General features: G+C 36.0%; 1 protein-coding gene across 1 annotated transcript; it reads left to right on the top strand.

Moving 5' to 3' along the window:
- Positions 1-30,145: 30,145 nt before the first annotated feature.
- On the top strand, positions 30,146-35,340 carry LOC131600179 (magnesium transporter MRS2-2-like). The gene is made up of 11 exons (XM_058872379.1): positions 30,146-30,416; positions 30,504-30,533; positions 30,634-30,772; positions 32,655-32,776; positions 32,863-32,937; positions 34,038-34,229; positions 34,324-34,368; positions 34,523-34,567; positions 34,667-34,696; positions 34,803-34,922; positions 35,017-35,340. Exons 1-11 carry the CDS (start codon positions 30,204-30,206, stop codon positions 35,110-35,112), a joined length of 1,107 nt encoding a protein of 368 aa, XP_058728362.1. The 5' UTR covers positions 30,146-30,203; the 3' UTR covers positions 35,113-35,340.
- Positions 35,341-64,803: the final 29,463 nt, after the last annotated feature.

Below are 64,803 nucleotides of genomic sequence, written 5' to 3'. Positions count from 1 at the left end.
CTCACAGTACCAAGGCATGCATATTACTTTTAACTTTGAATATATTCTCTAATCACTACACACACAGATTACACACACTTCATTAGGTCTTAGGGTTGTAACGTGGCTTGGGTTTGGTGGGGTAACAAGGAATGGGATAACAAATGGTTTTGGTGCTCGGCATTTATGTTGGGTTCACATTTCTACTCTTAGTGGTTTGAATCGTAAGAATGAGGTTAAGACCTTCGACATCTTGTTTTTAGCTTTTTAGAGTCATTCACATGGTCTTTCATATACGTGGGCAAGGGTTAAGGATTTTTTCTTCCTTTTGTTTTTCAAACTTTCTCTTTGGATTTTCACAAGTTCAACATTCATCTTTTTTTTTTCTTTTCTTTCTATTTTTTTCTTGCCCTTTTCTCAATGGTTTACAACCCCACACTTAGATTCTTTCGTGTCTTTCAAGAGAGTAACATTAATGTCGAGCGATAACATGAATAGTAAATATGTGGGTGGTAACGAGAATAACAACAATGAACAAAACAAACATTACGGCTCAAAGGGGGTTGACGATGGATATCATGCATACAGGATGGCTAGAAAGGCTTGGGGTTACGAAAAAACTTGCCTCAGTGTGCGCTCTCGTAGTGTGCTTGTGTTATGAGAACATACACAAAATCAAATTGAATAGTGCCATACCTGACTGGACTCTCATGTGGAGTTATGAATTTGGCTCTGAAATCTCACCGGGTCGGTTAAGCTTGCATGCTTCGAGGTGCTATTGGTGTCCTGCAGTTTCCTTTCATCTAAAGTACACCATACTCCTCTCTTGGTTCAGTGTTGACTTTTTGCGTCCTACCTTCTTCCCTTTGATTGTGTCAGCTTCTGTGGTGCCTGCGGAGATCAAGTGTGGAATGTGTTGTTCAACCACTAGCTATTAGTTTGCTCCCCTCCGACTTGTATCAATCACCTGGTAACACCATGACAGCACTGCACCATACAAACTTGAAAGAAACATACTTTAACATAAAAGTAACACAAACGAACACACTCAAATCACCCAAACTAAATTCAAAAACGGAAAGCAAAGCAATAAAATAACAAAAGAACCTCCCCCACACCTGAACGAAACATTGACCTCAATGTTTCAATTCGAGATAGCGAGGGTGAACTCACAGAGGGTACTGCGACTCCAGCTTCCGCTTCCTAGCTTTCACCAGAGAGACCCACTTTTCTTTATTTTCTGAAAAACAAAACAAAAAGTAAACTGCATTATTAAAACCGTGGGTTGCCTCCCACGAAGCGCTTCGTTTAACGTCGCATGGCTCGACGGTCCATTACCCTTTATTAAGGAGGGTACTTCCTCCTCCAAACCTGGTTGTTTGTCACTTCTCCAAACCTGATTGCTTTTCTCTTCAAGCTACTATCCACTTTCATCTTCTCACTTTGATTGTCCTCTTTTTTCTTCTTTTTGACTTCTTGAATGAACGCAGAACTTATGATAGGTGTATGAGCTGAGGCCACCTTAGAGATGATACTTGAAACTTTTTCGGAATGGTGTGGACTTTTGCTGGCTCCCTCACTTCTGATCATACCAACTTTAGATTGATTATTCCTACCAGCAGCTTCTTTTTTGACTTCTAACACCTTCAGTGTTACCTCCTCATCAAATGATTTAACTACAAGTTCCCCTTTTTCAATATCCAAATTGCAGCGACTAGTAAGCAGAAAGGGTCGCCCAAGAAGGATTGGAGTCTCTTCATCCTCAGGAATGTCCATGATGTGGAAATCAACTGGGTAAACAAACTTGTCAATCTCTAACATTACATCTTCGGCTATCCCATATGAATTCTTAATAGTGTGATCAGCAAATTGCAACTTTGTTTCACTCTCGCTTATTTTTCCAATCTCCAGCTTTTTGAAGATGGACAATGGCATTAGACTCACACTAGAACCAGAATCAATTAGCACCTTTTTGAACACTCTGTCATTTATGGTGCACGGTATTGCCACCACTCCAGGGTCTTTCTTCTTAATGGGGATCTTCCTTGCTGGCGATACTCTACCACACTTTTCAGTCACAATTTCTGTTTCATCTCCCACTTGTCTTTTCTTAGAAATTACCTCTTTCATAAATTTCTTGTACAAAGGCATATTCTCAAGTGCTTCAAAGAAAGGTAAGTTAATCTCTAACTTCTTGAACATTGCAGCAAACTTCTCAAAATCCTTCTCTTTCGAATCCTTCTTGGCCACTCTAGAGGGGAATGGTAATTTGACCACCGGTTTAGTTTCTTTCTTATTTTTCTCTTCCAGTGGCTTAACCGGTGATATCACTACTTCAGGCTCTTTCGGATTTTCTCTAACTTCTAGATCTACCTCTATGACTACGTTGTCATCTATTTCTTCTTCTTCTTCAGGCTCTGGCGCTTTCTGACTTCTTGTTGTAACAACATTAATTTTTTCTTGGTTTTTTGGATTTGCCACAGTTGAGCTTGGAAGAGTACCTTGTGCTTGTGGAGTGAGATGTTGTGCTATCTGACTCATTTGAATTTCCAGATTCTTGATTGAAGCGCTGGTGTTCCTCAGATTGCTCCTAGTTTCTTCTTGGAATTGAGAGTTTTGAGCTGCCATTTTTTCAATAGCGATCTCCCAATCTTCTTTCTTCGGTACCTGTTGTTGAAATTGTTGTTGACCTTGAGTTTGGAACTGTTGTGGATGGTGCTGGAATTGTTGTTGGTATGGTGGTTGTTGTGGAGGTATGTATTGAAGTGGCTGAGCTTGAGATTGATATTGGTTGGGTCCCTGCTTTTGAATATTCCCTTGTTGGTCTTTCCATGCGAAATTAGGATGATTTTTCCATCCTGGATTATATGTGTTGGTGTATGGATTATTCTGCCTCAACATATGAATCTGTTCCACTTGTTCTTGCGTTGCCACACAATGCATAGCAAAATGCGGTCCACTACATATTTCACATACAACTGAGGCGACTGGCTCAACTTGTGCTACTTTCTGTTCACCAATATTCATCTTCTTCAATCTTCTTTCTACTTCAACCACAATTTGTTCTTCCATTTTAACCACCTGATCAGCAAGCTTCAAATCAATTTTTACCTTCCGGTTGGCTCATTGCACGGTCATATAACTCAATGTGCTCGTTAGCGGCAATAGCTTCTATGATTCTCTTGATACCAGTGGCTGTTGAAAAATTAGTTGAGCCACCGGTTGCAGTGTCTATCAGCTGTTTTGTCTTGACTCGTAGACCATTAACAAAAGTCTGCATTTGCTCTGTTGGGTCCATGTTATGAGTAGGACAAGCAACCAAACACCTCTTGAACCTTTTATATGCATCTCCCAGCGATTCCCCTTCTTTCTGCTTAAAATTCACGATTTCATATCTTTTTCGAATGAAGACTGAAGCAGGGAAATACTCATTCAAGAAGGCGGTTTCCATCTGTTGCCATGTTGTGATGCTTCCAGCTGGAAGTGAGTAAAACCATTCTTCTGCATCTTCGGATAAAGTAAATGGGAACATCACGAGTCTCTTGGCTTCTTCAGAATGGCCTTCAATCTTCAATGATGTTGTTGTGGTGAGGAATCTTTGTAGATGCTTATTTGCATCTTCATTGATTCTTCCCGCAAACGGCTTGCTCTCCAACTGTCGGATAGTTGAAGGATGGAGTTGGAAGTGTGCCACATTGACCGGTTGGTTTACGATGGTCATTCTTCCAAGCGGGGCATTAGCCCTTCCATAGTCTCCTAAAAGTCTCTCTGGAGGAGGTGGATCTGCTGCCATAGGCTCTGATTCAGACTCTGAATGCTCAGACGGAATAGATAGTCCTTCTTCGTCTTCCGATTCTGAAACTATAGGTGATCCCTCTTTCGATGCCAGTCTTTTCCGCTTAACTTCTCGTAGTCGTGCTCGCAATGTTCTTTCTGGTTCTGCGTCAAAAAGAAGTTCAGCTGAGGCCTTACCTCGCATACAAGATTAGACAATGCTTAATTGGAAGCACAAATAATAACAAAAATAAAATAAAAATAAAAATTGCAGAAAAATAGAATTTTAGTTGCAGAGCAACAAAATTTCAATTGACTTATTAATCACTTATATTATGGCAGTCCCCGACAACGGCGCCAAAAACTTGATCGGAAAATAGCAAGTGTACTATTTTACCGATGTAGTAATAATAGGATTTATCCCAAATATCAACCTCGTGGACTGCGTAGGAAATATAAGTTATTTTAATGATTCAATTGAACAAAAGATCATGGGGGTTTTGTTGTTTGACTAGAAATAATGATAAATGACAACAAATCAATAAGAGACGTAAATGTGACTTTAAAACAATATGAGAGAATATGCTAGGGTGAGTGTATGAATTGCCTTGCAATGACCCTTAATCCTTAGTTATAAAATATCAATGTACATGAACTATTACCGAATCTCAAGAGTTATCTTCCCTAATTCCTCAGAGGAAAACCTTTTGATACTTTCTTGTATCCTAATTCCTTAGCAATTCAAGAAGTAATCAAGCGCAATATAATTTATCAAGATTATTATGGTTACTACGAAGCATCCTCATTCCTAAGCAATAGCAATCGTAATATAATTTTGCAAACAGCGATAAGGTGGTTTGTCCGACCTAAACCTTAACCGTAAATCAAAAATCTATTTGTCAGATAGATAGAGCAATAAGCACTTTGCACAATCAAATAATTTCACACACATAAATATTCTCTGACATAAAGGAAATTAGGTTCAATGACAATAGCAATTCAGGGACACCCCCCTAGCATTGGGGGGTTTAGCCGCTCATAATATTCAAAGAAAATACAATAGGAAGATTAGACATTACAAGAAAATAGGATTGCTTTGATCTTCAATCGCAATTGCTCTTGAAGATCTCTGTTCTCCAAAACCCTTGAGAGCTCTCCTCTTTCTTCTGCAATTCTTTCGTACGTCAAAAAGTCCCCTTCTCTTTGCCCTAAGGTTGTTCTTATAACTCGCTTCCATTCAGGTTGAAACTGAAGTACCAAAAATACCCTTACTGGTCCCCTTCAGGTGAGAAAAATAATGAAAATAAAATCAGCACGCTTCAACAACACGGGCCGTGTTGCTGCACACGGGCGCCCGTGTTGTTTCTCTGCTCCTGGGCCAAAAACACACGTTCCCTGCATCTTTTCACACGGACCGTGTGCCTGCACACGGGTGCCCGTGTGAAACCTCTGTCTTTGCATCCAACTTGCTTTTCTAGCCACTTTTTGACACGGACCGTGTGCATGCACACGGGTGCCCGTGTGGCCCTCAGCTTTGGCTTTTTCGGCTTCTTTTTCCATTCGTGCGCGCCATAAGTCTCTATCTCTCCCGTGTATCAACCTGGCCAAAAACAAACTAACAACCAGCGCATAAAATGACACTTTTATAATACTCAAAACACATTAAAATGCAACAAAGCCATACGACCGAAAAACAAGAAACTTACTTTAAAAACATATGCCAATGCCACTTAGTATTACCAAGATTACGAATTTCGGTCGGAAAAATGTGCGGAAACTTACTAGAAATGGTGACCGATCAAGCCCATTAATAGAAACTCAGAGATGAACAAATGCAAAAAGGTTCAAATTAGGGTTTCTTAGGAGAAAGTCAACCCAACTTTGACTGCGCATAACTTTCACATGGAACATCAAAAACTCCCCACTCAAAGCCTATTTTGAAGGAAATTGGATTCCCTACAACTTTGTCTCTCACAAGCCAGGGCTAGAAATGATTCATTTGAGAGATACAGTGCAAAAGATTACAGGTCCTTTTCAGGGATCCTCCAAAAGCAATGTTTTGTCAAAGAGGATATGATCAAGATAAAAGCTCCAAATGAAAAATATGTTCCAAAGTGGCTTGTAGAGGACACTTTGAGGTTTCCAAAAAGTATTAAAACTCCCTCATAGCTTAAAAACTGAGTGAGATATGCTTGATTAAAGTTGGTTGATTTTGGAGGACCAAATGTGAAATAAGAAGGTTCAAATTGGATTTGTTACAAATAGGCCCATATTTTTATGACTTAAACTTGGCCCACAAGTTATCCAAAACATATTCCATGAATTATATCACTTTATTGGATTTTCACACAATTTTATTTCATTTAAAATTGATTTTTAATGATTTAAATAAGTGGAAAAATCAAATAATTTTGGTAGAAAATATATTTTGGTGATTTTCAATCAACATTAATGCTGAAATATAATATAATTTTCGTGGAAAATTAAATGGAAAAGTATTGATACAAAATAGGCCAAGTTTGGTAACTTATCATTCAAGAATAAAATCAAAACTTTCCAAACTTTGCAAAGGTGGATTCATAGAGCTTTGGGCCTCCAATTATTGACCTAATGGAAGCTTATAAGTAAGTGAACAAGGGCATACGAATAGGGGACGCACAATTCTGATCAGAGGCATATCACAAGAACAAAAAAATCTCACTCCAAACCAAGATTCGGATTTGAGGAATTGGAAACTCTCAAGAGCTTTTAAGGATTGCAAAAGGTTCCTCAAAGGTTTCTGAAGGTGTTGGGATTGTCACTCTGCTTCAGCACCCCCAGATTACTCTCCAATAAGCCAAAGTAAGTCACTCTGAACTTGGGATCGAATAGCGAGATACGTGCATAATTACGTTGTTTTGATCATATATTTGGCTTTGTTTGATTGTTGTGAATGTTTCTGGAGCATTAATTAAGCTCTCGTTCCTTCTAGCGTGATCGGCCATTGGAGGCCGAACGGAGGTTTTAGGGTTTGAATTGGGGGCTTCTTGTAGAGGTAAAATTAAGCCAAAATTGGGGTATGGTTAGGTTCGCGTGAGGGAGACGAAGGATCCTGATAGGTCGCGCCCCATTTATATGTGTGTATGAGAAAATCGTTATTTCTCAGGTACGTTTGCTATGAAGCGAACCGCAGCAGATTCGTAGCTAAAAAAAAATACAGGTGTGTTGCAGGTTTGTGAGGAAGACGACGACGTGTCTTCAAGTTACTGGCGTGTTTCGAATTGCGCGCGCGTTTCAAATGTTTGTTTCTTTGTTTTTACATATCTTATATGGTGAGCGATGGTTCAACACACATGTCCCATGGTTGAGTTGGTTACAGGAGGCGCGCGTGAGTGGAGGGACGAGGGTTCGATCCCTCGCTCCCTTGTATTTTTTGTATATTACATGTTCAGGGATCCCATACTTCCACCTAGCGCTAGACCACCATAACTCTGCAGATCTGGCCATTGGATTTTCAGGTTCTTTAGATCTAACGTACCCAGAACTAATGCCCACATCATGTGCCCTCAAGTCAACCATACATGATTATAACCCTCAATAAAATTTAAATAATTTTAATTATTTATTTGTTTAAATTAAAATGCTTTTTAATATATCATTTATATACTAATAATTGTTTTTTTTCAAAAAATAAATTAGTATATGATATTTATATTAAAAGTTATAATTTGTTGTTCGTGCCGATTAAATCGATTAATCGCTATGGTCAACAATGATTTTAATTAAAATTTTGTTTAATTAAAATAAAAATCAAACTATATTCGATTAAATGGTTGCAATCATCTTATTGATTGTGATGATTAATCTTGCCCTGTTCAAAATTTAATTTGTTATTATTTGTAATCGTGTTAATCGGTTATGAGGGGTAACAATACAAAATAAAATTCATAAAAAATAATAAAACACATTAATTCATTATTAGTGATAATCGAATCAATCGATTTGAATTGGTAATGGTGCAAAACCCCTAATCTTTTAACTATGGTGATCAAACCTATTGATCATTGCGGTTAATTGTGCCAAATCAGGGTTGTACGCCCAAACCCTAAAATAATTCTAAAATCCATTCAGAACTATAAAAATCATCAAACTACGATAGGCCATTCAAAAAAGCCTCTAAAAAACACATCTCTAATCAAATTCAATTCTAATGGCGTACAACCTTCCCCGAACTACGTAGACTCTGATCCTCCCTAAGGAGGTACGTAGGCACTTGGCAACAAGGCGAGTCCCCCTCTTCAAAATTCTAATCATGTCACTATAATTCTGTTTGCCATATTTCTTTATGAACCCTGCCATGAAACCCTGATCTTTGAATTATTAGCCTTTAGGAAAGGGCTGGGGGTGCCTAACACCTTCCCTCAGCCTGATTATAATAACTTACCCCGAATCTCGCGTCTGCGTAAGGTTTCCTATTCGCCTTGGTAGAATAGGTGGCGACTCTCTAAGTAAAATTTTAGGCAGGTTGCTACAGCTGGCGACTCTGCTGGGGAAAACACTATTAGGTTAATTATTATGCTCCTAAGGCTTGAGTGGGTTTAGGTTTGTGGTTTGTGTTTTGTGGTTTAGGGTTTGTGGCGCACTTTAGGGTTGGCAAATTGCCACATTAAGGGTTTGGGGGAGGTTTATCTTTTAATGAACATTAAATTATTTATTTGTTTATTTGTTTTATGTTTTCATCTGCCTGAAAATATTTGCCTTTATTATTATATATTTGCTCTATTTTTATGTCGGTTAAACCTTAAGTGTGGGGGTTAACTTTGAGACCAAAAGGGGACATGAATCGCCTTACGAGTCTCACTGATAACTCCACTCGGAGTGGGTTAGGTATTTGGAAAGGTCCGAAACGAAGCTTGACTTTGTGGAGGGCTGGACTGGATACTTAGCTGATCTCTCCGGGAACCTACCCCAAAAATTCGAACCTCATGGATAAAATGAGTTGTTCCAAAATCCGAAGAGATGAAAAAGTCTCGGAGGCTACGAACGACCCCATGAGACCTTCTAGAACCCCCCTATAAAAAGGTTGGCTCCCAAAAGCCGCTACGTCGAACCTATGAACCTGGATTTCTTGAAATATTATGATATGATTTGCATCTTTGCCTTATATGATTTGTTTTTTGTTTGTTGCTACATCTTTGTGTTTTCATGCATCATACATCATGGGCATTCTTGCATCATATTTTATTCACAAAAAAAAAGAAAGAAAAAGGGATATCATACATATCATGCATGGCATGCACATCATTTTCATGGCATTAAGAGAAGATTTCTCTTCTATCTCCAGAGCAAGGAACCATTGGGAAGGATAATCTAACATCCCGCCCATATTATCAAACAAGGTTTCAGCAGAAGAAATCAATGGATCAACTGGAACAGAATCAAGCCGCCCTTCGTGAGGAAGTGGATCAACTAAAGGTTAGCGTGGAAGAGGTTAAAGGAGGGATGGCTCAGATGCTAGAATTCATGAGGGCCCTCCTAGATAAACAAGACAAAGCAAAAGAGGTTCAGTCTGGGGATACCCTGGTTCAGGATGAGATCCCTAATGACGAAAACCCGCTGCTAGGATTTGTTCCAGGCTTTGGCCCTGCTAAGGACAAATCTCAGGCCCGATCTGTCAGGAGAGCTATCCAGTTCCAAGAGAAAGGAGAGACCTCCTAAGAAGGATTTGTCCCCACTCCACAAACGAAAGGGACAACCCGCACAGTTCGCATTCCTGCTAGCAATGTCCCTAGGGATGAAGAGTACCTGGATCTACAGTACGGAGTGCAAGAGGTGGACAATACAGACCAAGCACCTCAAACACAACAGTCTATTCCTAACTCTAGGGAAGACTCCAAGGACAGTGAGCAAATCAAGGCGCTAGAAGAGAGACTAAAAGTGGTAGAAGGATACGATGTCTTCGACGTGGATACCTTCGAAATGAGCTTGGTCTCAGACTTGACTATCCCACACAAATTCAAGATTCCAGACTTCGAGAAATACAAAGGGCTCACGTGTCCGAGGAATCACTTGCGCATGTATGTGCGAAAAATGGCTGCCTATGCTCATGATCAAAAACTGATGATAAACTTCTTCCAAGAAAGTTTAAGCGGAGCGTCTATTGACTGGTATATGCAACTGGAGAAATCCTATATCAGAAGCTGGAATGATCTGGCTAACACATTCTTGAAGCAGTACAAGTACAACTTGTACATGGCACCCAATCGGATGCAATTACAAAACATGTCACAGAAGAAGGATGAATCATTCAAAGAGTATGCCCAAAGGTGGAGGGAAATGGCTTCTCGAGTCCAACCTCCCCTAATGGAAAAAGAACTGGTGGACATATTTATGAGCACCTTGTAAAGACCATACTACGACAAGATGGTCGGAAGCATATCTTCAGGGTTCTCGGACTTGGTAGTCATTGGTGAGAGAATTGAAGATGGAATCAAAAATGGGAAGATACAAGGGGCACCCTCAGGTTCCTATCACACAAAGAAGTCATATGACGGAAAAAAGGAATCCAACACTGTGGGGGCAATCATGGGTAATCAGACACCAACACTACAACAGAATGATCAACAAAAACAACAGGGTGGCCAACGCCCCTGGAGGTCCAAGCCAAAACGATAATTCACCCCATTGCACATGCCGTTGTCTCAAGCTCTGCAACATCTGCTCAGTCAGAACTTGGTAACTCTGCTACCTCCATACTCAGCTCCGGCTAACCCCGCTCCCGGATACAAGCATCATGCTAGGTGCGCTTATCATTCAGATAGTCCTGGTCATGATACAGAGGATTGTGGGCCGTTGAAGCACAAGATACAAGATCTAATTGAAGAAGGGCTCATTGAGTTCGAAGATCCTAGCAAGTCTAAAGCCATAGGTGGCTAGAAGGAGTATTTCTCAGATCATTAGTTTTGTTTTCATTCGCAATTTCTTTCCGTTTGTTTAAACATTAGTCTTATGACATATGCTATGTACTTTACAACAATCATTAATGCATTGCCTACGTTTGTCTTGATTCATTCCTAGTGTTCTCACTATATTTAAAACTGTGTTTTCACTTGGTTTTCTTCTTTGTGATATTCAACTCTCGATCAAAGTCGTACACCTTTTGAGGGAGAATGACGAAAACGATACCACAATTTCATACACTACGATTTCGAACAGACCGTGTTGACGATGTACCGGCATTGTTTCAATTCCTAAATAACGGAGATATAAGGATGTTAATCCCTCGTCAACCCTTTGAGCCCAAAGAAGTAGGAGTTTTCCTTCATACAAAATAAAACCCTTAATATATAACCTGGGGTAGGGTAGCTGCTCAGTTAACTTAATTATTCCAAGTTGTTCCTTTGAACATAATCACCGATGGTTCCCCGTCATCATTAAGTTCGGCAGTCAATGTCCGCAAAGAAAAAGAAAGCAATGCAAAGGCCTGCTAAGTCAAAACCTATTAAGGAGACTTAGATAAAATTGGGGCATCCCGATGACTGTAGTTTTAAAACAAACAGTTCAGGCAAAAGTTAGGGATAACAAAGTCGAAAAAAGGTTATTATGTACCTTCGACAAAAGGAAAATATTACAAAAAAGGAGAATGACTGCCTTTGCAGGTAAACCTTTGGTTTTTGAACCATCATAAATGCCAATGTCATAATTCCCAAATTCTTTTGGAGACTAAATGCATAGTTAACTGGGCATAGGACTGGAGAACGTCACGAAGATGGGGATGGGTACAAATAAACTTTGAGCCTCTATCTTTTGTTTCTTTAAATCGTGAACCAGGCCACGTTACAATCCTTAAAAGTCCTAACTGAAGCATGGTTAGTTCGAAAGCATACTGTTACCAAAGGTGTCCCGACTCCTTAAGGTCTACTATAACTCTTGAGTTGATATCACTTTCTTACAAAAAAACACTTTGTTTTACTCAAAAATGCTTTTAAACTTTCAAGACAGACGTATGCATTTGCATTTCATTATAAAGTACACTTGTCTATATAGATTTAAATGTTAACATCAGGGAGAAGTTGCATGGGGCATGGCTAATGGCTAAAAATCCTACTGACTGACGAAGTAGCTTTAAAAACTCGTCAAAAGAAGAAACATCCCTTACGCATGACTAGGATGGCTAATGTGTACACGGGGCATAACCCGTAATTATCCCATCTTACATGGGGCAATCTAATCAAGATTCATGGAATCTCTCAGAGACGCTGAATAGCCCATGGGGCAAGCCCATTACCTAGGGGCACGTTGCAAAGGTCACTCAGTATCAGATGATGTTAACGCCACTCTCACACCCTTTCCAGGAACCTTTATATGATATTTCTCAATCTGTCCATATAGTCTTCTTTAAGACATGTTCAAATACTTTTCACCCTTTCTAGGAGCCTTTTTAAGACAGTTTTTTAAAGACCCACCTTCTTATCCTTTCTATTTTCAAACCCTTTCAGACAGTCTTCTCTAAGACATATTCCTTTCCAAAAACCTTTTCTAGGTAGTCTTCTGTAAGACATCTCTTGACTTTTTCAGTTAGTCTTTTAAGACATCTTCAAACTTCTCTTATGCTTCCAAGAACCTTTTTAAAGTACAGAGTCTTTTCTAAGACAGTTCACCATCCTTTCTAGGGTGATCTTCTTCAAGATATCTTTTCCTAAGTTTTGTTTAAAACCCCACATTCCATAAAACAGTCTTTATCCTTTATAGGAATCTTTTGACCCTCTGCACAAACATATCCCTTCGAGCTTTGTTTAAAGCGCAGTCTTGTTTAAGACAATTTCCCATTTTTTCCAAGGATCTCTTCAGGTAGTCTTATAGAAGGCATCATCTCATCCTAAGTACTCAGCAAATCATTGTCTGTCAGGATACAACCTAAACGCATGACTCATTCTGAAAAGCATCTGCGTCACATTCAAATCAACACTTAGCATCAAGGAGACCTCAAAATTGGTCTAAGCAAAGACGATCATTCCTGATAAAGACTCTTGAATGGGGAAACCACATCCAGAGGGTTTTCCTAAAACAGGGGCATATCTTTCAAGGATTCAAACACTGGGGCAATGCATATCAGGCAAGACATGGTGAGATTCGAGTTCTCTCTAAAGGTCCCTCCTTCAGATAAAGGGGCATGCCTCAAAGCTTCTGATATTCGAGAAGTCATACCAAGAGCATTATTGCATAATTGATCTTCCCACGCTTGTGCTATTTACATCCCGCAGTGTGGATAGGCATACATGCATAATTCTCATTTATTTTGAGAATCTCATTACATGACGCATGCATCATGACATTGCATAAAACTAACGCTGCCTTTTCAGGTCACTTCATATTCAAAAGGATGTTATCATCCAATTACAGTGCAAATACGATCGTATCAACGATTCAATCTTAACAGATGCAATTCTAACACCTCATTCCAAGTCCTTCTTCAAAGACAATCTAGAAGCAATCAAAGAATTTCTTACCTCTCTAGGTAGTCTTGTCCAAGACAATTGTCCTAACCTCTCCAAGCAGTCTTGTGTAAGACATATCCTGACCTTTTCTAGGTAGTTTTGTTTAAAAACGTTCCACGACCTTTACAGGAACCTTTCTAGGTAGTTTTGTTTAAAACGTTTCATATCCTTTATAGGAATCTTTTTAGATAGTTTTGTTTAAAACGTTTCATATCCTTTATAGGAACCTTTCGAGGTAGTTTTGTTTAAAACGTTCCATATCCTTTATAGGAATCTTTTTAGATAGTTTTGTTTAAAACGTTTCATATCCTTTATAGGAATCTTTTTAGATAGTTTTGTTTAAAACGTTTCATATCCTTTATAGGAACCTTTCGAGGTAGTTTTGTTTAAAACGTTCCATACCCTTTATAGGAATCTTTTTAGATAGTTTTGTTTAAAACGTTTCATGTCCTTTGTAGGAACCTTTCTAGGAAGTTTTGTTTGAAACATATCGTTCTCTTTATAGGAACTTCTCTAGGTAATCTTGTTTAAGATATCTCGTATCCTATCTAAGAGCCTTTCCAGGTGAGTCCTATTTAAGACGTTTCATATCTTTTTAGGAGCCTTTCTAGGTGAGTCTTATTTAAGACATATCATGCCTTTATAGGTAGCCTTCTTAAAATGCTTATCCAATCTTTTCTAAGACACACTTATTTCTTTTAAAGAACTCCTTAGTTAGTCTTCTCCAAGACATTCTTCCTAAGCATTATTCGAAACCTAAGCCTCTTCGCATCAATCTGCGATACATCCTATTCAGGAACCTCTTCAAGTAGTCTTATGTAAGACATTACTCCGTATCTTCAGATACAATTAATATGATCCTGGTATGAAGAGCATATGCTCTGGACAAGCATCTTGTCAAACAAATGGGTGGCATCTATAAGCCCATCTCCTGCGGAACTCCTTCCCTACGCAAGCAAATTTCAGGGCATTTCAGTGTCCAATCATCTTCTACCTCTTCAGGTTCAAGAAGATTGAACAGGGGCAGCTGTCATACCCCAAAATTTGCCCTTCATGTTCCATTCACAATGATTCAAGGTTCAAGATTCAATGCCAAAGCTTTGCTCAAACAATCCCCAAGATCCACAGTCAGCTGATTCAAACCTGAAGGTCAACTGCAATCAAAGCATGATCCAAACTATGATCATTGGTCAAACATCAAGTATAGAGGTGCATAACCATCATTTGATCAAAGATGGATCATGATCCCATTAATAGAAACTCATAGATGAACAAATGCAAAAAGGTTCAAATTAGGGTTTCTTAGGAGAAAGTCAACCCAACTTTGACTAGGCATAACTTTCACATGGAACATCAAAAATTCCCCACTCAAATCCTATTTTGAAGGAAATTGGATTCCCTACAACTTTGTCTCTCACAAGCCAGGGCTAGAAATGATTCATTTGAGAGATACAGTGCAAAAGATTACAGGTCCTTTTCAGGGATCCTCCAAAAGCAATGTTTTGTCAAAGAGGATATGATCAAGATAAAAGCTCCAAATGAAAAATATGTTCCAAAGTGGCTTGTAGAGGACACTTTGAGGTTTCCAAAAAGTATTAAAACTCCCTCATAGCTTAAAAACTGAGTGAGATATGCTTGATTAAAGTTGGTTGATTTTGGAGGACCAAATGTGAAATAAGAAGGTTCAAATTGGATTTGTTGCAAATAGGCCCATATTTTTATGACTTAAACTTGGCCCACAAGTTATCCAAAACATATTCCATGAATTATATCACTTTATTGGATTTTCACACAATTTTATTTCATTTAAAATTGATTTTTAATGATTTAAATAAGTGGAAAAATCAAATAATTTTGGTAGAAAATATATTTTGGTGATTTTCAATCAACATTAATGCTGAAATATAATATAATTTTCGTGGAAAATTAAATGGAAAAGTATTGATACAAAATAGGCCAAGTTTGGTAACTTATCATTCAAGAATAAAATCAAAACTTTCCAAACTTTGCAAAGGTGGATTCATAGAGCTTTGGGCCTCCAATTATTGACCTAATGGAAGCTTATAAGTAAGTGAACAAGGGCATACGAATAGGGGACGCACAATTTTGATCAGAGGCATATCACAAGAACAAAAAAATCTCACTCCAAACCAAGATTCGGATTTGAGGAATTGGAAACTCTCAAGAGCTTTTAAGGATTGCAAAAGGTTCCTCAAAGGTTTCTGAAGGTGTTGGGATTGTCACTCTGCTTCAGCACCCCCAGATTACTCTCCAATAAGCCAAAGTAAGTCACTCTGAACTTGGGATCGAATAGCGAGATACGTGCATAATTACGTTGTTTTGATCATATATTTGGCTTTGTTTGATTGTTGTGAATGTTTCTGGAGCGTTAATTAAGCTCTCGTGCCTTCTAGCGTGATCGGCCATTGGAGGCCGAACGGAGGTTTTAGGGTTTGAATTGGGGGCTTCTTGTAGAGGTAAAATTAAGCCAAAATTGGGGTATGGTTAGGTTCGCGTGAGGGAGACGAAGGATCCTGATAGGTCGCGCCCCATTTATATGTGTGATGAGCAAATCGTTATTTCTCAGGTACGTTTGCTATGAAGCGAACCGCAGCAGATTCGTAGCTAAAAAAAATACAAGTGTGTTGCAGGTTTGTGAGGAAGACGACGACGTGTCTTCAAGTTACTGGCGTGTTTCGAATTGCGCGCGCGTTTCAAATGTTTGTTTCTTTGTTTTTACATATCTTATATGGTGAGCGATGGTTCAACACACATGTCCCATGGTTGAGTTGGTTACAGGAGGCGCGCGTGAGTGGAGGGACGAGGGTTCGATCCCTCGCTCCCTTGTATTTTTTGTATATTACATGTTCAGGGATCCCATACTTCCACCTAGCGCTAGACCACCATAACTCTGCAGATCTGGCCATTGGATTTTCAGGTTCTTTAGATCTAACGTACCCAGAACTAATGCCCACATCATGTGCCCTCAAGTCAACCATACATGATTATAACCCTCAATAAAATTTAAATAATTTTAATTATTTATTTGTTTAAATTAAAATGCTTTTTAATATATCATTTATATACAAATAATTGTTTTTTTTCAAAAAATAAATTAGTATATGATATTTATATTAAAAGTTATAATTTGTTGTTCGTGCCGATTAAATCGATTAATCGCTATGGTCAACAATGATTTTAATTAAAATTTTATTTAATTAAAATAAAAATCAAACTATATTCGATTAAATGGTTGCAATCATCTTATTGATTGTGATGATTAATCTTGACTTGTTCAAAATTTAATTTGTTATTATTTGTAATCGTGTTAATCGGTTATGAGGGGTAACAATACAAAATAAAATTCATAAAAAATAATAAAACACATTAATTCATTATTAGTGATAATCGAATAAATCGATTTGAATTGGTAATGGTGCAAAACCCCTAATCTTTTAACTATGGTGATCAAACCTATTGATCATTGCGGTTAATTGTGCCAAATCAGGGTTGTACGCCCAAACCCTAAAATAATTCTAAAATCCATTCAGAACTATAAAAATCATCAAACTACGATAGGCCATTCAAAAAAGCCTCTAAAAAACACATCTCTAATCAAATTCAATTCTAATGGCGTACAACCTTCCCCGAACTACGTAGACTCTGATCCTCCCTAAGGAGGTACGTAGGCACTTGGCAACAAGGCGAGTCCCCCTCTTCAAAATTCTAATCATGTCACTATAATTCTGTTTGCCATATTTCTTTATGAACCCTGCCATGAAACCCTGATCTTTGAATTATTAGCCTTTAGGAAAGAGCTGGGGGTGCCTAACACCTTCCCTCAGCCTGATTATAATAACTTACCCCGAATCTCGCGTCTGCGTAAGGTTTCCTATTCGCCTTGGTAGAATAGGTGGCGACTCTCTAAGTAAAATTTAGGCAGGTTGCTACACATATAACACATCTTTAATCATAGCTTTCCCTCCACTACTTATTTGAAAAACTATGTTGCCAGTACCTTTTGCTTCCAACGAACTATTATTTGCAAGTTTTTCCTTGCTCTTCTTGGACTCGTCGAAATATGCCAACGACACCTTTTGACCAGTCATGTGATTTGAGAAGCCTGAGTTGAAAAACCAGATTTTAGATTCGACATGGTTATTTGCAACTATAGCCATAACCACCATACCTTCAGAATCATCTGAATCTTGGCGTGCAAATTTTGCTCCTTCATCTTTGCCTTTTGTCGATCCACTGTCTTTCCTGTACTAACAATGTTTAGACAAGTGACCTCATTTCTAACAAAGATAACACTGCACACCTTTACCTTTCTTATCTTCTTTTTCCTTTCGATAGTTTCCTCCTCTTCCTTTCGAGGATTTAGAAATTCTATCTTCGACCTATTGCTTGTGAGAGTTCAACTAAGGCTTCTTGCCCTGAGTCTTGTCGACTTTACCTTTGAATTTGTTGGAACCACCATTCTTTTTTCATGACTGGGCCTGCAAATCTTGTATCGAATCTTAAACTCCTTTCCTTTCGACAATCCTAATCTACGCGCCTCCAACGAACCAACCAAATCTTCCAATTTTAAGGTTTCAAGTTGATTGGATCCTTGAATATCATCCTGTCAGTAACGGTTTCACCACAACCCTTCATGAGATGGACGAGTTTCTGCACCTTCGACACATACTCTGCAACCTTTTTCGTCCTCTCCCATCGACAATAATTCATATTATCGACGCAAGGTCTACAATTTGACAACCTTGAATTTTTCACCTCCTTCATAGTATTTGACAAGAATATCCATGCCTCATTCGCCGATTCAGCATGAGAGATTCTGTCGAAATTTGCAGTATCAACCGCCGTTTGAATGCAATACACATACTTGCAATCCTTCTTCTTGGCGTCGGCGTGGACAGTTTTTTATGCGTCAGATGCATTTGCAGCCAACACAAGAACTCCATTAGTAACCACTTCTAGGGTTTCATGAAAGTTAAACAGAAATTTCATATGTTTTTTTGCATCAAATGCAATTCTTGCCGTTAAGCATTAGAAGTAAATTCGGTGTGAATACAAGATCACACTCACAAAGATGTTTTTGATTCATGGCAAACTCAACAAGCATACAAGCAACAAGACACAAGCAGAAGAACTCAAAGAAAAGCAAGCATTGGCCACTCATGACAGAGCAGGTCGACCTACTATGCATATAGGTTGACTCAACACAAGCAAGATAAGAGGAACTCAGAAAAATAGCAATCAGGTCGGCCTACTCCCAACTCAGGTCGACCTAAAAGGAAGAAATTTACATATCATTCTGCTAGGTCGACCTACACAACAACTAGGTCGACCTAAACTGAGGAAAGGTCCCCAAGACGCATTTGAAGTGGATTCTGGTCGACCTACTTCTTTAACAGGTCGACCTAACTGGGAACAAATGACATTCAAAAGATATGCAGCTCTGTTAGGTTGACCTAAGCACTACAAGAGGTCGACCTATTTGATCAAAAATGCCAAAATTTGTGGTTTTCTTTGCTCCAACTGATAAGCTCTCATATATATTGTCCAAGGTTCATTATTGCTTCTCAACACCAACAACTGAAAGATACACAAAGGCTTCTCATCTTCGTTCTTCATCATCTCCAACACAATTACACATAATCATTCTTGTATTGAGGGTTAGTGATCGAGTTCGATAACGTCCATGGAACGGAATTGAAGATTCCTAGTGGGTGAAGATTTGTGGGGTTTTTGGTGAATAAAATCTGAGGGTTTTGTCCTCCAAGATAGGTGAATTTTGGGGGTTTTTATCAAGAAGCTTCATCAAGGATCCAGCTGAGTGTGAAGATTGAAGAACAAGTGTTCGAGCAATTCAAGACATTGCAGAAAGGGATCAAAGTGAAGCTCTTGGAAGACCTTGATCTGGCTCAAGATTAAGGGGGAAGAAGATTCAAAGGATCGACAAATTTGGTTTATTGTTTATCGCTTTGCTTTATTCTTTGTATAAACTGCTTTCAACATTAATGGAAGATTTCCCAATTTCAATTTGGAATTGGGGGCAGACGTAGTCGTAGCGAGGACGATCGACGAACTGCCTAAACAAATATCGTGTTCTTGTCGCTTTTATCTTTTCATTTACGTTCTGTTCATATTTGGTTATAATTGCAAATTGATCAACGATTCGAGTGTTAAAATTGTGAATTAAGAACTTGCATAAACATCACAATTCATCACACATTGAATCACCATCAATTTGATCATTATCACCAAGTGTTTGTGTTTTTGCTTCTTTCACTATTACTGCATTGGAAATCAAAGTTTATCAAATCAGAAGTTAATCGATTTTCTATAGTGAAATATATTGATTCAATAACATATTAGTTCATCGTTAATCTCAATTATCTTGTGGTTTTGTCACATATACAACTCTTGTAATAACGGTCCGGAATAGACGCAAGTCGATTCAGAACCGCTTCCGCCTTAGTTCGAAATAATTCCGAAAAACTCTGTGAGATCTATTCACCCCCCTCTAGATCCTTAGGCCAGCGTCTAACAAGTGGCATCAAGAGCTCTGGTTTATTCCGTGCTACGTGAAACACTTATTGGAAAGATGGCTTCCGGACCTAAAGGGGCTCACAATAGAGCTCCAGTTTTCAACGGTGTAAACTATGGCTATTGGAAGGATTGTATGTGTGTCCACATCAATGCAATTGATAGGAACATCAGGACAACTATTGTCAAAGGTCCCTTTCAGATCACCATGACAAATGCAGCTGGTGCAGTTGTTCCAAAACTAGAAAATACTTGGGATGCTGAAGATGAAAAGAGATATGGATACGATTGGAAAGCGAGAAACATTCTAATCTCAGCTCTAGGAGTTGATGAATACTATCGCGTTTCCCATTGTAGATCCGCTAAAGCTATGTGGGACACATTGCAAGTTGCCCACGAGAGAACGGATGATGTCAAACTAGCTAGAATCAATACGTTAACTCAAGAATTCGAACTCTTCCACATGGAAGATGGTGAATCCATCGAAAACATGCAGAAGAGATTCGTTCACTTGAAAAATCGTTTAAATTCTCTTGATAGACCTGTTTCCAATGCAGTTGCTACTAACAAAATCTTAAGATGTTTGAACAGGGAATGGCAACCCAAGGTTACAGCAATAAAGGAAGCAAATGATCTAAACACCTTAGACATTACCACTCTCTTTGGTAAACTAGAGGAACATGAACAACACCTTAAATGCCTTGACATGCATGAGAAAAGGGTAAAGAAAGAGAAGAACATGGAGAAAGAGGTAGAGAAGAAGTCAATAGCTCTAAAGGCTTCAAGTTCCAAGACCTCAAGACAAGAGCTAGAGGATAGTGATACAAGTGATGACGAAGACTTCGATGATGAGGAAATGGGACTGTTTGTGCGAAGATACAACAAATATCTAAATAAAAATGGAGCAAAGCATTCTGACAAAGGCTTGATCAACTATAGAAAGCAATCAAACAAGTTCAAACAAGATGACAACAACAAAGGAAAAATCAAAGGCCCTTGCTTTAATTGTGGGAAAGTCGGTCACTACAAACCGGATTGTCCATATCTTAAGAAGGAAAAAGAGAAGAACCAAAGCAAAGGTCATAACAAATCTAAAAGAGCCTACATAGCATGGGAAAGTTATTCATCTAGTGAAAGCTCATCAAGCGATGAAGAAGAATCAGCAAACTTATGCCTTATGGCTCATCAACACAAGAAAAAGAAAGCTGTAAGTCATCTTAAACCTGAACTCATAGATAAGGTATCTCATTCTCAACTAAAACTTGCTTTTGAAGAATTACATAGAGATGCAATTGAAGATTTCAAACTTTTGGCCTCAAATAAGAAATTTTTTTCATATCTTGAATCAAAAGTTGAGAAAACCGAAAAGGATATGGAAGCTTTAAAACAATCTATGCTAGACATTCAAAAGGATAAAGTTGAAATAGATCCTACATCATGGTTTGGTTGTGAGACATGTCACATTTGGCAAAAAGAAGTGAGAGATCTAAAAGCCAAATTAGACAAGGCTCTACAACCAAAAGTGACTTTTGCGGTTGATCCAAATAAGTTCAAAAGATCGTATACTCCTTTATATAGTAAATACACTTTTGTACCAAAAGTATCAACTAGCAAAACATCATATTCTCATCATATTACCTGTCATTATTGTTGCAAAAAGGGTCATACCATTGAAAAATGCAAATTTAGGAGGATTTTAGTTCCTAAAGGAGTATTTCAATGGTTGCCCAAGTGCAACAAATTATGTACTCACTACCAAGGACCCAATGAAAATTGGGGACCTCCCTCTCTAAATTAATTTTGCAGGAAAAGTGTCTTGACATTGCCGAAAGGTTGTGGTTCCTTGATAGCGGATGTTCAAGACACATGACGGGAGACATATCTCTTTTCGTTGAGTTTCACGCAAAGAAAAAGGGGTATGTCACCTATGGAGATAACAATTGGGGAGCCATACTTGGTAAAGGAAGTGTAGGTAACCCCTCTACCACAACTATAACTGATGTACTGCTAGTAGAAGGCCTTAAGCATAATCTTTTAAGTATAAGTCAATTGTGCGACAAAGATTTTAAAGTAATGTTTACAAATTCTGGCTGCACAATAGAACATACTAAGAAAAGAGACATTATGTTTAAAGGCTTAAGAGTAAACAACATCTATATGCTAAACTTGGATGAGGTATCTAAGTCTAGTACCAAGTGTCTAATTGCTCTAGGCGAAGACTCATGGCTTTGGCATAGACGTCTCGCCCACATAAATTTTGACTTACTTAATAAAGTTGTCACAAAAAATTTAGTAATCGGCTTACCTAAAATGAAGTTTTCAAAAGATCATCTATGTGATGCTTGTCAAAAGGGAAAGCAAACAAAAATCTCTTTTAAATCAAAGAACGTGGTTTCAACATCACGCCCTCTTGAACTACTTCACATGGATCTTTTTGGCCCTTCAAGGACTAAAAGCATAGGTGGAAACATCTATGGTTTTGTCATTGTCGATGATTACTCTAGATTTTGTTGGACAATCTTTCTACCTAGTAAGGATCAAACTTTTCCAGCTTTCACACAATTTGCAAGATTATGTCAAAATAAAATGAGCACCAAAATAGTTGCAATTCGAAGTGATCACGGTGGAGAGTTTGAAAACTATATTTTTGAAAAATACTGTGATAAACATGGAATTGAGCATAACTTTTCAGCTCCTAGAACACCACAACAAAACGGTGTGGTTGAACGTAAAAATCGGGTTCTAGAGGAGTTGGCAAGAACAATGCTGAATGAGGGTAGTCTACCTAAGTATTTCTGGGCTGACGCGATTAGCACCGCATGTTATGTCTTGAATAGGATAACAATACGTCCTCTACTGAACAAAACTCCCTATAAATTACTAAAAGGTAGAAAACCAAATGTATCTCATCTCCATGTATTCGGTTGCAAGTGTTTTGTCTTGAACAATGGTAAGGATAATCTTGGTAAATTCGATGCTAAAGCTGATGAGGGCATCTTCCTTGGTTACTCACAATCTAGTAAAGCATATCGGGTATATAATAAAAGATTACTTATAGTAGAAGAGTCAGTACACGTGTCTTTTGATGAATCTTATACAAAATATGTCGAGAAGGGTCTTTTGTTTAATGGTGCAGGTCCATCCACTGAAGACATTGTCCAAGATAAGGAAGACGAGAATGAAAATTTTGTAAAGAAAGATGCTGAGAAAGAGAAAGATGAGTCTCATGATGAAAATGAAAAGGAAAGCATCTCAAACAATGAAGAACTTCCTAAGGCCTGGACAAATGTGAAAGACCATCCAATTGAAAACATAATAGGAGACATCTCAAAGGGCGTTACGACACGCTCAAAGATAAGTAACTTTTGTCATCATTTTGCTTTTGTTTCACAAGTTGAGCCTAAAAACGCTAAGGACGCATTGCTTGATGAGCATTGGCTAATGGCCATGCAATAAGAATTAAACCAATTTAAACGGAATGATGTTTGGGACTTAGTCCCTCATCCGGGAGATCATCAAGTAATAGGCACTAGATGGGTTTTTCGTAACAAACTTGATGAAAACGGCGTTATTACTAGAAACAAAGCTAGATTAGTTGGCCAAGGTTACAATCAAGAGGAAGGTATTGATTATGAAGAGACATACACTCCTGTAGCACGTCTCGAAGCTATTCGTCTCTTACTTGCCTATGCGTGTTCTAAAGACTTCAAACTATTCCAAATGGATGTTAAAAGTGCCTTTCTAAATGGCTATATAAATGAAGAAGTCTATGTTGCTCAGCCACCCGGCTTTGAGAATTACATGTATCCAACTCATGTTTATAAGCTGAAACGTGCTCTATACGGTCTTAAACAAGCCCCTCGGGCTTGGTACGAACGTTTGAGCAAATTTCTTCTTAGTCAAGGGTACTCTAGGGGTAAAGTTGACACTACTCTCTTTATTAAAAGAAAAGATAAAGATGTACTCTTAGTCCAAGTTTATGTAGATGACATTATATTTGGGTCGACTAATGCAAAACTTGTCAAAGATTTTTCTAAGCTTATGCAGAGTGAATTTGAAATGAGTCTCATGGGTGAGCTAAATTTCTTCCTTGGCCTACAAATCAAGCAACTCAGTCATGGAACGTTTGTAAGTCAAACTAAATACTGTACAGAGCTGCTCAAAAGATTTGGAATGAGTGAAGCAAAGGAGATTGACACACCTATGGCAACAAATACTAACCTAGACAAAGATGAGAAAGGTAAAGAGGTTGATGCGAAATTGTACCGAGGTATGATAGGTTCACTATTGTATCTTACTGCCTCAAGACCAGACATTATGTTTAGTGTGTGTATGTGTGCAAGATATCAATCTTGTCCAAAAGAATCTCACTTAAAAGCTGTCAAAAGAATTCTGCGATATTTACGTGGAACTACTACATATGGCCTATGGTATCCAAAGGGAAATGAGTGCTACTTGGTAGGATTCTCCGACTCAGATTTCGCTGGCTGCAAATCCGATAGAAAAAGCACCAGTGAAACATGTCATCTATTCTCAAATTCATTGATAAGTTGGCATAGCAAGAAACAAGTATCAGTTGCATTATCTACTGCTGAGGCAGAATATGTAGCTGTCGGGAGCTGCTGTGCGCAGATATTATGGCTCAAGCAACAACTTCTTGACTTTGGTATTAAGCTTGATCGTATACCTATCATGTGCGACAACACAAGTGCCATAAACTTGAGTAAAAATCCGGTCTTACACTCACGAACCAAGCATATTGAAATAAGGCATCACTTCCTAAGAGATCATGTAGAGAAAAGAGACGTTATATTTGATTATGTAGAGAGCAAGAAGCAACTAGCTGACATCTTCACCAAACCTCTAGCAACGGAGCAATATTTCAACATTTGTAGGGAATTAGGGATACTTGATATCTCTAATTTGGGCTAATTACGTTTGTTTTTCTCTTAAAGTTATTCCTTTACTTTATATCTATATATTGGTTATTCTCATGCTAACATTTCTCTTAGTGTAAAGGTAGTTCATTATCAAGCCAGGCATCATTCCACATTGACAAAAGGCTTCCACTAAACGGTGACACCTACATATTGAGAAGACGGTAACATGATTGTTGTTCACTTCCAAAAATATCATTGATGCTATAATATGCTATCAATTAACATGCTTATAGTGACTTCATATGTATGTCTCTCTTTCTCATGTATGTGTTTCATCCTTAATCATTGCATCACATATTCTAAACATACAAGCAAGTAACTAGACATAAACACATCTCATACAGAGCATTTTCACAAATTTTGGGAATTTAGGTCGACCTAATCTGCCTCTGAGTCGACCTACACAAGTCATTTTTTCAAAATACAAACTAAAATGCCCAGTTACGTCGACCTACCCTTCCTTTAGGTCGACCTAATCTGCATTTTCTTAAAGGCTTGTCTGTTAGGTCGACCCAACCCTAAATTAGGTCGACCTACTGCTATAAAACTTTCCCAAATTGGGTCTGTTGGTCGACCCGACCCATCCCCCTCATACATAATCATCTCTTTTACCTATTTTGCTCATTTGCACTCCATTTGAACGGCCAACCCTAATTCCTCAAGCACAAAATCTGTCACAAATCTTCCTTCTCACTCTCCTACTCAACAAACATGCCTCCAAAATCAAGAAAGGGAAAGGAAGTTGCTGCTAGTTCATCTTCGCAACCGGTAAGTGCTGTAGCCCTTGTTCATCCTGATTGCAAAGAAAATTTTGAAAAATGGCAAATGAAGAGGAAGGTAGTCAAGCAATATATCTTTAATCAACATGTTGCTAAGCATATGCACATTCCTGATGTTGTTAGTCTTGCTCAGCATCAAAATGTTCACCCCCTTTTGGAATGTGCCACACCGTACTGTGAGAATACTGTTAGGGCTTTCTATGCAGGGTTCACAAGAGAGGAAGGTTGTAATTTTCGATTTAAGATAGGGTCGAGATCCCATATTGTTGACAAACGAGCCTGGATAAGTATCTTTGGTCTTACACTCATGGGAGATGAAGTCCGTATAGAAGACGGTGACATTCCGGCCAACTATGATCATGTCGCCTACATGAAATCTATTCTCAAAGACCCTGCCGTCTTTGACAAGACAAATGAATCCATCACAGCCGATCACCTAAAAAGAGATCCTAGGCTCCTCAACTGGATTATCTCAAGAGTCATTCGACCACGAGCAGGCGGATTCTCAGGAATTGAACGAAATGAGGTTGTGTTAATGTACCTGATTCAAAACAGGACGCGTTTGCACTGGCCACACTTTCTAACTGCCAAGTTTCAAGAGGTACAGCAGAAGACTACTGCTCTATGTTATGGCTCGATCATTCAAACAATCGTGAACCATTTCGGCATGAAACTCGATGGTTTGTCCTACATTCACATGAAACAGAATCAAGACTTCTCCCAAACAACCTTAACCCTCATGGGATACCATTGGGATCCAAATAAGAAAACCTACTATCTCATTCAAAAGGGAACCGGAAAAATCATCTACAACTATGATGATCCTACGGAATTTGGTCACATTGCAGGAAATGAAGAAGAAGAAAATGATCAAGAAATAGCAAATGATGAGGATCACACTATGGAATATGTAGCTCATGACACGGATCCAAATTTGCAATATGTCCCTCCTCGAGAGGAAGAAATTCCTTGGGGATACACGGCTCCACCTCCGTCGGATCAGTCCAACATCATCTCCATGCTTGAAAATATGCAACTCCTACAACAACAGCATTTCGAAACACAACAGCTCCAGTTCCAAACCATGCAACAGCTTCAACAAGATCGATATGACGAACAACAACGTCAATATCAATCGCTATACAGCTTGGTTCAAGACCACAAAAGCGATTTTGAGACATTTGCATCCAACTCGACCCTAAGACAGAATCAGTTTGAAGAAACTGCTCTGCATCGTCATGCCAACATAAGCCAAAGCTTCAACACTCTCAACCTATCTGTGCTGGATATGTTGGAACAAGTTGAAGAAGATCGCCCTCATACATTTCAGAGAGGAAGAGGAAGAAGGGGCAGGCGTTAGGATGCATTCTCCATCATATCATCATATCATTGCATTTCATTTCATTATCATTATGTTAAATTCCTATATGTTGTCGTACTTTGCCTTTTTTGTTATACTATGAATGCTAGCGTTTTATCTATGTTTCTCTCGTTACTCTCCTCTTCTGTTTCGTTGTATCTCTTTTGATGTTGTCAAAGGGGGAGATAGATGCTGAGTGGACGGGGGAGCTCAGCTGAGTGTACGGGGGAGCTTAGTATGCAGCCACTTAAGCTTACGCATACAAGTCCGGGGGAGCTTTTACCACTTATTACCAGAGCTTCTACTACCGGTTTGCCATCATCAAAAAGGGGGAGTATGTGAATACAAGATCACACTTACAAAGATGTTTTTGATTCATGGCAAACTCAACAAGCATACAAGCAACAAGGCACAAGCAGAAGAACTCAAAGAAAAGCAAGCATTGGTCACTCATGACAGAGCAGGTCGACCTACTATGCATATAGGTCGACTCAACACAAGCAAGATAAGAGGAACTCAGAAAAATAGCAGTCAGGTCGACCTACTCCCAACTCAGGTCGACCTAAAAGGAAGAAATTTACATATCATTCTGCTAGGTCGACCTACACAACAACTAGGTCGACCTAAACTGAGGAAAGGTCCCCAAAACGCATTTGAAGTGGATTCTGGTCGACCTACTTCTTTAACAGGTCGACCTAACTGGGAACAAATGACATTCAAAAGATATGCAGCTCTGTTAGGTCGACCTAAGCACTACAAGAGGTCGACCTATTTGATCAAAAATGCCAAAATTTGTGGTTTTCTTTGCTCCAACTGATAAGCTCTCATATATATTGTCCAAGGTTCATTATTGCTTCTCAACACCAATAATTGAAAGATACACAAAGGCTTCTCATCTTCGTTCTTCATCATCTCCAACACAATTACACATAATCATTCTTGTGTTGAGGGTTAGTGATCGAGTTCGATAACGTCCATGGAACGGAATTGAAGATTCCTAGTGGGTGAAGATTTGTGGGGTTTTTGGTGAATAAAATCTGAGGGTTTTGTCCTCCAAGATAGGTGAATTTTGGGGGTTTTTATCAAGAAGCTTCATCAAGGATCCAGCTGAGTGTGAAGATTGAAGAACAAGTGTTCGAGCAATTCAAGACACTGCAGAAAGGGATCAAAGTGAAGCTCTTGGAAGACCTTGATCTGGCTCAAGATTAAGAGGGAAGAAGATTCAAAGGATCGACAAATTTGGTTTATTGTTTATCGCTTTGCTTTCTTCTTTGTATAAACTGCTTTCAACATTAATGGAAGATTTCCCAATTTCAATTTGGAATTGGGGGCAAACGTAGTCGTAGCGAGGACGATCGACGAACTGCCTAAACAAATATCGTGTTCTTGTCGCTTTTATCTTTTCATTTACGTTCTGTTCATATTTGGTTATAATTGCAAATTGATCAACGATTCGAGAGTTAAAATTGTGAATTAAGAACTTGCATAAACATCACAATTCATCACACATTGAATCACCATCAATTTGATCATTATCACCAAGTGTTTGTGTTTTTGCTTCTTTCACTATTACTGCATTGGAAATCAAAGTTTATCAAATCAGAAGTTAATCGATTTTCTATAGTGAAATATATTGATTCAATAACATATCAGTTCATCGTTAATCTCAATTATCTTGTTTATAGTGAAATATAGAGATGGAATACCATATGTTTTGATTTAGCTCTTGTTTTGGATCTCATGGTTGTTTTGAATTTGGGATTTGAATTTTGAATTTGGGATGACATCAAAACTTAGTATCCAACTATTATTAGTGGCACTACAAAAAAAACTTACTTTTGACCTTAATGTTAATTTGCTTGTAATTAATTAGATTCTAATCATCAATATTATTGTTATATATATATATATATATATATATATATATATATATATATATATATATATATATATATATATATATATATATATATATATATATATATATATAATGACATATTTATGTAATGATACATAAATAAACCGTGGCAAAATAAATGGTTTAGAAAGCATAACATATTACAACGGTTTTAAATACGTGGTCATAACCAAACCGTGGCTATATCTTGAACCAAAACTGTATCGTAAACGTTAAATTGAAACCGTGGCTTTACCATATAGCCACAGTTTTGCAGTCATGGCAAATACAAACCGCGACCTTAATCAAGCTACCTAAACCGTGGCCTAAAAAAGCCACGGTTGTCAAAAAGGTGTGGTCTATACCAAAAAACCGTGGACTTTACTTTAGGCCACGGCCGCATACTCCACAGTTGGATTTCCGTGTCCAAACCGTGGCCTCAACGTTACGCCACGGTTATTTTGCATATAGCCTCGGTTTCTTGAGCGTGGCAGGAGACCTTTTTTTCTGTAGGGATTGATTCGATAACATATCAGTTCATCGTTAATCTCAATTATCTTGTGGTTTTGTCACATATACAACTCTTGCAATAACGGTCCGGAATAGACGCAAGTCGATTCAGAACCGCTTCCGCCTTAGTTCAAAATAATTCCGAAAAACTCTGTGAGATCTATTCACCCCCCCTCTAGATCCTTAGGCCAGCGTCTAACATTCGGAATGCCGTTAGTACCGTTCATCTTTGCAGCGACTGATTCACGTTTCTTGGAAACACGATTTCTGACGTGAAGTTCTCAAGAACAATAACCGGAAGCTCTAGATACCAATTTGTTAGTGCGTGTGACACTTTTAGTGGGGAGAGAATATAGAGAATAAAGGAAATACGGATTATATTAGTGAATTGTACAAATAATGATATAGACTATGACTATTTATATACAACCTTGATTGGACTTGGGCTTACACAACTTGAATTATATTTGATAAACTTGAATTATATTTGATATTATTAAATTTGATTAAATTTGATTAAATTTGATATTATATCTAATATCCTAAATAATATTAAAAGACTATTTAAGTCAAAAGCCTTTTTTATATTTAAAATAGAAGAAGCAATAAGTTAAAATAAAAAATATTAAAATTAAATATAAGTTAAAATAAGAAATATTAAAATTAAATATAAATTTTTAAATATAAATAAAAAGTCAAAAGTATGTAGTCAAAAAATATACAAAATACATTTAACTCGGACTATTAACTTTAATATTTTTTACAATTGAATTGTAATTCATTGTATGAAATTTATATTTAAATAGTGAAATACACAAACTTGGACAGATACTAGTGTGTGTTAAAAAATAGTTTCAAGATAGAGAGTGTGTGTGTTTTGGTAACACAATTTTTGTTATCTATTTCCATAAACCTCAATTAATTAACATTTTCCCTATGACATCAATAGTGAGGAAGACAAGCATATCACCAAGAAACTCATGGATTAAGCTGGATATTAATGGACATAGTTCCATACTTGATGTGGACAAGTATGAACTTATGCGTCAAGTTCGCGTCGATGCCCGTGATCTTAGAATTCTTGATCCTATTCTGGCTTACCCTTCTGCCATTTTAGGAAGAGAAGAGGTTATTGTTATTAACTTGGAGGTATGATTAATTTTTATTATTGTTATTATTTGGAAGTAAATTTTTTTATGATTTTATTATATATTCTAATTAATTTTTTGTTTTCAGCATATCAAGGCAATCATCACAGCTAAAGAGGTTAGTCATTTTTATTATGAAGATTAAGAGAGTTGTAATATGTTTCTAGAGTTTAATTTCATCAGATGATCATTTTGTGACTAAATTATTTGATTATTAGGTTTTTTTGCTAGACCCAACAGATGAAGATGTTGTCCCTGTTGTTAGAGAACTACAAAGGAGATTGTTTGCCATTGACACAAATCAGAGAGATGATCAAAATAGTGGTTCACTTGAAGTTGAAGTAGATGAAGATGATGGTATGTTTGATCCTAATTACACTTCTTTTCTAAAGAAAGTATTATCATTATATTTTGCATTAATATTGATTTCAAAGAGTCTAGCTAGTGGCTAAATATACAATTTAAATGGATCAGAATAATTTATTAAATAATTAACAATTTAGTATGAGAATAAATAATTATGTTTATTAAGTTTTATATCAGATTTTTTAATTGATTTATTTTTCAGTCAACAAATAATGTTATTTTATAAATCTATTTTTTATCAGAAAAATATAATTATGAAAAAAATTAGAAAATTTATTTATTTCTATTTTTTCTCATCAAAAAGATAAATATGTTATACTTTTAAAAAATCCAAATAATGAATTTAAAGTTACTTATTAAATTTGATCTAAAATAAATAATAAAGACACATATTACATTTAAAAAAATAAGTTGAATAGATTGGATCTATCCAAAATATTAATGGCGGGTTTGTTTCTGTTTTTTTTTTTTTTGTATTATAAATATTTTTGTTTAATTTTTTTTAAAAAGTTTCAAATAAAAATTAGTTAAAATATTTTTTAATAAAATATTATTTTAAATATTCTAGCATTTCTTTATAACTTTTTTTTAGGAAATTTAAATTTAAAAAATTACCTAAATTTGATGTCATTTTGAATAACTTAAGAGTAAAATCATCTTTGAATATCTTTTAAAAATATATATGATTTTAACTATATTTTAATTTTTAATAATATATATTTATGATCTAATTTTTAAAAATATATATGATTTTGACTAAAATTTAATTTTTAATAATATATATTTATGATATTAGATGTCAAAAATATTATTTTAATGTATAAGAAATAAATTTGATATTCAAAATCATAATTATAATAAAAAGGTTACTTTTGAACCCGTTTGTTTTAACTATATTAACTCTAAAAAAAATTCTTTGCATTTTTCAAAATGAACTTTATGGAAAAAATATAAAATATTAAAAGTTGTCTTAACAATTTTTTATAAATTAACATATTATTTTTGATATCCAAAAATATTAGTATACATTATTGATAAAAAGATGCTCAAAATTAAATAAAGTTTTATAAAAAATTATCTCAATAATAATTTTTATAATAAATTATTCAAGATAACTTAAATTTAAGTATTTTTTTTCAAATTTTGATATAAAAAAAACTATACTTAAATAATTAATACTTAAAATATCATTTTATAAAAAGTTATTTCAATCAAATTTTCCTTTAAAGTTTTTAGAAGGCTTCTTTGCAAATTTTTTAAAAAAGTAAATCTTAAAATTTAAATAATAAATCAATATTATAGATAAATAGCACGCATGTGTCGCGACCTCTTTTTAAAAATAAAAATATTATATTTATAAAAATATTTTTTAAAAGATTAAACAAACAAATATCTTGTATCTATATGGACAGAATTCAATTAAGTTATTACGAAAGTCCCTTTAATATGTCAAATTTTCTATAAATTTTTTTATTTTTTAAAATTTTGAATTAAAAAAAATATAGGATTTCATTTTTTTAATTGAAAAGCCAAACTAAAATAATATAAAAATGAGATAATTGATGGGAAGAATCAAAGACTATAAATAACATGCCATTTTAAAATTATTTTTTATATTCTCAAATTTGAACTATAGTTTTATTGTTCACAAATTTACACAGTTAAATTTACACCTAGGACTAGAATTTACTTATAAGAGGTCTTGTTTGGTTTCTCTCTTGTGTCTTTTGTAATCTTTCTTTTTTCTTTTAATATAATTTTGGTTTATTCTAAAAAAAAATATTTACACCGTTAACTTCATTTTATTGAATTTCTCATATAACTAATTTTCTTTATTTTCTTCAAAACAATATGACCCAAATATGAAATGTAGATTTACCTTTCGAATTCCGAGCATTAGAGATATTTCTTGAAGCAATTTGTAGCTTCCTTGATGCAAGAGTTGCAGATCTGGAGATGGATACTTATCCTACATTAGATGAACTTACTACCATGGTACACATTATGTTTCAATCTATTTTACCATTGTTTTACTTTTCTTTTCTTTTAATGATCATTTGATATTTTACTCATATGTTTAGATCAGTGGTCAAAATTTGGACAAAATTCGTAAGTTGAAGAATAAAATAACAAGGCTGACTGCTAGAGTTCAAAAGGTATGTCTTTTATCCATTGTTTCGAAAAATGTTTTATTACCGACCCATCACAATTTTTTTTTTAATCAAAAAAATAGTATATATAAAAAGGAACAAGTAAAAAGGAGGGGGACCAAGACCAAAAGCCTCCGAGCTAAACAAGAACGATAGTAAGGAAGTTCTAATCTATTGCGAACCAAATCATTGTAAACAGACATAAGAGTTTCATTCCACCAGACAAAACCTTGAATAGTAAGGTCTAATGAAGCTAAAGTGTCTGCACATTGATTTTCTTCTCTAAATATATGGGAAAGAATAAACAGCATGTTTTTAGACAAGTGCTTACAGTTGGTCCACCTTTTTTTGAGTGACCAAAGAACAAAATGAGGATTGCTAATCGCAAGAGAAACTAATTTGGAGTCAGTTTCAACCCAAAGGTGCTTCCAATCTCTATCAGAGGCTATTTCAATTGCTCTCATAACTCTAATAAGCTCTGCATTAGGAGTGTAACTAACAATGCAAACTCCTTGAAAAAGAATAACATTGTAGTAGTGATTAAGAAAATTGAAACAAAACTCTAGCAAAATTAAAACAGATCAACTATTGAAAAAAATATAACTATAAATTTAAGCATATGATCACATCTATTTTGTGTTAAAATATTTCCCAACATTGGATGTAACATTGGGCTTAAGAACATCACACTCACAATACTTTGGTATATTAGATGGGTTGACAACAGGTCCTAGATAGGTTGACCACAGGTCCGGCCTTATGCAGTAGCAATATGCTCTTCAGTATAAGATCCCATATTTTAGAAGGCCTTCAATTTTTAGAAAGTGTAATATTTTTTACATTAATTTAATATTAATAAATATATAAAATGTTATAAAAAAATGTAATAAATCAAAAATTATTATAATAAAAATTCAATACAATTAAAAAAATGAGATTGGTCAAAATTATATTTTTATGTGTCATTTTAAATTATTATAATTGTATTTATTTTAGAAATTTTGGACCTATTTTTTAATTAGAACGAGACCTCTGTATAATTGGGTCGGCCCTAGTTGACAACACTAGCATTATAACATTTGTGATTGGCCTTTTATTTGATCCAGGTAAGAGAAGAGATTGAACACTTAATGGATGATGATGAAGACATGGCTGACTTATACTTATCAAGAAAATTGATATCTGCATTATCACCTATAAGTCACTCAGGTGCTTCATCTCCCACCACAAAATCCAAAAGTGTGGCAACATATCTTAGAGATGAAAATGATGTGGATGAGATTGAAATGCTACTAGAGGTTATACCATTTATTTTTAGCATATAAGAAATAACCTTCCATTTCAAACTATTCAGAGAAGCTATATTAATATGTGATTTTATTAATTTTGTAGGCTTATTACATGCAAATTGATGGAACTTTGGATAGATTGTATACTGTAAGGGTCAAAGTTATTTTGTTCCATATGCTATTATGTATTTTGTTTTTCAATTCTTAAACATAAATTTGATGGAAAATTTTAGAGGGATTAAAATTGAAAATAACTATATTTATGAGGATCAGTAACATATTTAACTCATTTTTATTTATAGTTACGGGGATATATTGATGATACTGAAGATTACATGAATATTCAGGTAATTAACTTGTAGCTATCAATTTATAATTAATTAGTAGTATATATTGGCATTTGGAGAAATGATATCTCATAGAAATAAATTTTAAATATTTTTCAGATTGACAACATTCGAAATCAGTTAATTCAGGTGCTATTATATGTGCATTTTTCTACATAAACATGGAATATTCATAAAAAAAATTATTTACATATATTTCATGCTTCTGAGTTTTTGAGTATTTTTCTCTATGCAGTTAGAGTTATTTCTTAACTCAGCAGATCTTTCCCTTGCATTTTATTCATTAGTGACTGGAATACTTGGCATGAATATTCAATATTCTTGGCAAGAAGATCATGATTACATGTTCAAATGGGTAACAACAATTAAGTACCATATTTTATGCAATTTTTAAACATGATAATAATCAAAGTAAAGAATATAATATATCCTTTTTTATTTATTTGTAGGTGTGTATTTTTACAGCAATTGTTGCCATTTCTATATTTCTCATCATAGTTGGCCATGCTCGCAAAAAGGGTTTGGTTGGATTCATGAACAACTGAATTTGCAATTTGGTGGAAAAAGGATCAATTGAAGGTTCCAATTGTAATTTATTTTGGTCTTTGTTTGTTGTACTCTAAATAAAATTTGTTGTTGAATCCTTATATACCTTGCACAATTGGTGGATGTTTTTACATTGGTGAAAATTGAATTTCCTTTTCAAGCAAAAGAAAAAGCTAGCATTGTGCATAACAGAAGTAGTATATATTGGGGTTGGTTCACATTTTTTGTTGATGAAGAAGTTAGATGATAATTAAAACTTGTTTTGTGAGTAAAATTCCAATTTATTTTGATAATACCTCTACTATTTATCTTACTAAAAATCTCATCCTTTGTGATGAAGAAGTTATAAGTTGGATAATATTTTGTAATTTTTAGAGTAAGACTTTTCTTCTTCTTGTCATCTTCTTTATTATCTACAAGTTTTTTCAGTTTTATTTCATGTTCATGCAATTTATCAAAAAGGGTAGTCAAGTCGATGGATAATAACTACCATGATTCAAAAATCGCAGCGACTTTAGGTTGTCAATTGCAATTTAAGCATCTAAAAACTTTTACAATCAAGTCCACGTTTTGAAAAACATTTTCAAGAGTTTTCATGTGATTAACAATGTAAATAAAACGTTTTTGCATATCATAAATATTTTTCCCGAGTTTCATTATGAAGAGTTCATATTCATGACTCAATGTCTTAATCCTTTTCATTTTTACCTTTGTTGTACCTTCACGGTTAACTTGAACGGTGTCCCACATTTTTTTAGCAGTTTTACAGCGAAAAACACGCAAAAATCCATCAACATTGAGACCAGCACTAATGGTAGTCCATGCTTTTAAACTTCGTTGAACATTTCCCATCTCTTATTTGGTCCATTCATTTTCCTACTTGTGTATCACAACAGCATTAATTAGATGTGTGGAAATAAAGTGACCATAATTAACAAATTTCTAAATTACGAAATACATCCTGCTTATGAAAACTTTCATCTTCACTTTTCACAAAGCATATTGTAGCAACCTGCCTAAAAATTTATGCTTTCGAGTCGCCACCTATTCTGAAGGGCGAATAGGAACCCTACGCAGATAAGAGATTGAGGGTAAGTTATTATAATCAGGCTGAGGGAAGGTATGAGGCACCCTCAGCCCTTTCCTAAAGGCTAACATTCAAAGATTAGGGTTGCATGGCAGGAATTAGGGAGAAATGTGGCAAACAGAATTTTAGGACACGATTGAGATTTTGAAGAGGGGGACTCGCCTTGTTGCCAAGTGCCTACGTACCTCCTTAGGGAGGATCAGAGTCTACGTAGTTCGGGAAGAGTTGTACGCCATTTAGAGTTGGAATTTGATTTGATATGTGTTTTTTAGAGGCTTTTTAGTTAGCCTATCGCAGTTTGTTTTGTAATTTGAATGGATTTTAGAATGATTTTTTTAGGGTTTGGGCGTACAACCCTGATTTGGCACAATTAACCGCAATAATCGATTGATTCAATTACCATAGTTAAAAGATTTGAAATTTGCATCACTACCAATTTTAATCGATTGATTCGATTATCACTAATAATGAATTAAGGTATATTTTAATAATTTTTATAGAATTTTAAGTGCATTGTTACCCCTAGCAATCGATTGATTCGATTAAAAAGAATAACAAGTTAAATCGAGAGAAAAACGGTTAATCGTCACAACCAATAAAATAGTTGCAACCATTTAGCCAAATAATAGAAATCATATTTTATTTAATTAAATAACATTTTAATTAAAAATATTGTTAACCATAGCGATTAATCGATTTAATCGGCACGAATAACAAATTACAATTTGATATAAATATTACATATTCATTCTATTAAAAAATATAATTAACATTTTATTAATATGTATTAAGAAAATAATTATACCAAATAAAACAATTAAAATTAATTTAGTTTTTATTAAGGTTTTGTTTGAGTGTGGTTGTTAATAGGGTGTATGGTATGGGTGATGAACCAGGGGCGTCAGATCTAGTTAAGGGCAGGATCAAAGGATAAGATTTGGAGGATGTATAGTGAGGGTTAGAGGCTAGGGCGCACAGGATCAGTAATTGGAATATTCAGAAAAATAAATGTTGGAGGGGAGGCTCGAACCTGCGACCTCACCCTCCCATACATGCTTGGCAACCAACTCAACTAAACACAACTTGTGTCATGGAAACGCGCCCATTACCTTATGTACAAAACGCAAGAAATAAACCTAAAAACGCGCGCGCGAATTCAAAACAGCCAACCATACAGGGACACGTAATCGTCTTCTCCAAGAAGACACCAAGAACTGCAAATATAGCTACGTTTTTGCTACGATTTCTTTCGTAGCAGTGGAGACCTGGAAAATAGCGATTAAGGCATACAAGCATATACACATGGCGCACCTATCCTAATCTCTTCGCCATGGCCACGCGAACAAAACAACGTCTTTATTTTGCCCTAATTTAACCTCTACAAAAAAACCCCAATTAAAACCCTAAAAAGCTTAAACTGACATCAATGGTGAAACACGACTAAGGCACGTAAGCATCACACAAACAATCCAGAAACAATCAGAGTACCAAGAGCAAACAGAATATATAATTAAAACATCATGGGGATGCCTATATCATGTTAATCGAATCAAGGTTTCAGTTGACTTACTTTGACAAAATTGAGGCAATTCTGGGGGTGTTGATGCTATGCTAGTATCCAATCGCTTTCAGAATGCTACAAGGAAACTTTTGCACCTTTCAAAAGTCGTTGGATCTCATTAATTCTCAGAAACCGATTTCAACTTCCTTGCCAATTTCTTGTTCTCCTTGCGTGCTCTTATGAACGAAAATTCCAACCCCTTATGCCTATGCCTTATGTTTTCTACTTATAGAGGGCAAGATTAGGTTAAAAACAAAGCCCAAAGTCTTTTAAATCCAATCTCTCCAAGTTTGTGAAAATTGACTTTTATTCTTGAATGAAAAGTTTCTTATTTTGGTCAATATTGTATCAAATCTTTCCAATCCATGTATGCACGAAATTAGACATATTTTAGACATTAATTGTAATTGGAAATACCTAAAGATCTATTTTCTAACAAAATATTTGATTTCCATGTTAATTAAATCATTAAAATGAAATAAAAACATATTAAATTAAATATAATGTTAAAATTTCGTGGGAAATATATTTAGGTATGCTAAAGTCTTATGGACCAAGAGTGTAACAAGAAACCATGGGCCCATTTGCAAATTTTCTCCATTTGAACCTCTTTTTTTCATTTTTGACCCTCACAAATTACCTAACTTTGATCAAGCATATCTCCTTCAATTTTTGAGCTATGAGGGAGTTCTAATACTTTTTAGAAACCTCAAGAGGTCCTCTACAAGCCACTTTGGAACATATTTTTCATTTGAAGCTTTTATCTTGACCATATTCTCTTTGGGAAAAAACTACTTTTGAAGGATGCCTGAAAACGACCTGTAATCTTTTGCTTTGTATCTCTTAAATGAAGCATTTTTAGCCTTGGCTTGTGAGACACAAAGTTGTAGAGAATTCAATTTCCTTCAAAATAGGCTTTGAGTGGGGCATTTTTGATGTTCCAGGTTAAAGTTATGCCCAGTCAAAGTTGGGTTGACTTTCTCCTAAAGAAACCCTAATTTGAACCTTTTGTATTTGTTCATCTCTGAGTTTCTATTAATGGAATCATGATCAATTCTTGATCAAATGATGGTTATGCACCCCATACTTGATGTTTGCCCAATGATTAAGGTTTGGATCATGCCTTGATTGTAATTGACCTTTCAATTTGGATCAGTTGACTGTGAATTATCTGGATTATGTGAATGAGCCATGCTTTGAGATTTGAGCCTTGCTTTTGTTATGAGAAAAGTGTGGGAGGTAAATTTTGGGGTATGACAGCTGCCCCTATTTAATTACCTTTGATTGAATGGAGTGAGAATACGCAGTTCTCACGTCTTTTGATCGAAGAGTTATTAAATAATGGAAGACCCCTTGAATTTGCCTTGTACCCGGTAGTGGAGAAGGATGCCTTGTTAAAGTAGTTACCTTGCTTATGGCGCTAGCAGGGGTTTGCAGCTTATGGGTAACTCACTTACTATAGTTCTAGTAAGTCGTCGCGGTTGGTATACCCATTCACTATCGTAGTTGGAATAAGTCTGTCGCAGATGGTATGACTCACTTACTATAGCTCTAGTAAGTCGTCGCAGTTAGCCATACCTGCTTACTATCGTAGTTGGAGTGAGTTTATCGTAGATGGTAAGGTCCACTTACTTTTCAGTAAGTCGTCGCAGTTGACCGTACCTACTCACTATCGTAGTTGGAGTAAGCTTATCGTAGATGGTAGAGCCCACTTACTGTCAGTCTAGTAAGTTGTCGCAGTTAGCCGTACCTGCTTACTATCGTAGTTGGAGTAAGTCTGTCGCAGATGGTATGACCCACTTACTATAGCTCTAGTAAGTCGTCGCAGTTAGCCATACCTGCTTACTATCGTAGTTGGAGTGAGTTTATCGTAGATGGTAAAGTCCACTTACTTTTCAGTAAGTCGTCGCAGTTGACCGTACCTACTCACTATCGCAGTTGGAGTAAGCTTATCGTAGATGGTAGGGCCCACTTACTGTCAGTCTAGTAAGTCGTCGCAGTTAGCCGTACCTGCTTACTATCGTAGTTGGAGTAAGCTTATCGTAGATGGTAAGGTCCACTTACTTTTCAGTAAGTCGTCGCAGTTGACCGTACCTACTCACTATCGCAGTTGGAGTAAGCTTATCGTAGATGGTAGGGCCCACTTACTGTCAGTCTAGTAAGTCGTCGCAGTTAGCCGTACCTGCTTACTATCGTAGTTGGAGTAAGCTTATCGTAGATGGTAAGGTCCACTTACTTTTCAGTAAGTCGTCGCAGTTGACCGTACCTGCTTACTATCGTAGTTGGATTAACCCCAAAAGGGTTACTTGTCTTGATGCGGGCGAGTTATGTGTATAAAAGGTTATCTTGCAAATGTGTATGCTCATGATTTTGTTATTTGTATGATGAATGTTTGTGTGCGAATGCAGGTCATGTGAATGTTTTGTATGTAAATGCGATGTGTATGAGTGTTTATGTAAGTGAATATGTAAGTATGATGACTATGGGGTACTATCTTTTGTCACCAATTGGAATTTGTTTAAGATCTTTCGAGCAACTTTACGGGTCTTGACTCAGATCGCCCGGGGCTAGTATGTCGGAATGTGGCGGTGTTTTTTTTTTAGGGTTATCAGATCATCAGGCGTATATTGGCTGCCGGAGGTATCGTGGTTTTATCCCCTTTATTTCAGTCTAATGATTTGTAAGTTTCCTGTTTTAAATTCGAAGTTTAAAGTTTATGAGAAATAAATTATTCTTTGCACTTGGTATTGAAATGATGAAAAGATAAGTATGAAAGTGAAAAGCTTTTATTGATTATTGCCTTAAATTGGCGAATGTACAAAGGGTATGAGAGAAAGAAAAATGACAAATAGAAATGACATTAATACTGCTATTGCTCTTTTTTTTGCTATCGAGGGCCCCAGTAATCCTTTGACTTCGGAAGTTGATGATTGCTCGATTTCCTATCCTTTACGAATTGTCTTGGGCTCGTAGCTTGAAGCCTTATCCCTGCTAGGCATAGTACCTCTTGACTGCATCTGAATTGATTGGGTGCGGTAGCTCATCCCCATCCATTGTAGTGAGGACTAATGCCCCTCCCGAGAACACCGTTTTTACAATGTATGGACCTTCGTAGTTAGGTGTCCATTTTCCACGGGCGTCGAGTCGAGGTAACAGTATCTTCTTGAGGACAATGTCACCTTCTTTGTAGGTTCGAGGTCGGACCTTCTTATCGAACGCTTTTTTCATCCTTTTCTGATAGAGTTGTCCATGACACAAAGCTGTCAGTCGCTTTTCTTCAATGAGATTAAGCTGATCAAAACGAGTTTTTATCCATTCCGATTCTTCTAACTTTGTGTCAGTTATGACTCTTAGTGACGGGATCTCCACCTCGATTGGGAGGACAGCTTCCATACCGTAGACTAGGGAGAAGGGGGTTGCCCCTGTAGATGTACGCACCGAGGTTCTGTAACCGTGTAGGGCGAAGGGCAGCATTTCGTGCCAATCCTTGTATGTTTTCACCATCTTTTGTATTATTTTTTTGATATTTTTGTTTGCAGCTTCGACAGCGCCGTTCATTTTAGGCCTGTATGGTGAAGAATTGTGGTGTTCAATCTTGAACTCCTCGCACAGCTCCCTCATCATGTTATTGTTCAGATTTGACCCATTATCGGTGATAATCCTGCTTGGAACCCCATACCGACATATGATATTATGCTTGATGAACCGAGTGACTACTTGTCTTGTTACGTTGGTGTAAGAGGCAGCTTCGACCCATTTGGTAAAGTAGTCTATGGCGACTAATATAAATCGGTGTCCGTTCGAAGCTTTAGGTTCTATCATCCCTATCATGTCGATTCCCCACATTGCAAATGGCCATGGTGAACTCAGAACGTTCAACGGGTTTGGTGGTACGTGCACCTTGTCAGCGTAGATTTGGCACTTGTGACAGGTCCTTGCATATTGGAAACAGTCGGCCTCCATTGTTAACCAGTAATACCCTGCCCGCAGTATCTTTCTAGCCATTGAATGTCCGTTTGCATGAGTTCCGAAGGTTCCTTCATGTACCTCCCTGATAATTTCATTGGCCTCGTTTTTATCTACACACCTCAATAACACTGAATCAAAGTTCCTTTTGTATAGGATGCTTCCGCTTAAGAAGAACTTGGATGCAAGTCTCCTCAGTGTCTTTTTATCAATTGTTGAGGCATTCTCCGGGTATTCTTGTTTTTCCAGGTACTCTTTAATGTCGTGGTACCATGGTTTGTTGTCAGACTGCTCCTCGATCGTGAGACAATAGGCAGGTTCGTCGAAGTGCCTAACGGTTATTCGTGGTTCATGGTTTGGCCAGGTCACTTTGAACATAGAGGAAAGCGTTGCTAGTGCATCGGCTATTTGATTTTCTTCCCTCGGGATATGAGTAAAGGTGATAGTATCAAATTCAGCTGTCAACTCCAGTATAAGGTCTCGGTATGGGATTAGCTTTGCATCTCGAGTGTCCCACTCTTTGTTGACCTGATGGATTACCAATGCTGAGTCTCCGTATACATCAAGGAGTTTGATTCTTAGGTCGATTGCAGCTTCTAACCCCAATATGCATGCTTCGTATTCTGCAATGTTGTTGGTACAGTCGAAACATAGTCTTGCAGTGAAGGGTAAGTGTCGGTCATCGGGAGATGTCAATACTGCCCCTATGCCATGTCCTAGTGCATTTGAAGCACCGTCGAACATGAGTTTCCATACCAAACCCGGTTCGGGTCCCTCATCGGGTCCCGGTATTTCATAGTCTCTTACTAGCATAATATCCTCGTCTGGGAAGTCGAACTTCATAGATTGGTATTCCTCGAGTGGTTGGTGGGCAAGATGTTCTGCCAAGACACTCCCTTTTATTGCTTTTTGAGTTACATACTGTATGTCGTATTCGGACAACAACATTTGCCATCTTGCAATTCTTCCCGTGAGAGCCTGTTTTTCGAACACGTATTTCAAAGGATCCATTCTCGATATCAGCCATGTGGAGTGGTTCAGCATATATTGCCTTAGACGTTTGGAGGCCCATGCTAGGGCGCAACATGTCTTTTCCAATGGTGAATACCGAGACTCGTAATCCGTGAATTTCTTACTGAGGTAGTAAATAGCGTGTTCTTTCCTGCCTGTTTCATCTTGTTGCCCCAGTACACACCCCATAGACCTTTCGAGTACTGTGAGGTACATGATTAGTGGCCTTCCGAGTACAGGAGGTAAGAGTATAGGTGGTTCTTGTAAGTAGTTCTTTATGGTTTCGAATGCTACTTGACAATCATCATTCCACTTGATAGGTTGATCTTTCCTGAGTAGTTTGAATATAGGCTCGCATGTAGCTGTTAGATGTGAAATGAACCTTGAGATGTAATTCAACCGACCCAGGAAACCTCGTACCTCTTTTTCTGTTTTTGGAACGGGCATCGCTTGTATGGCTTTTACTTTATCGGGATCAACCTCTATACCTCGTTGGCTTACAATGAATCCCAACAGCTTTCCCGATCTTACACCAAACGTACACTTGTTCGGGTTTAACCTTAGCTTGTACTTCTTTAGACGTTCAAACAGCTTATGTAGATTTGTAATATGTTCTTCTTCAGTGCGAGACTTGGCAATCATATCATCTACATATACTTCGACCTCTTTATGGATCATATCATGGAATAATGTGACCATGGCTCTTTGATATGTTGCCCCTGCATTTCTCAACCCGAATGGCATTACTTTGTAGCAAAAAGTGCCCCAAGAGGTCATGAAGGTAGTCTTTTCCATATCCTCGGGAGCCATCTTAATCTGATTATACCCGGAGAAACCATCCATAAAAGAGAACACGGAAGCTTGTGCTGTATTATCCACCAAGATATCTATATGTGGAAGTGGGAAATCATCTTTTGGACTTGCTTTATTTAGATCCCTGTAATCTACACACATGCGCACTTTCCCGTCTTTTTTAGGAACCGGCACTATGTTTGCAATCCAAGGTGGGTAGTCAACCACAGCAAGAAACCCGGCATCGAACTGTTTGAGCACCTCTTCCCTAATCTTACTATCCATATCTGGTCGAACCCTTCTGCGCTTTTGCCTGACCGGCGCACATCCTTCTTTGAGAGGTAACCTGTGTACCACGATGTCTGTATCCAACCCCGGCATGTCACGGTATGACCAAGCAAAAATCTCTGCATACTCGTGGAGGAGCTTGATTAATGTCGCTTTTACGTCCTTACCTAGCGTTGCCCCAATCTTAATGTTTTTGGGTTCTTCATCTGTTCCCAAGTTTATGGTTTCAATGGCCTCTTGTGGAGGGAGCATGCTCTTGGATTCCTTATCCACTAACCTTGACAACTCTTCCGGAAGTTCATCGTCTTCCTCATCCCCTCCTTCAGCCTGACTAGCGAGAGCCTCGAGTTTGTATAGAGTCTCAGCAGTATTATTATCGGTGGTGTCAGGAAGTGATCTGCACATGTTTTATGTTTGTTTTCTTTTAGTATGCAGATGTGAACGTGCTTTGTTTGTGCAAGAAATTTATTTGTCATTTTCAGAAATGGGAAAGGAATAAATGCGAGAAAAGACAATATTTTCAATACCAAAATGCAAAGACAATTTTATTAATAAACTTCGAACTTGAAAGTAAATGGGGCCCTTACAAACTAGCTCTATGCTTCGGGCGAGGCATGAGCGTTATTGTTTTTCTTTATCAAAAAGGGGAAATAAAACACACAAAAGCAAATTACTTTGAAATGAAAACTATCTCCGGTATCTCCAGGCTTGTCCAATTCTGAAGCTGTTCTCCTGGCCTGATCTCTCGAATGAAATTGGACGTCCCTTCTTGAGAGTCCTGATTGGACACCATAGCCACATGCTCATAACCGCCAGTCACAAAAGTTTGCATTATTGGGGGAAATGGTCGTTCTTCTTTATTAATGCTTGTGACCTTGGTGGGTTGGTATCCTAACCCCAGGCGATCTTTCTTCTCCAAAACTTCTGGCAGCTTGCCTCAGCCTTTAGTATCTGTGTCTTGTAGGTCTTTCCATGAGGTTACCGCCCTTCTTATCTTCTCCACTGGTAGTGTGATAGCAGTTGCAATTTCTAGAGCTTGAAATGCGGTACCCAATGCTTCGTCTCCAGCCTCAATATATCTGTATGAGTTTAGATTGCTGACAAATATATCCTCTTCTCCATTGATAGTTACTATGGAGTTCCCATTCACAAACTTTAGTTTCTGATGGAGGGTGGAGGTGACTGCCCCAGCTGCATGGATCCAAGGACGCCCTAGTAGGAAGGTATAAGCTGGCTCGATTTCCATCACTTGGAAGTTGATGCAGAAGGTGTGGGGACCAATTATGACAGGAAGGTCTACTTCTCCAAATACCGGACTCTGTGATCCATCGAAAGCTTTAACCACCAGACGACTAGGTCTAACCACGAGTCCCTCTAAGGCTATCTTATCAAGTGTGGCTTTTGGCATCACGTTTAAGGATGACCCTGTGTCGATCAAAACTCTAGCCAGATGAGCCTTCCCACATTGCATGGAGATATGCAAGGCTTTGTTGTGTGACTTTCCTTGTAGGGGTAACTCATTGTCACTGAAACCCAGGCATGCCCCAGCAGTTAGATTGGCCACCATTCCATCAAATTGATTGACTGTGATGTCCTTAGTTACATGGGCAGCGTTTAGGATCTTCATCAAGGCATCTCGATGCTTCTCGGAGTGTATCAATAATGATAAGAGCGATATTTTAGACGGTGTCTGTTGCAACTGATCTACCACTCTATAATCACTCTTCTTAATCAGAGCGAGAAACTCCTCAGCATCTTTATTAGAAGTTTCTTTATCCTTAGGTTCAGCCTCGTCAATTGGTCTCGTGACAACTTGTTCTCCAGATTGTGTCAAGTTTCCACTAGACATTGGTTGTACTTGCGCAGTTTTGAATATGCGCCCACTACGGGTCATACCTCCAGGTCCAACGATGCTTGATACTGCAGTATTAGTATCGGTCTCATATTCCCATGGTACCGCTTTCATCTTGTCCAAAGGATATGGTCCTCTGATTGGGATGATCTTGGTACGTTCTTGCGCAGGTATCATCACTGGCGGTCTAGAGCATGGGATAATCAATGGTTTCCTTGCCCCTTGTGCAGGTATCATTAAAGGCTCGTTTCTTTCCACCATCGCCACATATTCCTCTTCAGGGTGTTCCTCCAATTGGATCAATCCTTGATCCATGAGTCTTTGCAAAGTGTCTTCGAAAGCTTCGTTATGTTCTAGGATAAACCCCTTTATAAGAAGATACCTCTTAAGTGCATCTGTGGGGGAGTTCCGTTGTTGAACCAACTCTTGCTCATTGACAACTTCTATTGCATTGACTGCGCCTTCATGGTGTGGCATTGGATTTGTTTTCACATTGGGTTTGTCAAAAGCAATTGCTCCTGACTCTATCAAGTCCTGAACCTTGTGCCTAAAGGCCCAACATTTTTCCAACGTATGTCCAGGAGAATTGTCGTGAAATTCACACCTCTCATTCGGGTTGAATCTGGGTGGAATCTTTCCTGGAATTAGGGGTGGCATAGGTCTAAGCTCTACCAATGATTCACTCAGCAAATATTTTAGTATTTCACTCTTGGAAGTGGGTAGAGGATCGAATTTCCTCGGAGGACCTTGGAACCTGCTTTGTTGAGGTGGGTAGGACACAGGAGGTCTAGGCTCTTGATGCACTACTGCGTTGGTCTCCCCTTCCTTCTTTTTAGCGAAGGTTGAGGTGGGCCTTTTTGAGTGATAAGAGTTAGTTGATGCTCCTTGTATTTTCCCGCTCTTAATTCCGTCTTCTATCCTTTCACCAATAACCACTAAATCTGAAAACCCTGAGGACACACTCCCTACCATTTTATCGTAATATGGCCCTTGTAATGTAGCCATAAACATTTTTACGAGTTCTTTTTCCAACAGGGGAGGTTGGACTCGGGAGGCCATTTCCCTCCATCTTTGTGCATACTCCTTGAATGATTCCTCTTTCTTTTGTGACAAATTTTGGAGTTGCATCCGATCGGGTGCCATGTCCAAATTGTATTTATATTGTTTCAGGAACGTATTAGCAAGGTCGGTCCAGCTTCGGATGTGAGACTTCTCTAATTGCATATACCAGTCAACCGATGCTCCACTCAAGCTATCTTGGAAAAAATGCATCATCAGCTTCTGGTCATGAGCATAAGCAGCCATTTTTCGCACATACATGCGCAAGTGATTCCTCGGACAAGAGAGTCCCTTGTACTTTTCGAAGTCGGGTATCTTGAATTTGTGAGGAATAGTCAAATCCGGCACTAAGCTCATTTCATAGGTATCCACATCGAAGACATCATATCCTTCCATTGCTTTCATCCTTTCTTCCAGCGCCTTGATTTGTCCACTCTCCTTGGAATTCTCCCCAGAATCAACAGAGGTCAGCTTTGGTTGAGGGACTTGATCTGTGTCATTAGTGTCCCCATACTGTAAATCCAAGTAGTCCTCATCCCTAAGCGGATTGTTGACTGGAATGCGAACGGTGCGAGACGCCCCTTCTTTCTGAATAGTAGGGATAAATCCTTCTTGAGAAGCCTCTCCCTCTTCATGAGTTGTGATAGTCCTTTTTGAGGAGTGGGCTTTTGCCTTGTGAGGGTCATGACCCTTAACATATCCTAGCAATGGGTTGCCATCTTTAGGTATCTCTTCATACTGATCATGAACTTCCTTAGCTTTATCTTGCTTATCTTTGAGTTCTTTCATGAAGCTCAGCACTTGGGCCATTCCTCCCTGGAGGTCTTCAACAGTACCCTTTAGTTGAGTCATTTCCTCACGAAGGGCAGCCTGGTTCTGTTCCAATTGTTCCATTGCCCTTTTCTTTTGAGATCTTGTCTGAATTAGCGGTTGAGTTGCAATGGCGTGACTGGAGGTGAAGATAGTTTTTCTTTAATGCTTTGGTAATGAAATATGGCATGCATGATATGAATGTTATGCTTATGCTATGTTCATGTTTTATCCACATTATTATAGTAAATATACATTCTTCTTTTTTTTTTATTTTTTTTGCATATATTTATTTGGTGAATATTATAGGAACAACAAGTAAATGCGAAAATAAACACACTTTATTAATTGAAAGGAAACACCACTTCATTGTTGGTTTACAAAAAAGAAAGGAAACTGAAAATTAAAAATACTTAAAATAACTTGAATCAAAAGTACTTGGAATAAAAGCAACAAGGAAATAACATAAAACTAAGAGCGCCTTTGGATGTCTTCTTTGAACTTGTCCACCATGCTCCTACAAAGCTCCATAAACTCTTTGACGACTTCAGGAAGGATGATGGGAGAAGATTCTGCTCTTTCCAAACTTTTTGGAATATCCAGGATTAGATCATTACACAAGAAGACTAGCTTAGCATGATCCTCACGACATTTTTCATATTCTTCGAGCATCTTGGGAACCATGCTCACATGCTCATTCGCCGCAGAAATAATTGAATAAAGTCTTTTCCAATAATCTTTTTCTTCCAAGGCTGCCTCAAATTCCTCTTTTTGTCTTGTGAATACCTCCCTAAGTGACACCATAGCTTGAAATGCCCTTTCATACTCACCGGTGCGCTGTAAAAGTTCTTCCTCCGTGGTTAATCTTCTTGCATGTTCTTGTTGTCCAGCATTGAGGGCTTCTTGAAGATCATATTTGAGACCTCTTATTTCATCCTCTTGATCTTTAGTCCTATCAGTTAATTCAAAGATCACAGCTTCTAGATTCTTCTCAGATTCTGTTTTGTCATGGGAAGCCTTTTCGTAACGTCTTCTCCACCTTGCAATTTCCCTATCTGCTTGTTCCAACCTCTCATTATGTGCTTCCAAATTAAAATTAGCACTTAGAACTCCTTCGGTTGCACGTTTCCTCTTACCCCTTTGCCTATCATTCTCTTCCTTCATTGCTTGAAGTTCTTGATTTTTCTCTTTGAGGTCAAAGCGTAGTTGACTCCTTTCGTTGGTAAGTTGATGCAAATCAAGTTCTAGTTTCTCTTTTTCCTTTTGGGATGCCTCTAGGGCAGCCTTGATCCCTTCTATCTCTTCGATGGATAGAGGAACAGGATCGGGAGAATCAGGCTTGTATGCGGGATCCACAACAAAAGGTAGCAAAATCTTTCCAACTCTTTCTTGAACCCATGTGGTGTAAGGTGCTTTTGCAATTGCATTCTTTGGCCCGAAATATTTTCTTTGAACCTGACTCCAAGCTTGAATTACTCTTTTCAATGTTCTTGGTGCACCTTTCCCATTATCATGCAAGATCAATTCTTCTATTTGTTGCTCCGAAGGTTCACTATCCATAGAATGTCCTAATTGACGCAATGCTAACACGGGGTTATAATTAATACAACCAAGAGTCCCCATTAATGGCACATTGTCAAAATCTCCACATTTGTAAATGATCCTATCAGATTTTAATTTCTTTGCATACCATAGGATAGAATCTGCTTTAAGAGCCCTTAGCTTTTGAGACCACTCGTTCCTAGCAAGCTCTTTGATAAAGCAACTGGATTTGTAGAGATGAGAAGTCAACCAAGAATATAGCCAGTGGACACAACAAAATAGCATTCCTCTCTTCTTTTCATACTTTGTATGGATAGCATAGTAAATATTAGCGAGGATAGTCGGAGTAGGATCTTTTCCATAAACCTTAAAGGAAGTGAAAGCATGAATGGCAGCGGGATCAACATAATCAACATTTTTTGGCAATAAGACAACTCCAAAAATCAAAAGAGCTAATAAATGTCCACAAATGTCCCATTGTTTCTTTTGAGCATACATTAAAGCTTGATTTTCTAAGTAAGATCTTTTGATCCCATGCACATCCCCATCAGTTTTATAATTAGTCTTTAATTCCGTAGCAGATAACCCCAAAGCTTTTGCCAAATCTGAAAAGTCAACTTCTTTACCCGCACCAGTATAGAATTCTTTTTTAATTTTTGAGAACCCCAAAGTAGCATCTATCTCTTCCAAAGTTGGAGCCAACTGAAAGTCTTGAAAAGTGAAGCACCTAAGCGGAGGGTCATAAAATTGAACCAAAGCAGTAATTGCTTCTTCTTGTACTCTCACCCTTAGCAAGTCCAAAATATTCCCATAGCGGATTACAAACCTATCCAAGGCACTTGATGGTAATTTCTCCTTGATTATTTTCAGCTTCTTGATATCCGGAGTGGAAACGGAAAGGTGAACAATGGTCTTCTTGGTGCTCATCCTTCCTACACATTCACCAAATAGAATATATTTTTTTTTACATTTATATCATATTTTTTTATTTACTATTTTTTTGTGGATAAAACATGATGAGGATGCAAATGAGAGATGATGCATGCAAACACACAAAAAAAAGAAAATCATAGTAACAAAACAAATATATATATATATAAAACAAATCAAACATATATAACACAATATTTTAAGAAACCCAAGTTCATAGGTTCGACGTAGGGGGCTCTAGGGAGCCAACCTTTTATGGGGGGTTCTAGAAGGTCTCATGGGGTCATTCGTAGCCTCCGAGACTCTTTGTCTCTTCGGATTTTAAAACGACTCATTTTATCCATGAGGTTCGAATTTTTGGGGTAGGTTCTCGGAGAGATCAGCCAAGTATCCAGTCCAGCCCTCAACAAAGTCAAGCCTCGTTTTGGACCTTTCCGAACACTCAACCCACTCCGAGTGGAGTTATCAGTGAGATTCGTAGGAGATTCGTACTCCCCTATTGATCTCAAAGTTAACTCCCACACTTAGGGTTTAACATAATATAAAGCAGCAATGCATATAATAATTAAACATTTCAAGGCAGAACAAATAAACAAAAAACAAAAACAAATAAATAATAAAAACATTAATATTTATTAAAAGATGAACCTCCCCCCAAACCCTAAAATGCGCCACAAACCCTAAACCATAAACACGAGCCATAAACCTAAACCCACTCAAGCCTTAGGAGCATAATAATTCACTAAAAGTGTTGTCCCCAGCAGAGTCGCCAGCTGTAGCAACCTGCCTAAAAATTTATGCTTTCGAGTCGCCACCTATTCTGAAGGGCGAATAGGAACCCTACGCAGATAAGAGATTGAGGGTAAGTTATTATAATCAGGCTGAGGGAAGGTATGAGGCACCCTCAGCCCTTTCCTAAAGGCTAACATTCAAAGATTAGGGTTGCATGGCAGGAATTAGGGAGAAATGTGGCAAACAGAATTTTAGGACACGATTGAGATTTTGAAGAGGGGGACTCGCCTTGTTGCCAAGTGCCTACGTACCTCCTTAGGGAGGATCAGAGTCTACGTAGTTCGGGAAGAGTTGTACGCCATTTAGAGTTGGAATTTGATTTGATATGTGTTTTTTAGAGGCTTTTTAGTTAGCCTATCGCAGTTTGTTTTGTAATTTGAATGGATTTTAGAATGATTTTTTTAGGGTTTGGGCGTACAACCCTGATTTGGCACAATTAACCGCAATAATCGATTGATTCAATTACCATAGTTAAAAGATTTGAAATTTGCATCACTACCAATTTTAATCGATTGATTCGATTATCACTAATAATGAATTAAGGTATATTTTAATAATTTTTATAGAATTTTAAGTGCATTGTTACCCCTAGCAATCGATTGATTCGATTAAAAAGAATAACAAGTTAAATCGAGAGAAAAACGGTTAATCGTCACAACCAATAAAATAGTTGCAACCATTTAGCCAAATAATAGAAATCATATTTTATTTAATTAAATAACATTTTAATTAAAAATATTGTTAACCATAGCGATTAATCGATTTAATCGGCACGAATAACAAATTACAATTTGATATAAATATTACATATTCATTCTATTAAAAAATATAATTAACATTTTATTAATATGTATTAAGAAAATAATTATACCAAATAAAACAATTAAAATTAATTTAGTTTTTATTAAGGTTTTGTTTGAGTGTGGTTGTTAATAGGGTGTATGGTATGGGTGATGAACCAGGGGCGTCAGATCTAGTTAAGGGCAGGATCAAAGGATAAGATTTGGAGGATGTATAGTGAGGGTTAGAGGCTAGGGCGCACAGGATCAGTAATTGGAATATTCAGAAAAATAAATGTTGGAGGGGAGGCTCGAACCTGCGACCTCACCCTCCCATACATGCTTGGCAACCAACTCAACTAAACACAACTTGTGTCATGGAAGCGCGCCCATTACCTTATGTACAAAACGCAAGAAATAAACCTAAAAACGCGCGCGCGAATTCAAAACAGCCAACCATACAGGGACACGTAATCGTCTTCTCCGAGAAGACACCAAGAACTGCAAATATAGCTACGTTTTTGCTACGATTTCTTTCGTAGCAGTGGAGACCTGGAAAATAGCGATTAAGGCATACAAGCATATACACATGGCGCACCTATCCTAATCTCTTCGCCATGGCCACGCGAACAAAACAACGTCTTTATTTTGCCCTAATTTAACCTCTACAAAAAAAACCCAATTAAAACCCTAAAAAGCTTAAACTGACATCAATGGTGAAACACGACTAAGGCACGTATGCATCACACAAACAATCCAGAAACAATCAGAGTACCAAGAGCAAACAGAATATATAATTAAAACATCATGGGGATGCCTATATCATGTTAATCGAATCAAGGTTTCAGTTGACTTACTTTGACAAAATTGAGGCAATTCTGGGGGTGTTGATGCTATGCTAGTATCCAATCGCTTTCAGAATGCTACAAGGAAACTTTTGCACCTTTCAAAAGTCGTTGGATCTCATTAATTCTCAGAAACCGATTTCAACTTCCTTGCCAATTTCTTGTTCTCCTTGCGTGCTCTTATGAACGAAAATTCCAACCCCTTATGCCTATGCCTTATGTTTTCTACTTATAGAGGGCAAGATTAGGTTAAAAACAAAGCCCAAAGTCTTTTAAATCCAATCTCTCCAAGTTTGTGAAAATTGACTTTTATTCTTGAATGAAAAGTTTCTTATTTTGGTCAATATTGTATCAAATCTTTCCAATCCATGTATGCACGAAATTAGACATATTTTAGACATTAATTGTAATTGGAAATACCTAAAGTTCTATTTTCTAACAAAATATTTGATTTCCATGTTAATTAAATCATTAAAATGAAATAAAAACATATTAAATTAAATATAATGTTAAAATTTCGTGGGAAATATATTTAGGTATGCTAAAGTCTTATGGACCAAGAGTGTAACAAGAAACCATGGGCCCATTTGCAAATTTTCTCCATTTGAACCTCTTTTTTTCATTTTTGACCCTCACAAATTACCTAACTTTGATCAAGCATATCTCCTTCAATTTTTGAGCTATGAGGGAGTTCTAATACTTTTTAGAAACCTCAAGAGGTCCTCTACAAGCCACTTTGGAACATATTTTTCATTTGAAGCTTTTATCTTGACCATATTCTCTTTGGGAAAAAACTACTTTTGAAGGATGCCTGAAAACGACCTGTAATCTTTTGCTTTGTATCTCTTAAATGAAGCATTTTTAGCCTTGGCTTGTGAGACACAAAGTTGTAGAGAATTCAATTTCCTTCAAAATAGGCTTTGAGTGGGGCATTTTTGATGTTCCAGGTGAAAGTTATGCCCAGTCAAAGTTGGGTTGACTTTCTCCTAAAGAAACCCTAATTTGAACCTTTTGTATTTGTTCATCTCTGAGTTTCTATTAATGGAATCATGATCAATTCTTGATCAAATGATGGTTATGCACCCCATACTTGATGTTTGCCCAATGATTAAGGTTTGGATCATGCCTTGATTGTAATTGACCTTTCAATTTGGATCAGTTGACTGTGAATTATCTGGATTATGTGAATGAGCCATGCTTTGAGATTTGAGCCTTGCTTTTGTTATGAGAAAAGTGTGGGAGGTAAATTTTGGGGTATGACACATATCATTCTCCATTAAAGGATAGAAGTTTGTTTGGTGAATAGTTTGAAGTCATTCTTTCTTCCTAAGACGATCGGTCTTAAAACAAGAGTTAGGTTGTGATGTTATTTGTTGAACAAGTGACTGCAAACACAATAAAGGGTGAATTATGTTATTCAAAAATCTTAATTAATATTAAAAAATATTTTCTTAAAATTAATTTATGTTAGTTCAACAGATTAACAAAGATAATGTATCAGAAAGATAAAATAGAAGAAATTAGAGAAGAAAGAAAATCAAATTATAGAACATAAAAAGATAATAATAGAGAAATTATACCTAAGATTTATACACACTATTACAAATAATACATTTTATGATAAAACTTTCACCTCAGCCAATAAAAAATTAAGGTCAAATGACCTAAAACACATCATTTTTATTTTTATTTTTTTAAAATTTTAGTCTTATCCCCCGGTTTTGTTGAAAAGCAACAAGAAATCTAGCCCAGGGTTTAAGCTTCGATTCTCAGCTCCTGCAAATTTATGATTTATTTAGAATCAAAATTCCGCCTTTATTTTATAAATCATTTTATTCCTCGATATTTATAAAACCAAAATTAAATGTTGATTAATAATTTTTTAGTTAAATTGAACGCAGGTTTTACCTCAATTATGTTCTCTCAGTTTTTTTGAAAACCGAGATTAATTTTAAACAATATTTTACTCACTCAGTAGAATGTTAAGTTCCATTCACTTTTTACGCCTTAGCAAAGGAAACACCATTCTTCTCCATCTAACAAAGTGAAACGCCATCTTATCCAAGGAGGAAGAAAACTCGAACCTCAAACCTAAAAATTTCTTTAACTCTCTCATCACATTTTTTATATGTAAAACTTTCTCGATGTTGTTATTGTTGCCGTTGTTGTTGTTATAGTTTTTGAGACTTAGAATATAATATGTTGTTGTTGTTGTTATTGTTATTGTCATAGTTTTTCAAACTTAGGGTATAATGTAGTGTTGTTGTTATTGTTATTGTCATGTTTTTGAGACTTGGTGTATGATGTAGTGTTATTTTTCAGGTATTTGTAGTTGTTTATTGTTATTCTTGTTTTATTTTGGAATGTTCATTTTTATTTTATTTTCAGAAGTTGTATGTGATTATGAATCATAGTTGGATGAGAGCCAATAGATTAAGTAATGAGATTTATTGGCGTCCTTGTAAAATTTGTCGAAATACGCAAAACGTTTCAATGAACTACTTGAATAGTTGCAAGAAATGCTTCTAAAGATAACACATTTTAGAATCGTAGTTATGTAGTCAAGAAGATATTGTGTCAAATTTATTTGGACTATGTCAAAATATATGAATGTTGTAATGATGGTATATTATATAGGAAAGAGTATGAAAACTTGAGGGAGTGCCTAGGGTGTGGGGAGTCACGCTACAAGAAGAAGGACAATGGTGTTGAAAAGGATGATGGTGTAAGTAGAAAGGGTGTTCCTTCCAAGATGATGTGGTACTTACTAATAATTTAAAGGTTCAAGAGACCGTTTGTTAATGTAAATGACGCAAAGAATACTAGATGCCATACAGATGAAAGATTATGTGATTCATTGCAATGGAAGAAAATTGATTCATTGTTTCCATAGTTTGCCCTTGAGTTAAGGAACTTTAAGCTTGGACTTGCCACTGATAAAATGAACCCGTTTAGTAAATTGAGTATTAATCATACTTCATTGTTTGTTCTTCTCATGATTTACAACTTATTTTCTTGGTTGTGCATGAAGATAAAATATATGATGTTTTCAATGATGATTTTGGATCCAAAACAACCAGGGAATGACATTGTTGTTTATTTAATGTTATTGATTGAAGACTTAAGAATTTTGTGGGAGGAAGGCGCACTACTACAAAAAGAAACCTTGGACGCAAAATGCATTTTACCTCGGCTAAAGAAGCGAGGTAACAAATTGTGTCATGAAAAGTAACGACTTAACACCTCCATTTTTAAAACATTGAGAGGTAAATTTATTTGCGCATGGGTTCGAACCCCCATCATCTTCGCTTTTATTATTTTCAAAACTAGTCTCTCATATATTTCGATTTATCAATAAAACCGAGGGATAAGTTAAATTGTTTTTTTTAATTAAAACTCGTTACATTGTTTACACAAAAAAATAATAAAATAATTTGTTTACAAACTACAATGTTTACCCACAATATTACATTTTTTACATAGAATAATAAAATAAAAATTAATTCGTCCATGAAGATCATATGTTGGATCTTCAATTCCTCGATATTTTGGGAAAGATCAAATGTTGAGTGCCAATATATTTTCTATTGTTTTTCCTTGCATTTGTTTCTAATATAAACAAAAAAAGGGTTAGATAAATAAATGATTTCCTGCTCAAATGAATATTTAATAACACAAACCTTAAACTCAAATAATTTGTTGCTCTTGTAATCCATAATCTTGAAAAAACCTTAAAGTGGGGGTGTAGATAGTTTCAAGCGCTTCATGATGTTTCATTATCAATTTTGATATTCATAATGCTTTTATATTAGAAGATTCTTATGTTTCACATGGATCACTAACAGTAGTTTCTTGAGCGTTGAGAGTCATGAAATGGACGACAAAGATTTATTTAAGGACAGTGATCAATATCCTCAATTATAACACTAAATTATACCCTCGTTTTTGTTAAGATCCGAGGTGAAAAAGCTTCTTTTTTACATTACATTATTTACACAGAATTTTAAAACACAATATTACAATAAATCCTGATTCTTGGAGAACAAATCTTTCCTGTAAGGAATTATCTACTCCAAACATTGGAAAACGTTATACGGATTGAATGCATCCAACTTCTAAAGGATATATATGTTTTAAACATTGAAAAGTGTTTCTCTGCACTTGCAATCCATCATAGAGAACTTTTCAAGCTTCTTAAGTTCTAAGATTTCATTATCTTGCAATCTATCCCAAAGAATGATGCGTACGAGTTAGGATTGTGGTAAAATCTGTTTAAAGAGTGCTTTTACAGTAAAATATGAATATTTTATCCCTCGGTTATTAAAAAAATCGACGAGATAGATCATTTAGTTTAAAAATAAAAAATATAACAAAATGAAAGGTTCCTTAATTATTTTTCTCTCGGTTATAAGAAAATATGACGTAAGATGTGATTTTATTTCTAAAATGTGGCACACATTAGAATCATATCACTAGAATAACAATGATCATTTATATTCAAAATGTGACGTATCTTTTGAATTTTCAAGGAGGCTTTTGGGCTTTTTAAACAATATTCATATTTTCAACGTCTCATTTCCAACTCTTTGTGTCTTTAAACCTAGTTTCAAAGTCTTTTCTTCTATTTAAAAATGGATGAAAATTTTTTGTTCGTTATCAATAAAAAGTTTGTTGATTTTGATGATTTGAAAGACAAAAGTTTTTATCTATGGAAAACTGTTTCCAAACAAAAGTTGATTGACTACTTTGACATTCTTCATGGTCTCATCTATACTAATCTTGTTAAAGAGTTATGTTAAATATCTTTGTTGTACCAACTGGTCATGATGCTGAGTCAATTTAGTCCTGTTAGCTATGGGTAGAACAGGTGGCCAACAACGGTATGCTTGATCTTCGGTGATGGTTGAGAAAAAATGGGGTTGTACCTGTAAGGTACTCCGATGTCAAAGTAAGTAAGAGAACAACAAGGTACAACAAAAAGTATGAGATTTTGGGCAGAATTTGGATTACCTTGCCATGTAGGGATAGAGAGCTATTTATAAGTGTTCTTGTTGGAATAGAGTGGATCCCCTATTTTCGTGGGCCTGGGCGTGATTTCCGGCCCAGAATATAGGGGACTGGTTACTAGGTCTTGACTAGTCGTGCCCGAAATATTAGCCGTTGTCGGGAACGAGATCCTAGCATGCTCATCTAACCTCCAGTCGTGTTCAGAATGGGGGGAAGAAGTCCACCCTATTGGCTACCATGGGTTGGACCAATACTTATTGGGCCGATTTACTCCAGAGAGTGGGTTGGGCCAATGGGAACATTTGGGCCAGTCCAAAACAAGTCCTATGTCAATGACTCTCCTATCACTATTACTCGTCACTTATTTCTTAGACAATAAACTGTGAAGAGATAAGTAGTTGTGTTGATCATTATAGATTCAATTAAATCTACTCAACCATCCTTACCTAATTTATGCCAACAAAGATATGCCCACCAGTCCTACTACTCTACTCCCAATAGAAAAAGTTTGGTATCAAATTCTAGTGTCAAATATTCGTCCAAGAGATAAACAACTGGAAACATTTACTTGGCATGACAAACATCTCTTGTAAAGTCCGAGTTAATCTTCCTTTTACAATTTTTAACTTCTTAAAGGAAGTGATAAGTATCTCTCGGGAGGATATCACTTTCTTCACACCATATGGAAGTTCTTTATAAACTTTTCTCTCAGCTAGAGATAGTTAATATGGAAATGTTGAAGTTTAGTGGATTTTGAAGTTTGAATATGTGGAATAGTTATATGTTGTCCTAATTTTTTTTATTATCAATAAAATATTTCCTTTTCTATTATTGCCTATTCTTATTTACTGATGTACCAAATATTTTGAGAATTACTAATTAACAAAGAAAAACATGGAATCTGAAAAGACGCCAAGTGAGAAATTGTTGAAAAAAACTTTAAATGCAGTAATAGGGTTCGAAGTAAGATCCCTTATAGGTATATTCCCTCAGTTTTCCAAAAAAATTCGAGAGAATAGGTTTATTATTTTTTTATGGATAAAACATGGCGCTCACTTATAGCTGTGTGTAACTCGGTTTTTTGAGGCGAACTGACTCCTTGCTCTTTTTTTTATTAATTTTTTTTATATTTTTGCAAGAGTCGCCACCGACTTTTATTTTGTCCAATATTTAGGAAAGGCATAAAAGAACAGAAAAAAGACCTTTTTACAGATTTTGGGTTCGGGGGGTTGGTTATACAAAGGGAAGGTTTAAGCACCCTTTGTATCCATGGTTATCCATGGGCTCTTAATTGCTTAACTCACTTTTTAAATGCTTTATTGATTTGAAAATAGAAGAAGTGAAGATGGACAATAGGTCACATAGGTCTCTGAAGAGTTTCACCGGGAATAATGCCCTTTAAATACCAGATGAAAGTTTTGAAAATAGATGAGAAGTTTTGAAAATACGTTGTTTGAAAATGTAAGTGTTTGAGCAAGCAATTAGGAGTTATCTACTCTCAATTTATAAGATCTTTCCTATGCATTTAATACTTTTCTTAAATGATGGTATGATTAAAAAAAAAGTAATAAGAGGGAAAACCATAGAGGTGCAAGTGTGCAAAGTGCTTTTTTTTAGGTTTATCTTGATTATTAATGTTTTAGCTCAAAGGTAAAAATATGGTCCAAGTGGACAAAAGGAAGATGACGGAAACATAAACAATGCGTCCAAATGGACAAAGAAAAAATAGCGGAAGCATAAATAATATGTCCAAATGGACAAAGAGAAAATAGCGGAAACATAAATAATATGTCCAAATGGACAAAGAAAAATAGCGGAAACATAAATAATATGTCCATATGGACAAAGAGAAAATAGCGGAAACATAAATAATATGTCCAAATGGACAAAGAAAAATAGAGGAAACATAAATAATATGTCCAAATGGACAAAGAAAAAATAGCAGAAACATAAATAATATGTCCAAATGGACAAAGAAAAAATAGCAGAAATATAAATAATATGTCCAAATGGACAAAGAAAAAATAGCAGAAATATAAATAATATGTCCAAATGGACAAAAAAAATAGCAGAAATATAAATAATATGTCCAAATGGACAAAGAAAAAAATAGCAGAAATATAAGTAATATGTCCAAATGGACAAAGAAAAAATAGCAGAAATATAAATAATATGTCCAAATGGACAAAGAAAAAATGACAGAAACATAAATAATATGTCCAAATGGACAAAGAGAAAATAACATAAACATAAATATGATGAATGATAAAATAAAGTATAAAGCAAGAAATATAAAGAACAATATAATAAAATGGCGAATTTAAAGTTAATCGTTAGTATGTTAGCACGCGAATCATCTTGAAGCTAGTCAAGTATATCCACGATGTTAGTGAAGATCGATGGTGAGTGAATGATGATCTCGGATTTAAAGTTAATGAAAATTTATCAGAAGCTTGATAGAATCATAGCGACTACACGATAAATTTCCAAAAGTCTTAAATCAACTGCATACAATCTCTGCCATATTTGATCTTTTATTCTGATTCGGGACAAAGGAAAAAGATAAGAAATAATATCAAATAATATACAAAAATAAATATAAAACAAATTAAACTTAATTCATTCTTTTTGTGATTTTTTTGGAATTGATTTTAAGTTAATTAACAAGCTAATTAAACAAATAATTATACAAATAATTAAAATTAACAAGAAAAATATTATTTTATATGTCAAAAATTAGATTATAAAAAATATAAACCTAAATCTAAAAGGAAAATATTTTTGGAGTTTTTTGATTGGTTGAAAATAATTAAAAAAAGCAATATTTACATAATTACTAATTAATTAAGCAAAATAAATTAATTATGAAAAGAAATAAAATATTTTTATGTTAAAAATTAAATAAACATTTTATCAACTTAAAACTAAAATTAAAACATTTTTTTTTGAGAAATTGAAAATATGCATAAATATGGAGTTTTTAATTCATGAACTCCTAACACTACTACATATTAAAAATTACATTGTACTTACTCTATGATGTCCCAAGAGTGGAATAGAGTGATTGAAATTGATTGAAAGTGGCTATTTGAATGAGCCTTGATTTTTACAAGTTTCTTGAAACTTTTGCAAAAAATATAAACTTAAACTATGACTTTGTGGTGATTGTTGTTGTTCTTTGTGTTCCTCCCCTTTTTTTCCTCTCCCTTGAATGAAGAAAATGAAGCTCTATTTATAGGCAAAGAGATATGATCATAAAGCCTTGCAAGTGGAAATTGTCATGATTGATTTTGTGGAAAAAGAATGGAATATTCTTTTATGCTAGGTTAAAAAACTTAACCATAGTTTAATCACTCAAGTATTATTCTCTTCAATCTTGCAATAATATCTTTAAGCATCTTGAATTGGTCTTGATTGGCAACCATAAGCATCTTTGATAATATCTTTGAATTATCTCACTTTAATTAAACTTTAAATGAACAAAATTTAATTAAAATGAAATAAAAATGTCATGAATCATGGATATGTTGTGAATATCTTTAAACATGTGAGAATCAAGATTGAATCACAAAAGAATTGGCCTTTTTGAAAAAAAATCAAATTTTGGTCATTACTTGTTTCATGCAATTTTCCAAAAAAGGTCAACTTCATCAAGGCATATCTCCCTCAATTTTGATCCTATGAAAGTGTTCTTTTACTTTTTAGAAAGCCCAAGATGTCCTCTACAAGCCACTTTGGAAGCGTTTTTGCATTTGGAGAAGTTATCTTGATGATACGGGCTTTGACAAAAAACTGCTTTTTGTTGACTTTTAAAATGACCTGTAATGTTTTGGCTTATATATCTTAGGCGGAAGCATTTCTTGACCTTGGTCCCAACATCAAAGTTGTATAGAATTGAATTTCCTTGAGAATGAGCTTTGGTTGGAATTTTTCTGATAAATTATGAGAGAGTTATGGTCGGTCAAAATTCTGTTGACTTTTAGGTAAAAAACTCTAATTTTGCAATTTTGAGTTTTGTTGATTTCTGAACTTTTCTTGATGAATTATGATCAACCATTGATCACATGATGAATCTTTTGACAAAATATGGACGTTGACAAAAAATTGCATTTTTGACTGTGTGTTGAATTTTTGGTCAAACTGGTCGTCTGTTGACTGTTCGAGCTATTGACTGTGCGTCCGGGTATTAACGTAACAGTTAAAGTGAAAATTTAATAGTTAAATTTAATTTTTTTTCTTTTTGTTTTTTTGTTGTGTTAATGGTGAAAAATTTATTTACCTGAGCTGTTAGAAAAACACAAACATAATAAATAAATAAAATATACTGTACGCAGACGAAATTACCGATAATAACCTTGAAAAAATATTTAATGCACAGAAAAATAAATATTTAACACACATAATATTATCTTGATAATTAAACTACCGTACAACAGATAGTACAACATTTAATACTAACAGTACAAATATTACATAATATAATGAACAGTACGACAAACAAACGGTACATTATTTGAGAACAAAAGATACGACAAACTTTAAAAATGACGATTAAAAACCCATGCTATAAATAGCAACATATAGATGATCGGGAGTGTAAGCAATGCAGGTCCGCATTTTTCAGGACTGTGCAGACAGAAAAAGGACATGATCACCACCAAAACAGTGATGACCATAAGAAAACACGTATCCATCCACTTCGCCATTTTACCGGGGAAGAAGAGAAAATAATTATGAGATAGAAGTTTGAGAAATTTGGGAGATGAGTGAAATTTGATGTGAAAATTTATGGAAAAAATGAGGAGTATTTATAGAGTGAAAAGAGAGAGATAGAGACGTTGGAAATGGAGTGGTACCGTTTGAATAGTAGTAGGATTTGAAAAAAAGTATGGTAGGTTTTGAAAAGAAAAGGGGTATAGAATAAAGCTAGGATTTGATTTGAAAGAAAGAGATTTGGAAAGAAAGGAAGATATTTGAAAAGAAAGAAAGAGATTTTGAAAAAATAATATAGTATAAAAATAAAAATTAGTGGGAAATAAAACCAATAATAATTTAATTGTTACCAGTATAATCTGAAACCCGGACTCCGCGCCTGCAAATTTTAATTCTGCACCAACTGTGTCTGCATTATTTATCTGAAAATAAATCTCAAATAAACAGTGTATGAAGTGATAAACAGTATTTGGCGTTTATGTAAGAACAAATTTAACAGCGAACCAAAATACTGTATAAAAAATTCTAAAAATTGAGTATTTATAAAATCAGGATATTTATGAAATAAAAATCCAAGATTGTATAAAACTCCAAATTTTTAGACAGAAGTCTGTTGACTTCTCTTTTTTAAAAAAAAGCGCAGGCAAATTTTGGGGTATAACAATAATGATCATAACACTTAGAAAATGATGGGATCTCAGAGGTCAAAAATCGGGGTGCAACACTGTGTCATGTTGTTTTGCACAATCAATGACTTTCCCACATAGGGTAGTTAACTATGTACAACGTCAAGGGACGTAAAGCATGCCCAATATGTGAAGATGATACATGCTTACACCAATTAAAAAAATAGAAAAAAGAGTGTTTACTTTGGGCATCAAAACTTTCTAAGATCTAACCATCCGTACCGTAGATTGCGGAAGACTTTTAATGGAAATCAGGAATTCGGTATCGTTCCAAAGTCCTTAACTAGAAATGAGGTTTATAAAAGACAACAAGACATTAATGTTGTCTTTGAAAAGAAAAAAGAGTGAAGATGATACATGCTTACACCAATTAAAAAATAGAAAAAAGAGTGTTTACCTAGGGCATCAAAACTTTCTAAGATCTAACCATCCATATCGTAGATTGCGGAAGACTTTTAATAGAAATCAGGAATTTGGTATCGCTCCAAAGTCCTTAACCAGAAATGAGGTTTATAAAAGACAACAAGACATTAATGTTGTCTTTGAAAAGAAAATAAAAACATAATATTTTGAGCTATGGACCCAAAATCACTTGATTTGGGAAAAAACATGTATTTGGTCTAGAAACATGTATTTGGCCTTAAGAACAAACATGTATTTGGCCTAGAAAAACACTTGATCCAGAAAAATGATTAAAGGAGAATTGTTAGATGACATGACATATAAGATTTTGGCAGCTGTCTATTTGGAAAGCTATTATGAAGAAGAGGGTGCTAGGTCCCCAAAACCATAGAACCTAACTATATAAGGGAGGTCATGAATACATCAAATCAAGATACACATTCTATTAATTGAGACTATCTCTTATATATGATATTTCCTGACTTAGACAACCAAGTATTTGCATATATCACCTCTTTTGATGTCGGAAAAAACGACTAGCAACTCAAAATTTCTAGGTATCACCCAAATTTGATTATTCTCACATTAACATAAGTAACTCCTATATCAAGAAGAATCAATATGTAAAATTAACAATATTTTTCAATTTCAATTTATTATGAATTACATTTAGATGTTCCATAATGTACAGATAAATTATAAATAATCAACAATAAAGAGCTAAATACTATAATCATCACCTAATTCATACCGCTGACACAATCAACCATAATGTTGATTACCTTTCCTAACTACTAAAAATGTTAAATAGAAAATTTTATCAAAGATATTTGGTTATTTAAAATAAAGCATGCGGGGGGTTTTCAATCAACCCAATGATAAAGAATATGGATTTCCAGATATGGTGTTTTTAACGGTCAAATAATATATTAATAACGAAGGGCAAAAGACCCCAAAATAGTACACAAAAAGTCAACAGGTACAAAAAGTGACAGACCAGTAAAACAATAGAAAACAAGGAAGAGGGAAACTTAAAAAGCATAGAGAATGAACTACTACAACTAGCCATCGACAACAAAAACAAGAAAAAGGAAAATAAAGCCCAGCAACCACACACGCAACAAGTCACCAACCAACACAGACAAGCTAGAACTCATGTGTCAAACCCACTAACCACTGACCAAAACCACAAGGAAATACCAACTAACCACTGAGAACTAGAGGTAGGTCAGGAATCTTGATCTGCTATTGATTCAGAGTACATGATAGGGTTCTAAACCCAATTGGAGAAGGTGATAGAGTTCAAAGGGGATATGTTAAGGAATTAACTCCAAGCCAAAAAATACTCTTATCTTCCACCTCTTTCATTTTTTTTGAAAATTCAGTAAAAGATTATCATTGCGAACAAACCAGATAGTCCACACCACCCATATTCTAAATAATAACAAACCTACCCCTAAACTCAACCTTAGGACCTACAAAAGACTAAACTCAAAAACTGATCTAAGATTCCTATGAAAAGTCAATTCTTCTAACCACCTAAGTACCATATACTAATCATTAAATAC

This window comes from Vicia villosa, linkage group LG4 (genome assembly GCF_029867415.1).
Source record: "Vicia villosa cultivar HV-30 ecotype Madison, WI linkage group LG4, Vvil1.0, whole genome shotgun sequence".
Lineage (NCBI taxonomy): Eukaryota > Viridiplantae > Streptophyta > Magnoliopsida > Fabales > Fabaceae > Vicia > Vicia villosa.
Note: the sequence above shows the minus strand (reverse complement) of the source record. Positions and strands in the feature narration are given on the sequence as shown.

Excerpts from the sequence above, each read along its gene's own strand:
- LOC131600179 (XM_058872379.1), top strand. The coding sequence starts at position 30,204 with ATGACATCAATAGTGAGGAAGACAAGCATATCACCAAGAAACTCATGG. Across the intron at positions 30,534-30,633 it reads CAATCATCACAGCTAAAGAG|GTTTTTTTGCTAGACCCAAC; the intron begins GTTAGTCATTTT and ends TTTGATTATTAG. Across the intron at positions 34,568-34,666 it reads AAGATTACATGAATATTCAG|ATTGACAACATTCGAAATCA; the intron begins GTAATTAACTTG and ends AATATTTTTCAG.